This window comes from Phymastichus coffea, unplaced genomic scaffold, assembly GCF_024137745.1.
Source record: "Phymastichus coffea isolate CEN01 unplaced genomic scaffold, Cenicafe_Pcof_1.1 PCOF00125, whole genome shotgun sequence".
Lineage (NCBI taxonomy): Eukaryota > Metazoa > Arthropoda > Insecta > Hymenoptera > Eulophidae > Phymastichus > Phymastichus coffea.
This window is the reverse complement of record NW_026706936.1, coordinates 216,327-277,274: the sequence shown is the minus strand read 5'-3', so window position 1 is coordinate 277,274 and position 60,948 is coordinate 216,327. Positions and strand designations below refer to the sequence as shown.

General features: G+C 35.5%; 2 protein-coding genes across 5 annotated transcripts; both read left to right on the top strand.

Moving 5' to 3' along the window:
- Positions 1–6,094: 6,094 nt before the first annotated feature.
- LOC131671407 (uncharacterized) lies at positions 6,095–11,821 on the top strand. Of its 4 annotated transcripts, none has more exons than XR_009302537.1 (5): positions 6,095–6,313; positions 9,983–10,233; positions 10,967–11,100; positions 11,160–11,274; positions 11,349–11,821. XR_009302537.1 is itself a non-coding variant. In XM_058947792.1 (4 exons), exons 2-4 carry the CDS (start codon positions 10,989–10,991, stop codon positions 11,458–11,460), a joined length of 339 nt encoding a protein of 112 aa, XP_058803775.1. In that variant the 5' UTR covers positions 10,394–10,430; positions 10,967–10,988; the 3' UTR covers positions 11,461–11,821. The 4 variants fall into 4 exon arrangements, 1 of the variants encoding a protein (XP_058803775.1); XR_009302539.1 differs by having other exon boundaries at positions 6,109–6,191; XR_009302538.1 differs by lacking the exon at positions 6,095–6,313 and adding an exon at positions 8,823–9,874 and having other exon boundaries at positions 9,944–10,233.
- An 11,492-nt stretch (positions 11,822–23,313) lies between these two features.
- On the top strand, positions 23,314–32,223 carry LOC131671421 (trithorax group protein osa-like). The gene is made up of 2 exons (XM_058947811.1): positions 23,314–23,328; positions 29,026–32,223. Exons 1-2 carry the CDS (start codon positions 23,314–23,316, stop codon positions 32,221–32,223), a joined length of 3,213 nt encoding a protein of 1,070 aa, XP_058803794.1.
- Positions 32,224–60,948: the final 28,725 nt, after the last annotated feature.

The following is a 60,948-nucleotide window of genomic DNA, read 5'->3' as shown; positions in this document are numbered from 1 at the left end:
TTGCCTTGACACTTTCTCTCGTAGCGACCGAATGGCACGCATTTACCGGTGCCGAGTGCAACAACCTTGAAAACGCAGCGTCTCTCACTGCTTCACGCGACGTTTTGTACCCACTGTATAGCTGGAAGGCAACATCGTAGCTGCTGAGTGTCCGCAAGGAAAACAAGCTCAAAGTTAAGAGACTTCGTTTAAGATTTCTCTCGCTCTAAGCTCACAGCGCTTGTTTCGACAATAAAGATGCTTACCTATCTTTTTCTTTTGATTTCACTCGATTTCTTTTCGAACACTTGCGGCTGATTGTACTCTTTGTCTGCTTTTCCTCATTCCGTTTATTCGTCTATTGTAGTTTGCTTTGTAACTGAAACTCTATTTATTTTTTTTTCTCTATTTATCATAATAAATCATATTGATAATTATTATTAATATTTTATTACCGAGATTGACAATTGATCGACAATTCAACTTATTTCTTTGGCACTTCGACGCTAGAAATCACAAGATGAACATCGTCAGTAAACCCTTTTTTCAAAAACACGTAAACATTAATTATAGTGATTCTTTGAAACCTCCTACTCAGTTCATTAATTTCTTACTTTGAAAGAGAAATAGGAAGTCGTTTTATCAGGGAAAATCAACAATAAATCACTATGTAACCGTAATGAAGGTGAATTTCTTACCAGGACTTTCCTATTTCAATTCGTGACGGAGAATTGTTAAAATTACCGAGAGTCGCTCAGTATAAAACCTCATTTAAAACTGTCATAACGATATAAATGTTTCCATTAGTTTCCATTGTGTCATAAGATTGAGGAGTTTCAATTAAAAAATCGATTTAACCGAAAAATGAGGATTTTCAATGAGAAAATAATCTTGAAATGAATGTATTTGATAACAAACACAACATTTACTATGTTTCTCTGACGTGAACCATCTAAAGTTGCCCCAAAACCATCTTCGAAATATATATATATATATCCCATTGACAAGCTTAATTGCAAAACAATCACATGGATAGTGGCGCTGTAGCTGTCTCAAGAGCGAGGATGCACAGTAGAGGATCCCCCTTCTCCTTGACTTTCTCCACGCTGCGAGTGCAACAACCTTGACGTAACTACCGCGTGATACGGCTTGTGACCGTACTATTTTTCTTCATTTCGTAGCGGAAGGGATGCATTGCATGTCTACACCTAGTAGACATGGAATTTCTATAATTGATAAATGAAAATTACTCCTTACCGATCCGTATAATCTTCAGTCTACCGAGAAAGTGTCTTTTGACTTGTTTACTTTTTCACTCACCTAACGATACCATAATGCACAGGTTTTTTTCACGTGGGACCAGCTTTAACGTATCAGTCAGTTTATGTACATTTGTAACTTGCGAGCACGCCGGCAATAACTCGAATGGAATTTCAATGAATGCACGCGTAATCGAGATTTCGTGCCTAGTTTTATGTAACGCAGGCTGCTGCGCATCGCCTTTTAATTGTGAAAAAGCAGCAAACAGTTTAGTCGTAGGCTCCAATTTAGTGATCGTTCATATACGCTGCATCTCTTTTTACCGTTAACTCATTCTCCAATTTATATCTGCATGTCAGTGTGTTACGTGTGCATAGACAGCCAATTTGTAATATCGCTGATAAATATCTATTCGAAATTTGAAAATGCTCCGATCTGCAAAACATCTCGGATTTTCACGAGATAAATGAACGACCCGTTTTCATTCGTGGTACATTATAACGTGCGTGACACCAGCGCGATTGTATTCAGCCGAGATCGTCAACTTCTACGATTGGTAACGTCAGGTCTTATTCTAGATAGTAGTAAGTAGATGTCGAAACGCAAAGAAATTCGAAAATTTGAAATAGCTCTTGCTTGAATCTTTCTCGTTATTCTTGCATTAGAAACGAGTTGATCGTTCAGTCAATTATATTTTGCGCTTCAGATTATTTCACGGCTTCGAGATTTCGTGTATCCCAGAAGCAATTGTAATTGTATTATCACTGCCGAAATACGGCAAACGAATTTAGCATTATAATCAAACGCAATGAAGGCCCCACACAACACAATGAGCAATTAAAATGCCAATCTGCTCAGGTTCAATCGAAGTCATCGAAAGTAATGGTGCCCGCCATTGCGACTAATTTTATTATCTCGGTTTAACGATTCGGATCGATTTGTGCTGATAGAGAATAAAAGAATAAAAAAGTAAAAGCTTCGGGAAACTCTTCTTCCCACGGATAATGCAAATGCAAGAAGTTATAGCCGCACCGACCGTAAACTTTCGACCTCGCGATCGTATATATACACGTACGTTTGAGCGCATTTCCGTTAGATGTGCGATTTCGCTCATGGCAATCGGCCTCGCATGCGTGTTTTTACAAGCGCGAGGCCAGAAAGGAAGAGTCACGAGCGCTCTGCTCTGGATGCTGCCACTGCAAATAAAAAAAACGCTCCCGTGCATTAAATAGACTATCGCTTACTCCGATTACTAGAATTAAGCTATCGCAATCATAATAAAAACATATTATCAATCAGTTGATAGACGGTTCTTTTGAATTTTAAATTACATCGATGAGAATGTGATTATCGGCACAGCGGGATAACTGAAGCGGTCAAACTTACGTATTTACAAATAAGTAACCGTTCGGAATTTTTTAGATTTTGATTTCGTTTCAGAGATTATAGATACGCGACCCAAGTCAGAAATTAAATAAACTCAACGTCAGCTTGTTGCAGCTAAACTGTTCGCAGCGAAACGACGAAAAAAATTAAAGTCCTTAAATTACATGCGGAAATGGTCATCTCCGGGCGAGCATTAGTAGCACGAGACGATTCAACGAACTCGCACGGCAACTGGAAAAAAGACGCTGACAACCGGAACGAAAGGCGCCGCGTAATCGATGGACAGTTAGAAAGTGCGTTTGCTTGCTGGACTCAGGCAGATTCTGCATCACGAGGCGCCATTGAACTTTCACGTTTGCAGGTGACACAAAGTCAATTATTCATGTACAAAATCATTTCTCGCGGAGCGTAAAGCTTTGAGCAATAATTATCGCTGATAGAACACCGAGAGAATGTATGGATGGAGCATCTATTCGTGACGTCTTTTTGCCCTTTCGAGAGCAAGCCTCCAAATAGCAATCAACATTTTTTTCTCGCAATCTTTTTATTCACCATTATATCCCCTTGCCCTCTTTCACATTATTCGCCACTCCTACAGCACAAACTCTGTCCACTGCATTGTCTTTTTGTGCGGTGATATTTGCGATTGTACTTGAATCTAATTGATGTGAAAGTTTTTTCTTCCTCTTCAATACAATTATTGTATAAGCCTGAAGAACGGCGTTATTTTGGATGATGCAGAGCTATTATGCTTTAATTAGGTTTGGTTTTCTATAGTCATGGAAGGTGAACAATCAGCCTTCACCGCCGCTCTTGAAAGGCTGTACATGTGGGAGGAGAGTTTTATTTATATGCGTCATGACTGGATCGACAGTTTAAGGAACCGATCCACCAGAGTAACGAGCGCGCGAACATTTGATTTTTGAGAAGTGTCATGTGCTCGGGCTCGAGTCCACACATGGGCTTTTATCCGTTGAGCCACCGGAACATTTAACGAGGTTGACACTTTTACGACAACTACTAAATTTATTTTTTAATCAAATTCATCATAATTTCGTAATAGTTGCAAACCTCAAAAATTGAGTTACATAATGGTCGATTTGTGTAATTTGCGTATGATAAAATTTATTCATCGGTTGCACATAAATTTGACTGAATTTCTTAAATTAAAATCTGGGACAAAAACTTCGTAAAATGCTTTGGCTATATATTTCAATTTCAGGATAAATTACTTTTCTGCTTGCCTATAAGGTATATCAAATCATGAGATTGATTTGAAAAATGTACGGAGACAAGAAAATGATTGTCAAATAAGTATTGAACTGTAACGCAATAGATCAGTACTGGCGAAACAATTCGATTAACGTAAATTATATTTACTGAGCTAACTAAAAGGAGAGAGAGAGAGAGACAGAGGCAAAATATGAGTAAAATTGGTGATGCGACAACGACCACTTGTCGAATAATTTTCGCGCTCAAGGTGGATAATTGCCTAAACAAGTTGAAGCCACAAGGACGACGACACGAGCGCGACGCTCTCACGCATCGCAAGTATGCAAAAGTTGGCGAGCTTGCATATTCATGGTGTACGTGCGTATGCGTCAACGCCGCGGGCATATAATCGAGACGAGAGAAATCGTGGAAAAAGTGTTGCCTTTGAAAGATGCTATGTGGTTGATATTTTTTTCTCTATTCTTTGAATGAGTTACTTATTATTTTTATGGTTCGCGCATATTTTTACGCTTGCTTTCACTGCAAAGGTCGTTGCACAAATAAAGAATTCAAAGGACGTGTTACTTTATTGGCAATAATGTCAGTGGAAACACTAATGTTTCTCAACTGCCTTGAATATGTTTAGGGGGTCAAGAAAAGGAATATTACGCTTACATGTGGCTTCGGAGGAATTCCCGTGATATCCTCGTGACTGTGAGTGCGTCCTCTAGATTAGTAGTTGTGAGAATCAAAAGTTTATTCACGAGAATCATCATATTATTAAAAAACTTTCATGGCGTCTTCTGTTCCTTTTCAACAGCACGCTTCGTAAATTTCGTGAAAAATGAAAAAGAAAAACATCCTCATGGTTTCTTCAAGTAACGTGCAAAACCCATAACGTTCTCCATACAAAGCACCTGTTTACCTCTCCACTAGCGACGAGCTCCGTAGAAAATTAAGAATTTAGACGCGGAATCAGAACGCGCGATGTCTCAGTCATACGAATGAAATATTGTTATCGCCTCCGCAGCGAGGCGCCTAATGTCTTTCCGATACGTCGACGCTCCAAGAGCGAGGCAAAAAAAAAGATACGAAGAGATGCGCTTTCCGTAACTACATACACGTGCTCCGTGGAATTTCGATTTCCGCTCAACTCTCTACTCGGATTGCCCTGCAATATTACCATTTCTGCCGGTAGACTTTAAAAATTAAAGGAGAAAGATTCTAAAATCGAGGACGATAGGACTATGTGGTATTGGACATTTGACATTCTGGAATAAATTTGTGCGAAGTAACATTTTTTCAGAAATTAAATAATTTTTTCATCTCTTCGCAAATTCAATTTGAATTCATATCAGTTTTACTAAAAGACAGTTAAAATTTTCCAGTAATTTCATTCGTAATTTTTTCCTCTTCAAGGATCAATCTGTTTGCAATGAGCTATTTCGTTTGATACAATAAATGCTGGTACAGTAATTGCGTGTCTTTGATAATCTCAACACAATTGCACATGATCATTGTGTGTTTGTGCATCCGACAATGATGAATTATTTTCTCCAGTCAGTTTGAAAATCAATCCATAATCATACAAACTATCATTCAAATACAGGGCGGAAAATATTTTCAAGGTATGAAAATTTAATGATCTCAACGCGTGGCGTGAACTTTTCACGAGTCAATTTGTTCTAATAATAGTGTAAAAAAAATATGTTTGTCCTTCATTCAAATTTGTCCATCCTTGGCTTGTTTCAAAAGGTTGCAAATAGTTATTTTTGTAATTGTTTCAACATTTTTGTTACTTTTGAATAAATGCCGGCTACGCTTATTACAAACAAAACGAAATATTCGCGGGATTATGAAAAATCCTATTATTGAGGAGATTCTTCGGCAAACTACTATTTAATTTCACCTAATAAAAACGCCCACTTTAGTAAAAACTTATATAACAATCCATTGGTTCGTACAACAGACTGCAATCTTTCATCATCATCATCATCTGATCTCGAATCCTTGGAGCAGATAGACCTGCGAGTTTCAATCCGTCATCGCGTACACACACACACACACACACACACACACACACACGCGCGCGCGCGCGCGCGCACGCACGCACGCACACACACACACACACATACACACACACAATGATCTCCTCTGATCTTTATCCGGATGTGCGGGAGGTGAACGTTGCGTCACACCTCCACCTTTTTCGCAATACACGCGTGGGAGGTTCACTTTTATACTGGTAGCCGCGAGTGATAAATTGTGCCAAGCGAAGAGGACACGATGGGTTATTCATAGCCCGATTGTCACTAATTATTTTCTATTGCTATTGTGATAAATGATGGTTTTTTGTACGTGTGTGTTTTATTTTGAATAAGTTATTTAATTATCCTCACAGAGACAAAGTGCATGCCAATAGCTAAATTTTCGAAAACGAAGCGCGGAATCATCGTAATTCACGAAGCTATACGAGGTATAGAGCATATCTTTAAATTGTCGTGATAAATCACACGAATAAATTGATTGTTAGTCACCAGCATTTTCGAAGTAACGAGTAGGCTAATGAATCTTTGGCTAAGCTTTGATTCGCACAAAGCTTATGCGGAACTGAAAGTGTCGCTACTTGTGACGAATATTTGGAAATACGATACACATTATCTATCTTCGGTTCAGTGCGCGATGTACTTTGTGCTACCGTAATACCTGGGAGTGATTTATATTTTTGTTATACGACAAATTTTTTAATTTCTTGCGTCTACTTGATGAATTGTTCTAAGAAAACATTCATTACAGGAAGATTTTTATTAGCATTAATATCGAAATAAATCTCGCTGCGTTGTGAGAATAACTTCTCGAATTGACTATGATTTAGTTAAAAACAACAAAATAAAAATAAGATTTGTTCCAGAAACTCTTATTATTACCGCTAATTGGAACGTTAATCACATTCCTTTGCGAAATTGATATTCGATTGAACAAAAAATCTTGTTGCAAGTAATTGATGAAAAAGGCGATAAGCAATGGGATCCAATTGGCAACCCTATCACAGCAGTATTAAGAAAAAATAAGCAAACACACTTTCTCATCGAACACCTGCCGAAAGATCGCGCGCCTAATCGGTAAGCTATATCGCGCGCCCGCTTTTAAAACAATACAGTCACGGCTGGTTCGCGTGACGCTCTTATTTCCAAAGCCGGAAAAAAGACGGCTCTGGTAGAGTTTTCGTGTGGGAAACTATACTGTGCTCTTTCTCTTTGAGATTGCTATAACCCATCCGGTGTGAGTGTGTGTGTATATATCTGCGTGAGCTCTTTTAGCTTGGTCTTGTGGGATTTAGGTGGCCTGCTGGAGAAAGTGATGCCAAGACGCTTGGTTCTTGAAGATGCCGCGTGCACAGCGGCGAACGACGATGCGTATATCTATATAAATTGCCAGCGCTGCTTGCCTTACGAATTATTCAAATTTTTGTCGGCTATTGTGTTTGCCCGATCACTCTTGTGATTAACGTGCGATGATGCCTAGCTTTAGTTACGCTGTATTTAAGAGTACTAGTACTGCACTCGGCTGTTTTGTTTTTTTGTTACACTTTTCATTTTTCTCTATCTTTGTTGGATATTGTCAAATTTTACCGAGAGGAGAAAACTTTGAAGTATTACAAAAGTCAAGTAGTCTTTTCAACGTTTTTTAATGAAAATAGCAATGGAGCTCTTGCCAATTGCGATGACATATTACGTAATTATTTCAGTTAGACTCAAGATGTAGGCATTAAAATCTTTTGAAATTTCATTGCTGATCGACGAGAACGACCGCTTGAGTTTTATTTTACCAAGCGATTTATTGACTAATCAGCTTCTTTTTTTAATTACGAGAAAATCTCGTGATATTACAGCTTGGAAAATTATAAAAACAAGTTAAATTTCAAAATGTCACTTAAAGCTATGATGTTAATTAAGCATCCTTCAATGAGTTTTTAGGACGTTCAAAAGTCAAAATCACCGTTGAAATGTTCAATTGAGCTCGGCGATGAATCACACGAATTCAAGTGTCAAGTCTATATCGTAATCGTTTTCTGGACTTTCCAGCTTTTACTCGGAACCTGCTTATGGAAAAACAAGATATTACAGAGGTTTCGTATTCGATTGCCACTATAGAGGTTTTGCTGGTAAATTAGGTCTAAGCTTTTATTGCAACGTATTTCCTTTTTTTCCTGTAATTTGGAATCATTTCGATTTGATTAAATCAGTCTTTTATTATTGAATTTACTTTTCATCTTTTCATCCACAACGACACTTTTATTTCAATACGGTTGTGCTTTAATTTTCTTCTTCAAATGAGAACTCACACCTTAAGTTTTGCATGTGAGAATTTTAAATTATAATTTCTTCATAAGCCGTTTAACTTTAAATGAGTTCTTCAAGAAAATATCCTCAATTCCTTACAATAATTACTTCCATTAGGTGATCCAGAATGACAATTAATTACGAAATTGAGATGTCAAAAATTTTCTGCTAATTTTCGATCTGCGCGCATATTCCTTACCATTAATTCACCACGGCCTGTACAAAGAAAATTCTAATGTAGAGAGACGTTTCAATTGTGATAATGGAGGTGGGAAATATATCCATTTTTATAAGGACGTGCGACATCGCTTCTCAAGTGTCATAGAGCGTCGCTTAGCAAACATACTTGAAGAATATTGATTTATTTGAATTTACAAACCGTTTCACCTTATTACATATTCATACAAACTTTTACTTTTCAAATTTCATCGAATGGTAACCGTGGTATAATGTTAATTTACTTAAATTTTTGTGGACATCTTATTTTTATGTATTTTTTATAGAATTTTATAAAAATATCAGTTCTTTCGTATTCCAGTAGCGAGATGAAATTTTACTTTATAAGAAATGAACAAAACTTTTTAATTTGTCGTTAACTAATCATGCAAAATGTAATCGAAAATACACATACATCTACTACGATCGACGCAACCGTCAAGTAATATTTGAAAAAATTAAAAACATATTTCGTCTGTAATGGATCTTGATTAAGAATAAGTTAAGTTATCTAAGGCTCCATTGCAGTTTTGACATTAATACGGTATTGTATATTGAGAAATTTTGAGAAAATCAGCACAATTGGCACTGCAAAAAATTTCCAAAATCGATCCAATCTTTGAACGAAATATATTAGCAATCTGTCCGATAGGTATCACTACGTGAAACAAACAGTCACACTTATGGCAGCGCATGATAAACAAAACGGCAAATATTCTCGTAAACTTTCGTAACGAACGATTTCACCACACATACATCGTCAACAAACGAGAAGGCATTTCATTTAGCAGCAGAGTAAATATACATGATCCATTTCTGACGCCTCTGAAAAAAAAAATTGCACACCCGCTTTTCAGAATTTCGCAAAGCCACGAGATCTCACGTGCCATCTGTATACGTTGGTTGCTTCACTCAATAGGAGTGTACGTCTGGTGTGAGCCTAGAAAACGACTTATGCATCAGCCGCGAAAACGAGTTGGTTACACGTACTCGCACCTTTTCGGATGCTTTGAGGAAGTGTGAAAGAATTTCGCTTACGATCGCAAGCGAACCTTATCCTACGTACACGGCTTTTCAGGCCAGTGAGAGTTGCGTTAAGACTTCTTTTTTCAAATTCCAAACGACATGCACTGGTCCATATTTTTTTCAAAGGAGATCAGCGATCTTTTTGCGCACAAATTAGCTGACTTACTGGTATTTGCTATAAATTTTATTTACACCTACATTTTTCCAAATTTCATTGTACATTTTAAGCCAGTGAACTACGAGTTTATTTTGTTGTATTCTTTATTGAATTTCGTTTGTATTCGAATGATAAAGCTTTAACGTGAAAAACAAATATAATGTCATGATGAATCCGTAAATATTATTATTTTAAAAAACAAGTATTTAATAACAAACCAATCATCACTATCACAAAAAATGTATGACTAAAAATAGCTTGTAACTTGTAGATATTCGTAGAAAATCGGAGACAGGTGATGATTCATTTATCAATAGCAAAGCTAATAATACATTATAAAAAGTGACTAACGAATTTTTTCTAGAATATAATAATGAATATAAATATTTTGGGAACACAAAAGACCAGTGAGCAGTAGCAGTGTGCGTGCCTAGGATTGGATAATTTCGTCAGATAATGGCCAAACAACTCAATCAGAAAAACTCGCACTCGTCTACTGAAATGTGACAGTTGATCGGCTAAATGGAACGAGTTAAGATCACTCAATCGCCCACTTTTCGAAGTCGAATTTTCTTCTTGAAAAACGCCACTACAATAATTGCGCCAGTATGCCACGAACGGTCCAGCTGTGATAACATTGTAGCGATAACTTCGGTAAGTGTCTGGTTTTCGTATATATAAGCATTGATGCAGCATAGATTTGTTAAATTCAATATATGTCCTCCGATTGTCTGATAAGCCAATCAAACGGGGACAAATCTTCGGGAAAGACGTATCTAGAATATTGTATAATTGCTGCTGGGGGGTACATGAACTTATATCCTCTCGTAATTTATTACTTCTAGAAGCAGGTACTCGATCATTTGCCTTAAATTATCTACATTTATTTGCCAGTCGATATCACCCAAACTATTGAGTATTTCGAGCATTTGAATATCAGCCAAAGCAATTTAGTATTACATTTTAACGATTAATAAACAAATCACTGTTGCATAAGTAACACTCTCACTGCGGAATTATTTCCTTTCGGTTTTGTTAGTTGCATCATCAACAGCGTGACCGCAAAGCCATTGTTACATTGCGCAAAGTGTTTGCGAGCAAAAACTACTACAGTCTTTGCACTGGAAAGACAAAACCTTCGGACACACTGTCGGCCACTTTTTACTCTTTACCTTTAATCACCGAACTCTTTCGTGATTTATCTCTAGCATGTCTTTTATATGCCGTACATGTAATTTTTTTATACACCGGAGCATTATCTAGCTGCTAATCGAGTTTATTTTTACTTTCGCAACTATGTATTGACTCATTTTTTTATATCTGACAACTTCACGCTCACGTCTGTTAGCCACAATTCAAATCATAATGAGATTTCGTACGATTTCAGCGATTAACAAGACACATGAATAATGAGCTCAGTGTATATTCGCAACAAGTTCCTGACTTTATTAATTGTTTGGACTGTGACAACGTCAATTCAAGCTGAATATTCTCCGAAATCCGATGTTGAAGACGTACCAGGTAAGATCGTAATACAAATACACTAATTTTATACGATACTTCTACGATTTTTATTTTAGGCTTGATTTTTCCAATTGCACCTAATTCGATATGTATGCGTCGTCCTTATTACCAATGCAAGTGGACTTATGAGAAATCTTGCAGTTGCAATCCCGTCAAACCGAAAAAACTGAAGTAAATAATTTTTTAAATCTCGATGTTATTTTTCAAAATAATATATAACTTAGGTTTTCAATATTTGAATCCAGGAGACGAATAGACGTCACATACATACGGAAAAAATTGAAGAAAAAGCACATCGCACCTAAGGATCAAGAATCATATGAATGTTTAAGAGATCGATGTATCCAGATGTATTGAACAAACAAATGGAACCGCGTGAAATACATTTATACAGTTTCTAGTCACATGCAATGCAGCCAACTCACTCGCACGAATGCTTTAAGATCATAATCATATTTTCTCTCACGCCTATCAGTATTTTTATTATTTAGTTTAAAATAAGTCATGTAATTGTGATATTATGTGTAACATGACTTTAAATACGTCATTATGTCATTGTTGTTCAAGTTTTGTAGTATAAACCAAACTAGCATTATTATAACATACAAGCTTTTTATATGTTAATCTAATAAAGCTTATATATTTTTTGAAAAATAACTCACTGAATTAAAAGATCATCTTTGCATTAACTGTAAGAGCTAATCTACCAGTGAAAAGAAACAACAAGCTTTCACTGAGCGTCATAACGAACAGTGCAGATTAAAATCCACACCAAGTCAATAGTACACTCGGTCATATTTATTCATCGTCATTCGAAAGTTCCAATGACAATGTATTGGTAATTTGAAAATATCAAATTAGAATAAAAATTGATGACCACGTTTGTTTTAAACACAATTATGAATGATCATCAAACTAAGCCCTTTATCAATTCACAAGAAACTCTTTATTCCTAGTAGAAGATCGATTAGCAAACGAGTAATGTTCAGTCGTCATCGAAAATTAAACATTGAATACTTGGTGTTTTCGCGCGTAGTGCGCCTAATCTGGAGCACCAATGAAGGAAAACGACAAACTTCTGCGTGGTGAGGCGCACAAGCGGCCAAAAAGTTGGGATGATAAACTCATAGTAAAACATAACGAAGGCCCTCTGGCAAAGTTCACCCGATAATGGCGTCGACATCAGACCAATTTGGTATCTCTCCTCTCGCATCATTATGCGCGCCTTGGCTTGCATATTACCCTGACAATGGTTACACGCAGAGATAAAACTTCTCTTTTTTCGAATAATAATAAGGGTTGACTGATTTATTTTCTTCGGAAGAATTATATATTGTTTATCTTTCAGATATATCGTTAGTTTTAGAATATTCTGTAACTGAAAACAAAAGACTTACTTAATCCTCGCGCAAGTAACTGCACAAGCATCAATTGTTCTTTCAAAATTTGTTAAACTGTGCAATACCTGTAAAGTTTTAATTGTTCTCGAACATTGTTAGCGCAAGAAGTGTGGCGCTTGCAATTTTCAGTAGTTTACTTAACGAAGCTAATTTAACGTTAGAATCTTTTGCACAGAGAATAAAATATGTACACAGGCCGTAAATGTTGCCTTTTAAAAAAGTTTTTATTGTCGAGTTTAATTGTTTTCAGTTTATACGATGATCATTTACTTCTTCAATTAGTATCATTTTCTATAAAACAAAGTTCTTATTCGATATGCAACTGACTAGCGTTTATTATTTATTGCAATTATAGTACTGTTCCAATGTTTTTTTCGTAGAAGAAAAACCAAGTGTTAAAGAACGTCAAATACTGTAAGGAATTTAAAAAATTGTAAACGTTTTTTCAACTTTGTTTATCTTACTAGGATTATAAAAATATGAAGCCTACGAATTCGCTTTCTGATAACTTTCAGTCTTATTGCAAGAGTAAGCGCTGACGGTTGATGAATTCAATGAAGTCGTTGAATTTCTTTTTCACGATGACAAAATCAATCATGAAATAGATCATATTTTATAACCGCACATTGCAACACACATAAATACTTCACGTGTTTTTTCAGATAAATTTTGCAAGAATTCCAGTTTACTATTATTTTTGTTGGAAACTGATCGAACAACCGCGCGTGTACGTATGTGTATTTAGATAATAAATCCTATCCATCAATACACACAAAGGAATTGAAACGAGCACGTTCGTGTGCTTTACTACTTGTGTGTGGAATTTAAGCTTCCCTCCCTTTCCTTACACACTTCTTTTCCTTTATTTTTCGACGGCACCTGAAACGCACATTGTTTCGAGTCGTAAAATCGGCGCGTACCCGGAGACTTTTGTAATTCCGCTTTACGTAAGTACCCTTATAAAATAAAAAAAAGAGAGAAAGGAAAGGGGAGGGGAGAAGGACGAGGTACGCGAGCTTTAACAGCGAGACGACAGTCACATTTAGTCCAAAATAGAATGCAATTTGAAAGGATCCGATAAAAGTCGGTCGTTGATCTCCTGTATGTGTGTGCATTGCGAGAAAAGGATTATTAATGTCTGCGAAAATATGGATGTCGTAAAAGCCGTGTTGGCGTTGTGTGTTTGTGTATTTTACGATTTCGCATAGCTAATGTTCATTGTGTTTTTACTGACATTCGCGCTCGCGCGCGTGACTTTTTACGCTTTCGAACTTTGGGGTTTGCCAAAGTCTGTGCGCAGTGATTTCCTCTTGGCTTCTTTACTATTTCCAGGTTATAAGGAAGAGGTTTTTTGGGATTCGTGCGCAAATTGTATGAGATTTCTGATTGGTTTTCTAGAAATAGGATGACGCAATATGAAAAATGTAGAAATGACTATTTATGTAATGAACAATAACTTAGAGTGTACGAAAAGAATTTTGTTTTTATGGAGATCTCTTTAGAGGCATAATGGTAGAAATAAACTTATCCGATAAAATACTTATATATTTGAGGCGAGAAACGTACATGGAAGTAGAATTGTCCTGAAATATTCGTAATTGCATACATTTATGTAACTTAAACTGAAAGAAAAAAATTTATCGTAGAAAGTGGAATTCCCGTAAAATACGACAAAACATTAACAGCACATCATTCTTTATGAAAAAAAGAAATGTTTGGATATGATTAAGGTACATTATCGGTGATTATGGAAAATGTTTCGTTGAACGCTTATGCCAATGTAACGATTGATGTGAAATATTTACAAACGTTCGCGGGAAAATTGTCGCGTGAATCATACAGTAGATCTGACAGAAGTAATAAAATGCAGCAGAGCAGCAATGGAAAAAGCAAAATTCATCAGGATTGGCATTACAATAGCCCACTTTAAAAGTCGAGCGAAGAAATCGTCGCGAGCGGATGGACAGCGAAAAGGAAAAAATATATAAACCAAGTCGAAAGGGAAAATATCAGCTCGATTCCACTCTCCTCTTACAGCATATCTTCGACTAGAACGAAACGGAATTCACATTGCAACGGTATTGTCCGTGTGTACATATCTTTTGAAAATTTCCCGATGGAAGTGAGGATTTACGAAGGGGAAAACGGCTTCTCTTCTCTTTCTCGCGCGCAGAGAGAATTTTATTGGTAGCTGGCTTACAAATTGCTGCAAGATAGTAGAAGGCGCACGTTCGCGAAATTAGAGTAAGCCACCGGTTCGAAGTCACGTGCTGCTGTATTTAGAGGCGCGAAAGACGAGAGTCTAACGATCAATTCCCTTCTGAGCCTTAACTTTCAAGTTAGTAGCACGTAAGTGAGATTAAACCTGCCTGTTTTTTATATATGGGGCTCCGAAACGTTCGCTTTTAACGAAGCGTTCCAAGTGAAATAAATTGAATTTTGTACTTAAAATTTATGCTGTCGATAACTATTCTGAAAATAATAGAAGATGTATGCATGGTATATTCAAATTGAGCGATAACATCATTGAAATTTTAAATACATATAGTTTCTAACTACCCCTCTCCTCTAGTATTGAAGCGGTTACTGAGTAATTTAACATTTTACTTAGAGTTTTAAGTGTTAAAATTAATTTATGCTTATACTTAGCGAATTTCTCTATTGCTCGAAGAAGGAAAGTGTATTTGTTCGCGAAAAAAAAAATTCAGATAATCGTTTCTGAAGAAGAATGACCAGTCCATTTTTTGCGATGTGAATCGGTGAAGTGAAAAGTGAATCACTTGGAATAGAAAAGGGAGTGAGGATCGTATTTGATTGACCTCAAAAAAGAGACATTATGAATTAATATTGATCAATGAGTTATGGGAAGTAATTAAGTATCAGCTCGAAAATATCTCTGACTTTCTCAAATGGAAGTGTTGTATATTATTTAAAGATGTTGCTTCGCTTGTTTTGATGAATGTATTCTTCCTCGTGATGATCTAGTTCATTATAAATTGTTGATGAGTCATACTGTATTACGTATTTGCCTTTTCGTTCGTACATAAAAAAGTGACGTTTCACTTGTGGTCTTTTCACATAACGTTTGTGTCATAAAATTTCAATATTTCACCTTTCAATGATCAACGAACAAAAGCTATTACTAGTAGATCTTTCAAATATTCAATTCAAACTTTTAAAAAATCCAGAAACTATTTTTCATTATCTAAATCTCACAATAGCAAACATTAATGATATCAATGTAGGAAATGGAAAGTAAACGAGAAAAGCAAAGTGTCCTTAGGTCAGTTAGACGTGAGGAGGTGACCTGGTGAGAGAATAGGAAAGTTGCAGTGGCGGCGCACCTGCGCGCATTCCAATCTACCGTGACCCTAAAACTTTTATGTCTTCCCTCGCCTTGACCATGGTAAATATAAATTTTTGCTTTCGCCACCGCACAGCTGTAGTCGTGATTTTGTTACTATGTATACGTATATACACGAACGAAAACGCCAAAGATTAGATGAAGATGCGCCGATATTTCTTCCTATTCAATTGTTCACATTGACTTTATCGAGGTTTTTCGAAGTTGATATCTCGTAAATAGTATGAATTCTTCAATGAATTACCAAAGGAATGATTGATTTCATATAAAACTTGCTAATGAATCCTGATTTCCTCAATTAAAAAAATTTCACTTTGTTCAATTGAACTGAGTTTGAACGTGAAAATACGTATGCACTAGAAAATTAAAGAATAACCTATAAATAGAAATACTTTCTTAGTTAATCCATCATCTATCAATAAAATAAATGGCATTTTTTCTTTGACATTAAAATAAGATGAATAACGCCAAAGCAAAATTTCTATCAAGTTGTCATCAATAACCTATAACAATCATACAATTTTAGCTTATAGGAACAAAAGAGCCTATACACACAAATAAAACTTTCACTTTTAAGAACTGATCACCAATGTGATCGAGAAAATGTTCGTTGTCTGAGCCTAGAGTAGTGTACAAATTAGATTTTGTATCTTGTATATACCTTTCCTGTTCTTTGATCGGTTCGATATGGAAGTGTATTGATATTGATGATCGTATTGTGTTTCGATAGCAAATATACAGCCATACGATAAATGTTCAATTACTTTGGAAACTAATGTAGCCGTATTACTAATTGTAACACATAAACAAATCTTTGAGTACGTCTCGTCACATACTTAAAACTTTATAAGATATTACGAGAAAAAGTTGTTTTAAGTAAAATATAATGGACCACTGTTAAAAAACAAAGAAATATCTATATGTCGTGAGGTTAATTATTATTGTCATGTAAGTGTACACATTCGACAATCTTGAAAAATGTTAAGGCTGTGACAAATAAAGTAAAAAAATATTAGCAAGCAAACTGAATGTCACCTGTAAATTTTTCTTTCTCTCTGTCTTCTTTTGCATCTCGAACTTTGGGGAACGATTGAATTTTCATCTCTCAGACTGGCGAACTTTTAATTAACATCGGCACGAATGAAACTCGTTCTCCTGTCTATTGATGCTGAGCACATTTTGTTTGAGCTGTCTCGTCGTCGACGCACTTTCACGATTCGCACATTGCTGTGATCGTAGCAGCGGCGGCGATCTGACGATGACGACAACGCTGTCGCAAATAGCTTCGACTTGTTTACCTACGGAGAACCACTACTTTGTCCAATGCTATAGCCCAATCAAACAATAGAAATGTCGTTCGCCGTTTTCGCTAGTGTGTGTATTAAAAAATCCTGTACCATTCCGTTATTGATATTCGAGCTTCGAGATTTGAGACATGAAATAGCTCTTAAAGTTTTGTATTTGCAAGAATACAAAATATGTATTTTTCAAATATGTCAAAGCTAATTTTTGTTGCTTGTTCGATTAATCCAAAATCTTTTCTATTGTAAATTTGTAAATAAAGTATTTGTTGCCTCTAAAATTTATGGCATTCTTATGCGAATCTGGCATAACTGAAAAGTTAAAGGTAATTGTGTTCAATAAGGAGAAAATTTTATTCTTTGACGCCTACGGCCGAAATTGCCTTTACAAATTTTACAGCACGTTTTCTCTTGTAACTTCAATCTTAACACGTATTCCAATGGATAAAATGTATAATAAAATTAATTTCCCCCAATTATACGTTTAGAAAATTGACAGATATACGTCTCACTGCACGAAATTTCAGTCATGTAACAAAAGTAGGTCCATACACAGATAAACTTAATATGTTAACACGCTTATAAGGATTCGTATTATTAGTGGAATTAAGCGCACGAGCATCATTCATTCATGTGGGCTATCAGAATTCCAAGCCGTAATTTTAAAGGTCAAAACGAAAGTTCCAATCGAATACATCGAAAATTTCTCCGAATGGATATATACTACGTTTGAAAGTAGATGGTGTGGAGAGTGTCCTTGAGGTATCCTTTCTGCGGTGCGCGATGAAATTTCAATGTCTCCACGATTAAGAGAAAAGTGATTCTTCGCTCGTTATCTTTTCTCATTTGCCTTGAGTGCTACTGCTTCTGTTGCGTGGGACAATTCGTCAGATGTTTTAATGGCTTAACTTGTCACTTGTTGTTGCCTGTTTTGCCTCCAGAGAACCAATGCACTCTGGAAAACCACAAAAACATTGAGTTGAAAGAGAAAACTTTTCGTCGTTCATTTTGCCATGTGATTCAAGTGCCTTCTTCGGCTAGGAACGCCACTTTGTATACTTGCACTTAATTTAGTAATAAGAGCATGAATGTCTTAGTCTTATATTATTAAAAGATTATAATAAAATCTCAATTTCATTGTTATATTTACACATTGAATAGTCTAGTTTTAAATAAATTTCTATCCTCATTTATTTTGCAATTCACAATAATTCAATAATCGAATTCCATGCACTCCCCGGAAATAGTCAAGTTTTCAATTTGTTGTATTCATAAAGAAAATATTTTTACATTGATCGCCTAGTTTCTTATTTTATTAAAGAAAGTATTTAATTTGGTAACAAAATATTTTATTTAGAAAAGAAATTCGAAAGTATTTCTAAAAAAATATCCAACAAATAACTGCTATACAAGTACAGTGTATCAAGTTTTCGAAATGCAACTAAATTGTCAAAAGTCATCATAAATCTCATGTAAACCAGTGCAATACGTGAAATCATCTGCCAAAACCCTATTTTGGAATGTCCCAAGTGACAAAAGCTCGGGAAATTCAATCTAATAAAGTGCATACGGCAATCGGCCGCCGTCGATGCTGGTTGTATACAATACAATCCGTCGAAGCTTTTCCGGTCACTGAATGATTTATGAGTCCAAACACTTTTGAGCGCTACTCTTGCCAAATGAAAATCTTACAACATGTATGTATAAGTTTCTTGTGGTTAATTGAAACAAACTTATATCGTTACAGATTAAATAAATGGGGTATGAGGGATATAAGACGATTGTGAATGCTCTCGCGCTTACTCAAAATGAGACGCTTTATTCTTTTTTTGAGAAGAGATGCTGATACTCATTGTATCTGGAAATGTAGATCGTATTTTGTATTTTATTAACATTTGAAGATGAGTTAAATTTACACTCCTGCTTAAAAAACTTTGCCCGCACCCAAGAACAAAACGACTGTAAACTTGAAGCTCCTTATCTCGTCTGGAAATAAACCTACAAATCTCTGTGGGAGCTTATTGGAACGGTATTTTTAAGCCATTTTAATTGGTGTATAATAATATTATACTAAGATATATTTTTTGCGTTTAATGAGGTAAAATCAAAACAAAAATTACGAAATTTTTGGTATATCATTAACCACTCGCTATTTTGAAAAAAAAATTGAAAAAAATTAAAGAAAAACTGTTTGTAGCTCTTTTCTTCTACTGTGTAAAACACTTATTTAAAAACATTTCTTATTTAAATTCAGCGATTATATGAGCGTTTCTTTCAGAAAAAGCGTCTATATTCATTGCTCTTGATCTCCGAAAATTCAAATTGTAAAAAAAAGTTTACTTTTAAGAAAATGCATTATTTTGTAAGCAGAATATATAAGCATACAATTAAATTTTGTTTATAATAAAAAGAATAGCTCCAAGTATATATGATCTTTTTTATTCTTTCAAAGTGAAGAAAAATGAAATATTGGAAAAATTAGGCTACTTGGTGTTATATCTGAAAAAAATATTTTCATATGATAATGACATTATTTTTTGCGTATTTTCATAAAATAAAAATTTTTTTTTTGAGTAAACTTCTATTTACAATTTGAATTTTCCAAGATCAATAGCTATGAATATAGGCGTTGTTTAAGAAGGAAATGCTCATATAATCGCTGAATTTAAATCAAAAATATTTTTAAACACTTATTCAAAATAGCTTTGCATAGTACAGAGAAGATCTATAAAATGGTTTTTTTTTTAATTTGTCAACCAGTGAGCGGTTAAAGATATGACCAAAATTTCGTAATTTTTGTTTTTATTTGTGCCTGCAAAGCTCTGTATGTTCATTTTCAACTGTGATATGAAGCTGCAAAGTTATAATTTGTTCTCGGTTGGACAAAGATTATTGGGCGGGAGTATATGACCAAAGATGTGTTTGCTGAGAGTATGATGTTTATCGTCGGTGTTTGTAAGTTGTTTTATATAATATTTTAATGACAATATTTTGATATCTGATTATTCGCGCAATTAGCTCAAGGTAACATGTCTTTTTGAACATTACTTTAAGCAGGGAGGGAGATAGCGAATAATTGATTAAACATTATCTTTAGCCGAATACATTAACTGTAACACACTTTTTATTCAAAAAATCTTTCTCTCTAGATGTCACAGATCAACATACAGCTTCTACAGCATCTTAATCATTAAAAAACAAAGCCTAGTGAAACGTTGCATTGTTCCTATGTCTATGTCTCACTTCTTACATTAACGCAGACTTTCGTGAATGTATTGACTACACACACGTTCATAAAAGATCGCCTCTCGCATATAGTGTCGCACAGTTCCGCTTTGTAATGCCAGAGTTTTACTCACGCTTTTGTAATATATTTGCATAAGATTACCCACGCGCGAAACAAGAAAAAAGTATTTTCAGCTTTTGTATTGTAATTTTGATCCAATTTTTGATATTATATAACATTCAATGTAACAACAATACAACATTCTTCTAGAGCTGCTCGTTCAAGTTCTTGCTGTGTTGTTGCGTTATATTATGCAGATACATATCGAATGACAGATGTAGAGAAGCATTTTTTAGAAAAGAGAAAGATCTTGTGATTAATCGTGAATATAGTAGTTCAATGTCAATAATTTGAGGTATAAAGATCATGGAACATGTATTATCGAATGATTAAGTTCTACGTCATCTGTAACTGCATAACTTCTACATAATATTTTATTTCGTTATTGTCATAAAACGTTCAAAGGAATTGGGCAACCAAGTACTTCTTACAATCTACATGATTTGTTATTGTTAAAAAATGATAGTTTTCCGATTTACGAATATATTTACGTCAAATGAAAAACCGGAATATCGATGAATCGACCGCATAACCATTAAGATAAATTCAATTGACCCATGAAAAAATACCAAAAATTTCTCCAAAGCACATGGTCACAAGTGTAAGCAATTGACATATCCGGCAGCCATAAATTGAGAGTCCGTATGACTTGTCCGTCGAAATTTCCGCTGTACACTCGCACTTCCAGGCGTTTTCTCAGGGTCGATCGGGTCTCTCTCGGAGCATCTTCTCTGTGCATAACCTACTTTCTCTACTAAGAGAATTTTCGTCGGCGTGTGAGGAGTTGCTGCTGTTGCTGTCGCTCAAGAATTTCCCCACTACTCTCTCTTGCTCTCTCTCTCTCTCTCTCTCTCTCTCTCTCTCTCTCTTTGTATGTGTATATATACACACACTGTCTCTGTATATGTGTGAGGGATTTCTCTTTCTCGTTTTCGCTTGTGGCTGTCGGTGAACTTCTCGAAGCTTTATCTGCGAGCGCTCTCTTTGCATTTTGGTACACTATATGTAATGGGCTTATCGCCAAACGAGCGATTTATAGCTTTACGAAATCTGCGCAATGCTCTATAGACCGTAGCATCGAATTATATTGCTTATGCTTTCATCTATGAATACACACACATACGTGTGTGTAGCGATTATATTTGTATATCTTTACCATGTTTAGCACATATTCGATGGGCTTAAGTTGTTAGTTTTATCTTTCTCACGAACGAACATTTCTTTTGCCTCTAATTAAGCTGATTTAATTTGTATTGAACGAAATGCTATCATGACCTTCTCATTGCCATATGGCGAGCTTTTATACACTACATTATGATTTTCACAAATTTTTTAAATTATCAAAACAGATTGCGATAAGTTGCTAAAACTATTGAATTCTGTCAAGGAAATTCATTATTTCATTCATTCATTATTATTATTATTATTATTATTATTATATTGTTATGGATTGCTTCACAAATTGTATTTCTATATATATTTCCATACCAAAATATCGACTTAAAATCTAAAACATGAAGGCGAAGCAATGATTTTGATAAAATTAAGTTTCTTTTGAAGTCGTCGACACAGTACTTATTCTTTTAATTTTGTATAATTTTTTATTACTATCGCATTGTCATTAACTTCGAACAATATTATTTTTTGTACTTTGTAGCTTATGCAATTCTTTCATTTATTTCATTTTATTTATTGAACTGTCAATTTCATTTTACTGATGGATATCAAGACTTTTACTAAATATTTTATACTTGTTCCTCTTAAATTAATCATTTATCAATGTGTGAAATTTTATGTCATTGATCGACGTATATTTATTGTAATATTTCAATTACCTTAGATAGTTGAAAATTACATAATACCTTGTAAAAGTGAAATCACATTACTTTAACCAAAAAAATTATTTTAATTCAATAGTTCAATGATAATCGTTAATATTTTGATCGGTCGGCATCGGTTGGGTTTTCACAAGTGCCGGACGAGTTTTTGCAAATGAAATAAGGACTAGTCCAAACGCACATCTCGTCGTTCGAGATCAATTTCAATTCAATAGCTTGTGCCAGATGGATGATGTGCACGAGCATGCACTAAAAAATCAAATCGAACACAGAAATGGTGTGTTATTTGGTAAAAAAAGCTATAGTAAACAATAAATTTGCGGCAAGCAAGTGAACCAATATTCTAAGTAAAACATCAATCAACGTCATACCAACCAAGTCGATTGATTCACTTCAAACGCGCCGCTCATCGAAATACCAGAGTGCAATAAGATACACGAGAAACTTGCAGCGCAATGGTGTATTACTCGGTGCGCGTATACGCATCGCCGCAATCCCATTCACCTCTGGCTTTACTCCCTTCCTTTTCAACTTTGAGAGAGTGAGAGAGAAAGATTCACCTGGCGCTTGCCGCCGCCGCCGGCGTCGTCACTGGTCCCTTCACAAGTGGCGTATGTAGCCGCCGCCGTGTGCAAGGAGGAGAAGAGAGAGAGTCTATATAAGTCGAGGACTGAGCAGCTCCATGCTCAACACGAATTTTTCGAGAGAAAGAGAGCTGCTCTCTTTCTCTCTCTCTTTCTCGGCCGCAGAGTGAGTGCGCGCCGCACTGCACGTGCCCGCGACTGTTATTTCCCGTGTGTGTCTGTAGTGACAACGCGACCATGTGAGAGACGCCTTCTCGGCTGTACGCACTTTTTACACTGACTGTTTAACTGCATTTCGTTTCGACAATTTTTTCCTTTTATTAGTGATTGGATTTTCTTTCTTTTTCGGTCTTCTTCAGTGATTTGAAGATTGTGCCATGGCGCGATTCAAGGTAAGTTCAGTGACATCATAAGTTTCTTTTATTATTGAATTCTAGTTTGATTAAGTCATTGTGTTTTTCATTTAGTTACGTTCTAAGTTTATTTATTTGATTTATTCTTGTCGCGGAAATAAAATAGAAATTCTGAAATTTATCTTTGCCGGAACAATGCGGGTAAAAGGAGACACATACACGTTAGAGCTGATGTCACTGCCATTTCCAAGATGGATAACGCAATATATTCAAATTTCTGAGTTTCGAAAATTGGGCAATGTGGCTTTCACAAGTGTTTATTAAAAAAATATAAATACGACCATCAGAAATATATAAATTCCAATTGTCGTTGCGTATTGAATAACAATCAGTGCCAACAACATGATGACTATGTATGTGGTAATAGTAAGCTTATTCTATTTTGATATTTGTACAATCAACGTAGCAAAGTAATCAAACTTTCTCTAATTACCTGCTTTATCGAGAAATTTCACGTAATCTTGAGATACAACCGCATAGTTACTCAAGCACGAATGAAAAAAAGCTATTAATTTGCTGGTGATGTCACGCGATAAAATGACATATCGCGACAAATGCCAGGGTTGATCGTGCAAACGAATTGTTACTAGGCATCGATTAAAATTGTACAATTAGCATCCAGTAAGAGCGTCTTCTTCCCTTTTACGCATTTGTAAAGAGTAGTTAACTTGACTTTGCAGTTTTATCAGTCGATAATATAATCGATGCTAATTTCGATTTTACCGGTTCATCAAGTACTCCTGGAAACAGATGTCTGTTCGAATAAAATATTTTAATATTTCCGCAATTTATCGGTGAGTTGCATAAAACATCAGTTTTAGGCATAAAACGTATGGATCATTTTGCTTTGTTTTATTCCGCATACAAATACCACTCATTCAAGGCTAATTACGTTGTTACGCATAAGGACTATTATATCGTTTTTAGCTTATTTACGGTAGTAGTGAGTTCTAAATGCTTACTGGTTTAACTTTCTACCCAAGCTTTTAGCTTTTGTTCCCAGTGTAAAAAGCCAGAATTTTTCTAGCTCCTTACAGGCACGTTTTCATTAATTAAATCGTTTTTTTCGCGAAAGTAAAAATTCAAAGCAGAAATTATTTTTTTCTGATTGTTACACCGTTTCTCCGTATCATTAAGGAACATTTACATGAAATTGTTGTTGAAGTAAAAAGTGTATGAATGTAGGCAGTTGCACCGTATAAGGGACATAAAAGAGAGAGAGAGAGAGAGTGCGAGAAATCTGTAAATTTGCGAAATCGAGTAGGTCCATCATTGTTTTTGTAACAACATCGCCATTTTCTGACTTCCTGATGGCATTTATGTGTAAATTATCTTACGGACGAGTTATCGATGAAGTTTTTATAGGTAGAAATTCTGTTGAATGAATATCATTAATTTCCATAAATTAACCGGAAAAGGATCACGATCGGAAGTTGGAAGAAAGTAGCGTGTGACGCATGATTCGGCGATTCCGTGTATGTGATTGTATTACTGACCTACTAAAGCTTATAAAAATCTACACATATTACTGTGTTTTCAAGCACAGTTTTTAAACTTTAACTCTGAATACACCAACCGACATTTCAAATTTTCACTTCTATTTATGCACGAGCACTGATGGACATGCTGTTGATTTGTGCTTTTTATGTTTATATTTTTGATTAATGGAGCTCAATATGAAAAAACTCATTAATGTTCTTCATTTTCAATTGATAAGCAAAGCTTTTCTATAAAAATTTAGCCTTACTCAATCATTAATTAGATAGAATATTTAGGATTAACTTAAGAAATCTACACTAGCAAAAGAAATTTTGTTCAAATATTGTAACAACAACTATTATTATTTTACGCCGCAGAATAAGTAAAGGATAACATTTGAAATGATGGCTGTTATAAATATAATATGAAAAGGGGCATTGATTAGTTTCTTATTAAAGTGAACTCTATGAAAAATATATTATGTTTAAAGCAGCCTATCAAAAACTGAAATTATTCGGGTAACACTAAAGAACTAGAAAATTATTATGATAATTTCAATAATCGATTGCAAGATGAACGATCGCGTACGCTAAAAGAAAAAAAGACCGAATGTATACATACAGGGACCTAAATGAAATTAATAATCAGCGTCGGAGAGTTGAGGCAGAGAGATAAGGAAGGAGGTGTAAGGGGATGCACATGTCGCCGTGATTAGAGCATGACTATGCATGAGAACAGCTCGCTGACCCAGAGGAGCGAGTTAAAGGTATCCGCTATATGTATAGTATAGTTATGATGAAAGTTCAAGAAGCAAATACCTTGTGGGTACAAGGGTATTATGGATAATTTTGATTTCTAGTGAAATATTTATTAGGATTATGTCACTTTGTGGAGAAGTTTGTCTTGCAGTCTAACTAATTATTCTTTGTATCTAATTAATCATCTCAACAAAGAATGTTAGACAAAATCTCAATATATGTCACTGAGTGAAACGTATATTAACTCGTTAATCCTCAAAATCATAATGAATCATCTTGATTGCTTTGATTGCCGTGACATGTGTTCTCGTATCAATGACGCCATCGTCATCAGTGACCGTGATTTCAAAATCAACTTCCGTTTCTGACAACGTTGTACGTCCAAATCACATCCTTTTGACTTCTGTACGACTGTATGTACGCCCATGTATAATATCGGTTGAGCACGCAAACTTCTTATACCCTGCAATCAACTTTGCTCGGTTTTTTCTTTGCTACACAGAAGCTTCTTTCCGTGACCATTGTGAGTTAACATTTAGTGGTTTAGTACCTCGTTGTTGTGGAAAATTAATGAAAATTACTTGGAATGAGCTCTTTGAGTAGTAAACAATGATATTCGATATTATTAAAGGATTACAGATTGGTGGAGTGTTGTTTTGAGGGGATTTCTGGAGAAATTTTTAAAAAGTTGGCTGTCAAAAAGGATAGGGCTACATTAAAACAGTTTGCCATACTGTTAATCATGTGTTTCATAAGGGATTGTCGATACAAACCTTAGTCCAATGATTTCCTTAATCCTATAAATATTCATGAGTTTTTTTATAAGAAATGAAGTTATAAGTAGAGAATTATATCTTGTACATTTGTATTTATGATATTCTATTTTTAATTTGGTTGTCATTAGGATTCATCTTATGATAAAAATTATATCCAATTAATTTAATTGAGCAATAAAGATTAGAATAAAGAAATGAAAATGTTTTCTGAAATATTTAATCATCGTATGAACATGCTGTATTAGCAATGTAAGATGTTATTTCAAAAATTTTAAATAGCACCTAATATAACTATAATGTATTGATAAATAAATAGATTTGATTTTTGATTATTCATCATGTCACTAGATATTCCCATGCAAAACATAATGTTTTTTTTATAAATTAGTGGCTGAATTGTCTGATGATAACATGAATAGAATCCTGACAAGTTACTTGTATAAATTCACATAATATATGCACGCAATACGCAAACAACAATAAAACGCAACAAGAAATATTACTTTTTTTGTGAAATCTCGAATAAAATTTAATAATTTTACCGCAAAACACACAACAAAATTTGAAACTCAAATAGAAGACTCGGTGGAAGTTTTTCTGATAAGATTAGCTTGCATAAAAAAATGTGAAATTGAAAACGAACCGCGAAATGCCAAGTTCGTGACTTCGGATGCCAATAAAACCGCGGATCTAATGAAATGAAAAATTACGCGGTGTAACGCTGAAACTGCAACTACTGCAAGCTATACACTAAGATTCACGAATGCGGTATAGTAATCTCGATTGGGCAACTTTATACAGCCACACGGTCATAAAGGCATTGTGGAATAATGTTTCGCAAAGGTATCCCCTTCGTATAAAACGCCTACCAGTCTCTGTAGTAGTTTGTATATCTGCTATTTGCCGAATCTCAACCGGACGTGTATTTTTATGTAGATTCCTCGAAGAACAGAGCACGAAGTAGAAGCGATTGTAGGCTTTTTTTTGTGCTTTAAAATTACTGGAGTAATTATGGACTTGCAATGCAGGTGTTTCGTTTTTTTTTATTTTATAAATGAATTTTATTATACAATCCGCTGTTCTTTTACTGATGCCATTTATATATATATATTATGTACACCAATATTTGACTAACAATTGATTTTCGTGAAATGAATCAGGGTTGCCGTAACCATTGATTTTAATTCCATCGAATTTGAATATCATCTTGAATCAAATCAATTATTATGATGCGAGTGTGTAAGATCATCGTGATTACCCATCAATATACAAATGAACAACAGCAGCAGTTAAAGAGAAAAAACAATCGTGGAGCATATATCATAGGACGAGAAGCTGCAAACGCATCGCGTGTACATATATATATCGCGCGAGAGAAAGTGCGCGCTCGAGTGGCTTATTATGTTAGCCTTGCATCGCGGCCATCGTACCACTTCCTAACAGTTCTCTCTCTCTCTCTCTCTCTCTCTCTCTCTCTCTTTTTCTCAGTCGCGTTGACAAGCCGCCACTTTTCGCGTATTACTGAGTTTCTTCTATTTGAATTTCATGAATTACATACGTCAACTGCGCACGCGACTTTTGAGACAGATGATTTTTCACTCGAATAATTTCTAGACAGTCAACTTTTTCCATAACATGAATTCTCTCGGTCTAAGTATTCTAGTTATTCTTTTGTAAATTCAAACGTTTCTTACCTTTTTGAAGAACTTTAGATTTTTGAATAATGTTTCTTCAAATTTACAGCCAAGGCGATGAGTATTATATAAAATTCCATAATTAAAAATGCATTTGGAATGTTAAGTACTCTGGGAAACTTCTTCACCTGAAGTTATTGGATTCGAGGTGAACATAATTTCGTTGCAAACCTTTTTCTGTAAAAAAGCCATTTACCATTTTAGATATAGGTGCAGTCATTTGAGGGTTACGCCACTTGGTACGTCTTGGCAGTGGATAACGCAACGCGGGCACGCGTTAGTTGCAATGCGCACGTTTACATAATTTTCTTGGCGCTCACTAAGCAGACGTTCCCGTTCCATCTTCCCATCGCTGTCGTTGTCGTATGCCCAACTATGTATATACAAGGCGCCGTGATTTCTCACGGTCCCCGATAAATTCGCACGAACTATAATTGAGCGGCGAAACCGCCGCATCGTGTTACCGGCCTACTAACTGTGAAGCTCATTAGAGTTGAAATATGTCTCGGTTCGTCTACCCGTCTCGTTCCACTGCGCTTCCAAGAGAGTCAGATTTTTAAGTGTATTCCTTACTATCGATTGACAATTAATCAGTTTTTTGCGAACGACTGTATAGATTTATTCGATATATTATTTATTCGCTTAATTTGCTTGAATATAACTTTATAAAATTGTACCAGTAAAAATGTTAAGGTAAATGTTATTCACTCTAGTAATTACAAAATTTGAGAAACAGAAAAAGGAAAAAAAAATAAAAACAATGTTATCACTCTTTATAAATAAGCGGTACGAATTTTCCATCAGGCTTTGCGAAACTGATTAACTTTAATTTTTTATTTTATAAATCTACGTGATCTAAAATGAATTTATAATGATTGTTATTTCATATAATAATTATTAAAATTAAGTTTCTATAACCATAGTAAGATAAGACAAAAATTATTCACAAGAAAATTTGTTTTGTTTCAGGTAACGATTGCGGTATTTTGCGTACTGCTGATAGGTCAGCAAGTTACTGCAGTTATAAACAAGGCTCCTTCGACAACAGAAGATGATGAAAAAAGTGACTCCGTAGCTGCAGAAGATAGAATTAGTGACTCATTTGGACCACCTGTTGATGATTATGGACCACCACCGAGTTCTGGTTTTATTGGCCCAGCACCCGTTTATGGACCACCTGAACTGACAGGAGATCATCGTCCACCTCAAGTTTATGATCCACTTCCAGCAGAAAGACCTCCACCACCTAGTTCTTCTTATGGATTACCAAGCAAGCCAAAACCTCAATACGGCCCACCAAAATCGACTTATGGACCACCAAAATCGAATTTCCGTCCAGGAAAGCCAAAACATGGTCCTTCTAAATTGCAATACGGACCCCCAAAATCACAGTACAGTCTTCCTAAACCTCAGTATGGACCACCTAAACCCCAATATAGTCCGTCTAAGCCTCAATATGGTCCTCCTAAATTACAATACGGTCCACCTAAACCTCAATATGGACCACCTTCAAGTAGGTTGCCAAAGCCTGAGTATGGTCCACCGTCGAAATTCAATGGAGCTCCATCTCCACAGTACGGTTCTCCAGCCCACGGTCCTCCTATTCCTCTATCAGACACATATGCACCACTGAGGAAACCAACAGCATCATTTGTATCGAAACCTCAAAATGATTATGGCCCACCACCTGCACAACAACAACAGTTTGGATCTCCAGGTAATAACGATATTTATGGACCTCCGCTACCTCCTGCTGCGGGAGTTCCAGCTCCACCTACTCCTCCGGATATCAAATACGACGGTTGGCAACCAATTGCTGGACATGTAAGTGTTCCACAACAACAGCTACCCCCATCAGATAATTATGGACCACCACCACCGCCTTCAAATGACTATGGTGTTCCTCCGCCATCGAATGACTACGGTGTTCCTCCGCCATCGAATGACTACGGTGTTCCTCCGCCATCGAAAGATTACGGAATTCCTCCGCCATCGAATGACTACGGTGTTCCTCCGCCATCGAATGACTACGGTGTTCCTCCGCCATCGAAAGATTACGGTATTCCTCCGCCATCGAATGACTACGGTGTTCCTCCTCCATCCAATGATTATGGTCCCCCATTAGCTAGTGGTACTCCCAACTTCGAAGCTGATGGACGTGGCTCTGACATCGGTCATGTAAATCCAGTCATAACAAATCCTAATATTCCACATGATTCTTACGGAATTCCACTTGCAAATCCTGAAGATCACAATTTGAAACAAACAGTTTCGCAATCAACTAAATCACATGAAAGTGATGGGTTACCACCTCCGCCTCTTCCTCAGAATGAACCTATACATAACATTCAACCACCTATTGCAAGTTCTCCATCAAATCAAATAGACCATCACCATTCTGGTGGACAATTTGGTAATGGCTTGTCAATAGTTAAAACAGTTGGTTACGAATTATTACCAAATCCAGGTGCATTACAAGGGGGATCACTTAAAAACAGATACGGGACTCCTGCCTTTGGAAATTCACATTCAGGAGGCGATGACTTATCTCTGCAACAACTGCCAGCACCTTCAGGAAACTATGGTCCACCATCTTTCTCATCTAGTGGTACATTTTCTTCGTCAGGCCATCATGGCGGAAGTTTTTCATCGTTTAACCACTTTGGCACAGGTTTTCAGAAAAACAGAAATCGTAATCGAGGAGGACATCGATCAGGATCGCCACCTGGAGGATTTATTCCACCTCGAAGACCACCATCAAAATTCAGAGATTCGGTACCAGCTGGGTTGTTTAATAATTTGAATAAATACCTTCCTCCTTCTTCAGTAAAACCACATAAGACTTATGGTGTACCAGAAATTCAAGACCAACAACTGCCAAGTTTACAAGGTTCATCATCATTCCCTGGTTCTAGTTCTAGTTCTTTTGCCTCTAGTTCATTCGGAAAATCTAATTCAATCGTCGGACAAGTTCCATTGGCCGCGCCCAACGTTAACTATGGAACACCATTGTCATTTAATGATTTTAATACACCTGCTCCATCTTTAACATATGGAGCCCCAAACTTTAAGGGTCCATCATCTCTAGGCTCTGGTGGTAATTTATACAGCGGTATTGAAAACTCAATTGTACCGACTTATGGTACTCCAGCAGGCAATGGTTACGATTGTCAAAACAATGGTGGTAGTTTCGTTAGTAGTCAACCTTTAAATTTGGGATTATCTAATCAAAATAGTTTTGTCAATGCAGGAGGTTTGAGTTTAGAATATGGAACTCCAGATAATAGTGTAGGAAATGCATTAGGTTCAAATTACGCTACTCCAAATATGAATCAACTTGAATTACAAAGCCATAATCAACAAGGAGGAGATTTAAGGGATAGTTATGGTAATCCTATTGATGTCCTGCATGGAGCTGCTGATCAATCTGGTGCAGCTGGAAGCAATCTTGTTCAGTCAGTCACGGGAGAATTCTCAGATGTTTCAAGTCATAGCCAAAATTCCTTGTCGGCAGATTCGTCTCTTCAGGGATCTGATGGTATTACAGCTGAAGCACTAACAGCAGCGTTGACAGCACAGGGTTATAGCACAGAAGCAAAAAATATTGTACCATCTACTGAAGTTGACCCTACTCAATTCATCAAGTCAGAAGAGGGTGGACAAGCTCTTGCTCTTGCACAAACTCTGTCTTCTGATGGTGATGGATTCCAAATTCAAGGATCTCAGGGTACCTATACTCTTCAAATTCAATCCGCTGATAGTTATGGAGCTGAAGCTTCTAATGGTAACATCAGACACGACCAAGTCTTATCAAATGGTCTTCTGCAGAACATTTTAGCTGCCATTGAACAACCTACTGGTGGACAAATTCAAATACAAATGCCTCAATCGCAGGCGTATGATCAGTCTTATGGCTCTGATTTAGCACTTGCTGCAAGTTCATCCATTCCCGCAAGTCAATCAAAAGGTAATGGAGAGCATAAGCAGTCGAGGAGCGACACGAGTCCAATCGATTATGATGGTCAAGATCAAGAGGGTAATGCATCTGAAGAAAGCAAAGTAGCATTATACTTTAATAAAGAAGTGAGATCTACATCTAACAATGAAAAACAAGCTGACTCTGTATCGAATGATCAGACAAATCAAGAAAATGAGAAATCGACGTAATTCGGAATATTATTATCAATGTATGTATTGTACTAACATTCGTAATATTTTTTACGGATAAAGTAGATTTTTTATTACATCAGGTTTCAATCGATAATAATAGATAAAATGATCAGTGAAAGTGCCATTTAGAACAGATTGTTTCGAGTGGTAATAACAAGCGCATTCTCACATGTAGAAAAGAACAGACTACAGTATGAATTGTTAAATTATTTGAAAAAAGAAAATTATCCATGTTATTAGGTGAATGCAAACAAGTCAAGTCTGATACGTTTATGTTTTTTCCATGATAACACAATCGGCTAGACCGAAAGAGAAAGTAAGAAGGATCGTCTTTGAAGCAGGAACTGCTTTTCACTCTCACGATTCTACCGTTAATATTAAGGAGCTCTCCGAGATTGTTAAGAGCCTCGCGCTCGAGAAAGAGAAAGAGACAAGAGAAGAAGACCCTTTCTCGGCCGGAGGCACCGACTCGACGAAAGTAGCAGCTGACCTCTCGCAGGTCGCCTCTCGGCGAAATCGTGTCGTGATCTTGACACGAATACCATGACTTAAGGTGAAAATGCTGCTGCTGTTCCTGCTACTGCTCCTACTGGTGACCACACACACGCGTATTCGAAAACGTATTGTATATGTTTCCCGAAGACTGCGACTCGAGTTAAACGAATTTTCGTTTTGAAGATACGAGTACCAGATAAAACATAAAAGTTTGTTATTCACTTGTCAAGTTTCATTGCGACTTCGACTTTATAATAATACTCATTAAGGTCACTGGGTCAAAGTGCTTCTGGTGAGAGTCGTTTCTGTATCAAGTACGTATGAATGTGAGTTTTTTTTAATGTGTGTAAATCCTGTGCGCTAATGTTCTTTTTGTATTCATTTATATCCATAGTAATTGCAGATAGTGCATAAAATAAAAATGAACAAAATTACGATTACGATGCATGAATAGAGCGCGAGTATTCGTATTCGCAATGTATGAATGAGTTTTTCAAGGTTTAAGCCATTGTACCTTTGTGTGTGATGGTTGTATTAGACCGATACAAAGTCAAGATTGCTAGTTCAATCTGCAATGAGAATCTTTGCATGCATTCGTACAATTTATAGTGCTGGCTGGATTTCAATACACCGTGGCTTAGCAGAAATCAAATCTTACTGTATCGATATAAAATGTATCTTTTCGTAGTAAAGGATTCCTAACGTTTATTTTAAATAGTCTATTACATGTGTCAATATTACAGTCTCGTGTATTAGCCTATTCCGAGTTCCGTTATCGAAGACATTGCTCTGTATAGCAGTGGCCGTACAGCAATTGCGCTATCAAAGCCATATGAGCGTTTTTGTATGCATCTGTGTCTTATCTTTATTATTCTTTGTAACATTAATTAATTTATTATTTTTTATGGATATATTAATATGTATCAATTCATCCAGTTATACCTGGAGGTGGCATCGTTATATCCAATGAGTGATCGGTTTTGTTTCTCTCGTTGGATATAAAAGATTACGCGTCAAATGCGCTGTATGTATATTCTTGTATACACATTGTGCCTTACGCGTGTAAATATATGCAGATTTTGTAAATAAGAAAGAATGTTATTATTTTCTTATCCTAAATTGCTCGCTAATTAAAATATCTTAAATCGTAGTTTGAAATATCCTACGGCCTTTTTTTCATCTAATTTATGCTGTTGATGTGTCGAGATTTATAGTTTGTTTCATTTTTCCTGTAATTTTTAAATGTAGATCGTGCATGGTAAAAACGTAAAATGTCAATTGAAAAGTTACGTCATAGCCTTCTATAATTTTTATGTTTCTATTAATTATAGATGATATTATTATTTTTTCTATAGCTGAATTTCATTAAATTGATAAGAAAATGAGGATTGACCAGTTTTGGATCTCAAGCTAATAATTTTTCAGCAAGTTTCAAGTAGAGAAGATATAAATGCCAATTAATCGATAACATATATCAATCGAAACGTTGAAAAACTAATTTCCAACAGACGAAAGTTACAAATAAAGTTCATTCAATCAATGAAAATAATAAAAGAACAACAGCCAATCAGAAGAATTAAGTATATATCCCGAGTATCTTAAGTAGGGTGATGTATTTATGTAAATAAAGCTTTATCTCAATAGTGATTGTGACCGGAAATTAACGCATTGCACATTCTGCATGTTTTATTCGGGTGCGTGCTCAATGATGCAATAGCACGCTTTTAACAATTATGCTCCGCATCCGATCTCATTAAAAACACAACACACTGTCTTTCCAGAATAAGTTTTAAAAGCGTTCTCGACTGTCGTAAATGTTATTTTTTGCCGCGCAGTTAAATGTAATGAAAGTCACATGAGCGTTTCGTTTAGCCGGGCAATTCTTTTTCGGTAATTAGGGGTAATTTTCTTAATTCGCAGAAACAGCGACTAATGGAACTCACGGTATTGTTACGTACAGAGAATGCTAAACTTTTTGCATACGTATGGGCTTACATGTATTTATGGGCTGGGGAGAAGTTTCAATGCTATGACGCTAATTTTGATGAAACGACAAGGATTTATTACGCAAAAGGTCGCGTTGATATAAACTTATATTTATTTATACATTGAGCGTTATATGACTCTGAATATTATTTATGCATTAATTGATTCCTAATTAAGTATCTGAAACATGCCAACTCTTATATGTACAACAAACGTATATGGTATTCCACGATTGCAAAAAAAAATGCATCTGAAAATAAGTCGACCATTTCAGAAAACGGCATCACATTCTATCTTTCTCTCCCTGGCGTTGTTCGATAAATATGTAAATACGCGACAAGAAAGAAACATTCATGCTGCAGCAATCGCAGCTAAGAGAGCGATCTCTCTTTTTCCGGGTATAAACCATTCTCTTGCTTCCTGTCAGAGAGAATCTCGCAAAAATCTCGCCGACAACGAAAAAAGGAAGCAAGTACACACAAAAAGGAAAGTCAAATCGAGGCGCGCACTTTATTTCCATATTGACATTCATACAGCCTTCTCAAAAGAGTGAGAAATCTACGGATACTCGTAGACGAAGTTTTAGGAGAGAGGTTGCATTAGTTAATGGAGATTTGGGAATTAATAATTACATTAAATGAAATGAAATGAAAATGATTTCTATTGGAGCTGATTGAATACATAATTTGCACGCTATTTCATTAAAATATTGCTTGTCGAAGATTTTGATATCAAAATTAGATCAAAACAATAAAAAGTCTTGTGTGATTGGAAAACAGAAATTCGTTACAAAAGATAAAAAAAATGAAGTGATCAGCATGCGTGCCGTAGCGACAGTAGCAAGACAGTCAGCGCAATCTGATGCAAAGTTTACTCTCATAAGTCCAATAAATCTCGAATCACTCACTCACTTTCATCAATCAAACCCTCATCAGAAGTTCCCTAAGTAACTCAATGAATACAGAAAAGCCAAAGCCAGATATGTATACACTCGATGTATTTGTGTATGTACCTGGATGCTTGTTCGTCGTTTGCCCCGAAGGTGTCGAGAACGAGTAGTGTATACGAGAGAGTTTGCAATTCTAGACAGTTTTAGCCGGAGGGGAAACAACGTCCTCCATTCCGGTAAGGCGTGCTTCGGTTACTCTGGGTCAATTCTATACAACCATGCGCGGAAGGTCGTTTGCGTCGTCGTGGGTGGAGAGCGTTTATTTCAAGTGCTGCGCTGATTTCCGGCTCATTCTCTGTTTTACTATCTTTATTCTTCTTTGTCTCTTTCTTCCAGGTGGAAAGAAGAGGAGAATTGAAATGAAAATTTTTAGGTGACACTTTACGGCTCTCTTGCCCCCCCCCCCCTCCCATCCCTCTCTTGTTTGAGGAATCACCGGTTTCAAGAGAGAAAAGAGAGGGAATTCTATATATTTGTTAATGAGATTCTGTTTTATTTTCATCTTACTCTTTAGAGTGGATCGTTAAAAAAGTTATGGTTGTGCAGTTCAAATGATTGGCAATGACAATTTCAAGTGGGCTTTCGGTTGGGCTTTTTTTTCAGAAATAATTTTTCTTTTATTTGGATTGTAATCAAACTAATGCTAATAAAATATTTTTCGCAAGATATACATTTATACTTTAATCAACAATAATTACGCTATAGCTTAAAGACTACATCGACCGCAATTAAGAAGTCGCATTTAACCTCATCAACGATTTAAATATACTAAGATAACAACAACACGGACAATAGAGGCAAAGTATCTGATAACCCTTCATTAATTCCACAGTATTTTAACCAACGACCGGGATGTTAACTCAACACTGACTATAACTACAACCTGTTTTAAATAAAAGCGTTAAGCTAATGCAGCTGCATAGAAAGGCAAATCCATAAATTCGATTATTGGCCATCGTAGAGGGAAAAGTGTCGGGCACACTTTCATCGCAAGTAGGAGTCTCATCTTCTTCATCGTCATCGGTCGATTACTAATAGACTGACTGCAGAGAGAAAACGTACGTCGTGTTTCGCACGTGCAAGTGAAAATTTGTTTCGGCGCATACATTTAAGTAGAACGAAAATGCGCATAAAAGATAATTACCTACACGCATAAATGGAGAAAGGACATATATACCGAGACAATTCCCACGAGGTAACAATAATAATGCTCGCTGTTACTATTCTCGAGCTTGTATACTTATGACGCCTCTCTCGTGACTTTCGGTTTCTACACGACGGCTGCACGTTTTAATTTTGAATTTCTCGTTAGTGTAGGTCATGGCGTGGGAGCTTTTAATAAATAAAAGCTGGTTTGGTACTGATTTTAATTGAATTGCTCCAGAGTATAGGTTGTTGGAGAACTTTTCAGGGCATCAAAACGCGAGAATACATTTCATGTGCACTCGAGGACTTATAAACTAATATAGAATGAATACAGGTATGCGCATACGACTGACATCTTTACAATGTGTAATACAGTATTTTAAGATATCTAATCAACGAAGAGTTCGTTTATTATGCAGCTATGAACCTTGAACTTGAAAGTGGCACAGAAGAACGTCTATAGTTATGATATTGTGTAGAAAGTTACGCGCAGAATATATCGAAGAAATATCTTATCTCGATAATTATCGGAATATCCAGATAAAGCGAAAACGTTCTCTGTGCACCCAACTTATACTATACGTAATTAACACCGAGAGCAAAATAGTCTTGGCAATGAGTCGTAAATAAATTTTTTGTAATGAGTCTGGCAAAAGCTAATATTATATCCTACAAGAAATTAGAAAACGGACCAATAAAAATACCGATTAATCTCATTTTATTAATCTGAAAAATTGCTTTTACTCAATTAATTTTCAATTGTTTCTATTTCACGTTCTTTATTGAAAAAGTAATATTGCTATAAAACGTTAAACTTGAAGAAAGTAAAGAAACTAAATAGTACTACAGACAAGTTTTTTAAATTATAGTATTTTTATTATTTATTTTCGGCTTCAAAATCAAAACTCGTCGTTGCTAAGATTATACTATCAAGTATCGAATGTGCGTGTCTAGGCAAGTACTGCTTTGACATCAATTGTGATTTTTTACCTTTTTGTTGCAAAGTGTGTATCAAAAAGCAAAGATGTTTTATTTCACGTAGAAATATTTCTTCAATTTTTATTTCAAGAAAATTTTGTGGCTTTTATATTTTAGTAACAATATGTTTTTATAATGTATTAATTAATCCACACAATTCTGCTTGCTTCCAACCTATATTCTATACGTGCTATAACATAAAAACACGTTCCCTATTACTTCAGGCAGATTGCTTGTCCAAAGGTTTATGCAGCGAAGAATACTTTTACGCTCACTGACACGAAATCACTTTGCGATAATAAATTAAACACTCACACACGTAAAGAAAATATATAGAAAATTGAGGAAAAAATGATTTAGTAAGCTTCTATTCAGTTGCAGAAGTTGTAAATGTAAGAAGAAAAATAATTACAGCCAAAAAGTAATATTCTTTGAAAACGGCCAAAATAATTTTTTTTTCTTCAGGGAAGCAAAAGAACAGATGCAAAGAAAATTACAAAAATAAAAAGGAAACAGAATTCTACGTCACTTTCAATTCTATTTTTCTTTCTCGGCAAAGTCTCGCGAGTACTGATCGACAGCTCTGCCAGGTTAATCGGCAAATTCCCCACGGAAATCTACGCTCAAAAGCCCTCGTAGGGTTGTGCGCGTAAGCATTGCCGAAAGAAAAGGCGCGAGCATTGCTACGACAAGAGACTAAAGCTGCAAGAAATTTCACGAAAATCCGTGAAATATGCCGGACCCCACGGGAGTTCCATAGGAAAAATCTCTACCAAGACGGAGTGGCGCTACCGTTGTTGCTGCTGCTGTTGCGGGTATTTACCGTAATCTCGTTTGTCTTTTTAAAAAAAGAAAAAAAAGCCTTCTTCTTTTTTACGACAATTGTGCTTCCTACTTGTCATTGTATTTTACATAATTATTTATATTCTTTTTCATTAGACCGTACCTTCAAGTTTGGACAGATATTTACAGAGTAATCGTTATTTATGTGTAATCATATTTATGATTGCGAAGAATAAAATTAAAAAATAATAAAATCACAATAAGAAAGTAATACTGATTAGCTTATTTTTCACATTTTATTCCAACTCTTGGGAAAATTATCTCGCCCGTTATAAAAAATATGAAGAATCTTCGATTTCACTCAACTTTCAAACCTTAAAAAAGTGCAAGTAAGTACGCCTCGAGTATACCAATGCAATAACGAAGCTGGTGAAAGAAAGAGGCCAGAGAAAAGAAGTAGAGCCGCGTATATATAGCCATCAAAAAAAGTAGGAAGCAGTAGCTCTTCAGCACTTGCGTTACCCTCTCTTAGCCTCGTCGTCGTCGTTGTAATTAAGCCGAGGCGCTGGTTTTTGATGGCCACTAAAAATGTCGCGTCGCAAGGGGGGTTTGCCCCTTTCTCTCTCAAGAACAGCGAAAGCATGACTATATCTCAGAGGGAGTGAGCGCTTCGATATTAGCGATACTCTGAGCCGTAAAGAGTCGGCAATTCGAGTCACTTTGTTGAGAACCCTTTATACACTTGGCGCCCTTCAGACTAAGAGTCACAGAGAGAAAGAGAGCGAGAGCGAGAGAGAGAGAGAGAGAGAGAGAGAGAGAGAGAGAGAGAGAAATTGACGGCATTAAAACTCAAGCTCGCGTTCGTTTACCCTTCGCCGTCGTGGCTTTCTAATGTGGGCCATTTGAAAATTAACGGCGCCAGCTGCTGACAGAAAAGTCTACATTTTCGTCTTCATGGGGTGTACGTTGAGCGACGAGGTGTGGATTTGTATTTGTTAGAGAAGCAAGGGAATTCAGGCTTGATGTCTGTGGATTTATGTTCTGATTTGAGCCTGACGACGACCCTACTTTAGTGTATTAATTTTTCGTAATACTCTAATTTACATTCACATTTTTTTAGGTTAATTTCAATGTTTTTATGTATCGACTGTATGATTGGGCTGGTTGTTAAAACATAGCCATTTCATTTGAGACAACGCTTGCAGATGCATCATATTTAGAGAGTTTGAGTTTATAAAGCTTAAGAACTGTAAAATTTAAAATAATGCATTGGAAAAGATTTGATTTAATAGCTGTATTTTGTCAGTTTATAAAATAATAGATACAGTTAGCAGATTGGTACTCTAATTTAATAAGTTCATTACCTAATGAACAGATGTACAATGCGCACTTCATCCTTCCAAGCACCGTCGTCCCCTTTTATATATCCCCAACGTGGAAAAGATAGAGGCCGAGCGAGCGGGCGAGGCGATAGGCAATTCCGCTCGCGCGACGCCGATAATCAATACTTTTAATTACTGTACCTTTATGAATTCGGCTCACATATTAAATTTAATTAAAAGTTTTAACTTGGGCTGTACAAATCTGTGACTAGCATGCAAGCCTCGATTTTCGATTGGACAATTTCTCTAAAATTACTCATTTGTTTTTGGAACTAAACGAGAAAAAATGATGCTGCTGTTCGTGTACTAGATATTTTATACAGATTCAGAGCATGACAACTATTTCAGCGTTTTGATTTTCGCTTCGTTCATATAATATATTTATTTTTTTCATTATTTTCTCCAATCGATATAAAAGTTGCATACAGGATGTAGACGAAGTAGCACGATATTTGAAGTTCCTATATTTTACTGATACTTGTAATGGGTTATTCGGATACATGCTAGTTATCGGTTGAATAAATTGTATATATGAATTATTACATAACAACTAGGGTACAGAATTTCGCATGCGAATAGAAATGTAGGATATACTTACGTGGAAATTATTACTTTGAGAAAAAGCTACATTTTAAGTAGTACAAAAACTAAACAGTCAGGCGTGTATAATAATTTTTACCGATGATGAACAGTAACTAAACAAGACGTATGCTCTGTTGGAATGAAGACTACACAACTTATCGAGTTACCAATGAGACTTTTTTTTGGTTTCTCAATCCACTCGGTGAATTAGCAATGAGAGATAACAAAGAGACTTAAGACTTTGAGCTTGGTTATATCTCGTAGCCCTAATGTATGCGTCTCAAGCTACTTAAGAACGTAACTTTTTTCTTTTTCGTTTCTTTTTTCCCGATCTACCAACTTAAGCCAGCGACGAGTTTGGCTAATGTGCGACACTGGATGGTTTTAACGAATTTTTACGCGGTGGCTAATGAGGCTGTGTGTTTTACACTTAAGCTTCCGCGGAATTCAGGCCAGAACTTGGAATTTCGGAGTGATACAGATAAAGACCCACGCTCTTATGATATTCTAAAGATACTCTGCATACTTGAAGAGTTCAATATCGATTCTTAATTTTCAATTCAACATATGTGTTTATAGTTGTCGCTAAGTATACCTGAGAAGCTTGCTGCTCGGAAAATCATAGAATTGTAGATAGGCTATCGATGAACAATCATCATACAGGCGTCTGATCGCAGATCAGTCAGCCACGTGAGTGGGATACTGGCAATCAGGCTTGAGCCCAGTCTTAGAGAGAGGATGATTGCAAGTGGGTAAGGAAATCGCAATTTCCGAGGGAGGCTTAATCAGGCTAGGAATGCTGTGCCATCGCCGACGTCGAATGCTTGCGTTCCTTGAGTTCCAACTGCGCCGGAGGTTCTTAAGCGGCATTAGTGACCACTTACGAATAGGGGAATTTATCTCTTCCTATCCTATCTCACCTTCGGACTAATTTCACGCATTGGCTTCCTAATTTATACACGATTCTGTCTGCGTCTGATTTTACTCTAGTGGCATTTCTCGGGTCGAGTGTAGACAGTAAGATTCATTAATTAATTGTATGGGAACCTTTTCTTTTAATTTTGTTACAATAAATTGAATTTCAAGTAACGTCTATCCGTGATTTGAATTAAATTTCACAGAGTAAATTTTTACAATAAAAAGCAAAATATTAAGAGAGAAAGTTTCACAAAGAGAATGAAAATTTGGTATAGCGAGCTGGTCATGAATTTAAATTTTTTTACTTATGATATACGGCATGAGATACGATAACAATGATCTGACATCACTGGCAATTGATTTTCCGAAAAATAGAACATATCAGTCATTTAAAAATCCAAACCATCGCAATCTCACGAGAAAGAAACAACACATTCAGTGCCGGACACTCCTTCATTGTCAAAGCTTGAAAAGAAGAGTGTCTGGCTTTGCCCAACCTACTTTGTATATAAAGCAAATAGTCCCCCTCGCTCAGATTTCAAGAGTAAGAAGCGAGAGCTTGAGAAGCGTTGCGCTCAGCGTTGCGTCTCGTATTCGCGAAGCTTGCGAGAGAGCAGTTGACATCCCCCAAGACTCTCTGACTCAGATTTGTTGCTTCTCACGTTCTAACCGAAATTTATTTGACGCGCTCCACCGTGGGCTTAATTAATGCTGTATCCACTGCCATCGTTGTTGTCATCGCGAATTAAAGTAATCAAATATTTATGCGCTGTTGTTTGACTTATGGTCGAGCTTCTTCCTCTTATTTTTTTGAACAATTTGCTATGTAGATTTATGCCGCGCCGGATTTAATTTTCCTAATATAGGTAACGTAGACAGAGAGAGAGAGAGAGAGAGAGAGAGAGAGAGAGAGAGAGAGAGAGAGAGACCGGACATTTAATTAAAAATTTAATTAGCCGCAGCTGAGGATAAACATGTTTTTTGCGAGTCAAAGGAGGATGTCGTGCACCGATGACTAGGCTGCGTATAATTAATTAGTAGACTTTGTTGAGCTCGAAATATCCTTTCTTTTAGTGAATAAATATAGTTAGAGGTCATGTGTTGATGGTCAAGTTCTGGCCTTTCCATAAACGAGCGTCATCCTACACTACCAGCGTTTGCCCTCGCTGATTTATATGGGCTTTTAGCTAAGCGATGCTTTTTTGGTCCAAAGCATAGCAAAAACTCACTTCCCGCGTGGAATATAAGCTTGCAGTATTGAAATATATCGCCAGAGTGGATGTTCTTGTGATTAGTCTTCTGAAGAAAACAATATAAATGCACGGGATGATGATAAGTCAAATTTTTGAAGATTGAGAAAACATCACAAGTATTATTGTCTCTAATACTCTTTTTTGTAAAAATCCTTTTCGATCAAAATTTCATTACATGGCACAGTCTTCAATATAATTAAATGCAAACATAAACCGATTTAAATCTCTTATCTCACACGATCATCAAATTATTTGACATGGCAAGACCAATCACGTGTTAATAGAACAATATAACATATGCGTGAACTAACAACACATGCCAATGCCGATGTACGAATCTAAATCAAATAGAAAATCGAACAAGCTCGAGTTAAACATACCAAATAATTTCTCACATTGCTTTGTGCTTGTGCGCGCAAGCGTTTTGGTAAATTTAATTCACGAGATTTCAAAGAGACGTCGTCATCGTTGGATTCACTTAGTTGCGAAGCAGCAGCAGCAGCAGTAGCAGCAGCTACCTCTGTATGCCGATTATATGCGGTGAGAGAGAGAGTGAGAGAGAGAGATAGAGTTTCAAAGCGCGCTTGCGCCTGGCAAACTATGCAAGGGAGCTTGCAGACAGAGGGATTATATACAAGCAAGTTTTACTTTTAGAGAAGAAGGGAGCTTAATTTGCATCTCTTAATGAGACGCTCGCGTAGCGACCTTATCTTTTCCTTGGGGCATCGAGCTTCTCGTTTTCTTTCTTTTTTTGTCTTCTAATTCCGATTGGATTTTTTCCGCGATAGAGGAGAGAATCACACGCCTTCGCTCTATTGCACGACACGCGACTAATGAATTTCCGAGATAAAAGCGCGAGCGAGTGAGCGAGCACAGTGTTATTATTTGTATAATAAGCTTTCTTTACCGAGTGGTAGAGATAGCGAAAGAGAGAGAGAGGTAACTCCGCTGTAATTCGAGAAATACCTTGTCTTATTGTCATCTAGTTTATCGGATGTTATTGACTTCCACTGCAAATTTTGGCACGCTGTGGTAGTAATGGTCGAGCTTAAAGGTTCGTGCGAGTATCTGCTAGGATCTGGGAGCCAAAGCAGGCGAACGTGAAGTAAGGATGTCTTTATTAAAAATATAAGCGACAGAGCTCCTGAGAGATGTCCTTACAGGATGAGATTGTCTGCACAACTGAATTCACGTCCCTTGATGGGCTTATATAGTTATAGAGTTGATGCTACAAGCCCCTACTATTTCCTTACAGATAAGCTATGCCTCGGGAATCTGGGAACTCGTATATCTATCTTATGCACATAAATATGTGCATAGGACTATACTATTATCTACGTGCACATGTGTAAAGCTTATTTAGACCTATTTCACGATTCCTGTTTAGTATCCTACCTGAACAGCAGGTCTATAACGTGAACACGTCTACAACTTAATATTCTATTACTATATGGGAAATAACCATGTTACATTTATTATTTACTTGACATTACTGAAATTATGTACACCTCAGAGAGAATCGAGCTATTGCTATCAACTACCGATGGCTTATTTATCATTCATTTTTCGTTTCGAAATTCGGAATATTTACATTGAATATATTTTTCGGCGTGAAAATTTCATCATCCGGTAAAAAAAAATGTTCACATTTTATTTAACGACGACGAAAATCAACAAACCTATGTATTATTTACAAAAATGGAGAACTACATTTCTGTATAAACTTTACTGGGTTAACCATAGACGTTTTGCAAATCAACGAAACCAAGTCAAAAGTCCATCTAATTTTGGTGACGCGCGTAAGAGTCATGTAAGCCGCAATTTATTTGTTGGGAAGGAAAACAAATACGAAGCGCAAATAAGGTTGGCTGCGCGCTCAACTACGCATACAGCAAACCATAAAAAAATCTTGATAACCAAAGCAGAGACAAGAGACAAACTCAAACACACACACACACACACACACACACACACACACACACACACACACACACACATTCATATAGACAGGAGTGAGTCTCCCTCGCTAGAACGGCGACTGGTGTGCTACTGTGTGCGGATGTGCCACCCGTTACTCTTGGTCGGTTGCTCGCATCTGTCGCCCAAATTATTTTGCCCACGGGGCCGTGAAAAATTTGCGCGGCCGCCATTACTGTGTGCACCGCGGCGCCTCTCGCTCGGGAAATCTAGTTATTTGCCTCATTGTCCCTCTCTTCTTCTCTCATCCGGCTGTCTTCGTTACTTTGCCACGCAAGCGCAATAAGCTAGACAACAAATAACAAAATTCTTTTTTATTTTTTCACCTCGCGGTGTTAAATTACTGAGGAAAAGGGAGATTCATTGAGAGATTAAAAGTTCTTTACAGTCTATGAAATCTAATGAAATTGATCTATATTAGCTTTATTTTTTGCTGAGCTCTGTTGCTTTCATCGTTCCAAAATAATACTTTTGTAAACTCTAATGAACGAGTTGAATAATACATGTTACTTCGTTACGACTATTCACTATGCACATGATAATTCAGCAAGAGCACAATAGGACAAAGTAGAGTTAATTTTTGAGCTCATGGATATTAGTAACATCGACGTAGACGCTAGCACCATTCGAACAATTACGCAGCGCTTTTAGAAAACTCGATTTTCCCGGACCAGAGCAGCAGTGCCGTGGTAAAAACGAATTAAAAGCGCGCGCGCGTCTCTCGATTAAGCTAAGAGCGAACCTCCTTTGAAGGCGGTTCATCTTTTATGCAAATGAGCGAGTTCAGACAGCATCCTCGCTATATAAGATAAACTCAAGTACACTAAAGTAAACCTGTTTCTTTTATACAATATGCAAATATACTTCATCGATTTATTTATTGTAATTATTTAAGCTAGTATTGTTCGTTTCCCACATTCCATTGGTATTTTTCCATAATCCACAATCTATAGTATTAATATAAATTATGATATAATACCTATTTAAATTTCAATTTCGGATAAAGAAATAAAACGAGTAAATCGAAGATCGAGAGGTGCGCGACAAGAGCGCGACAAGAGCTACATGTTTTGGTATAAAGAATTTAATTAAATGATATTTTTGTAACAAGATGACAGCCATAAAAAAATCCTTTTGTAGCTAGAGAATTTGGACTGTAACAGGAATATTTCTTTCAGTGCAAGAGGATATTTCCCGTACTGTGTATGGTTTTAATAGTCGCTAAATTGTTTGAAAATCTTAGTAACATTAAAAATTTCAAGACCGTTCTTTATTTCTGTTTGTGTCTACTGGTTTTCAAAACAATTTAGTTTTAATATCTTAAGAATTTTTTAGGGTGATGATTTTTAATTATCTATAATTCGATAAGTAAAATTTGTTTAAAATATAAATTACTTATGGTCAAAGAAGGACGTAATAATTTTTTTATCGTTTTAATTATTGTTTATTTTTTTGGCGTATTTGATGAAAAATATACAAACTCAACATTTTGTACATCTATGTAGAAAAATTAAATCATATTACTTAATGCTTCGTATTTTTTTGGTTTAGATAGATTTAGTGTGACATTACAAATGATTTTTTTTAATTCACTATAAAATATCTATTTTATAGGTATTTTTCATAAACTGAAAACATCTCTATAGTAGGAATTCGGACATTCTGTAGTGCTTTTGAGTATTGTAGTACTTTTAATAATTTTTGATAATGACAGGAAAATATTTGACCATGATCTTGATGAATGTTGATTCATTGATTCATGTAAATGATTCCTACCTAAAACAGACATTTTTGTGAAATATCTTCAATTGAAATATGAAATCAAGAGATATTTTCTTGTACCTATATTGTTTACAATATCTTATAAATCTATTATGGTATGTAATTCAGAAAAAAATCTAAATATCCAACTTGAAGAAACTAAATTGTCGTAGCGCTCAAAACTACCTAAACAACAGTTCTACAGCAGCAAGTAACACCTTCAATATGCTAACCCAGCCACGTCTCAGGGAAAAGCTTGCGTCGGCTAGGAGGTCGGCTGTTGTCCGATTATCGGGAATTAATGTAAATAGCGAGAGAGAGAGAGAGAGAGAGAGAGAGAGAGAGAGAGAGAGAGAGAGAGAGAGAGAGAGGCAGCTTCCTAAGCTTTGGACGGCTTTAACATGGAACTTCAGCCAGGGGGATGGTAGGATTCTCCAATTTCCCGTGTGCTATGCAGCGTATGGCACTTTGCAAAGACGCGTCCGCCAAACGGCGAGTGAGCTGCGCATAGCAATTGGCTTAAACTATTCGAGGATATGTTCGGTTTAGTATTAATTAAAGAAACGTTGCAAAGGTATAATGATGTCAACAATTACTTTCGTTTATTGGATTTCGGAGACAATCACTATATTTGGTATTTTCCATAAATTTACATTTACGTCATAATAACTCAATCAGATAATCCCTAGCTAGCATTATAGTTAGTAATTCGTTTTAAAATAATTCTTTCCGACTGTTTATTGAATTTTTATCTAATATAAGAAAAATTATCTCAACATGGTTGGTCAATATATATGCACATTATATTTTAGCTACTTATGAAGTACTATAACTATTTTCACATGAACGTTCTGTTATTTTCAATTTTTCGATAATTTTCCTTGATAAAAATAAGATACGTATATTATATTTGATAATTCATGGACAATGACACGAATCACGAATTTTTTCATTATCAAAAGACTTTGAATTTTTTGAAATTGTCAGAACGATGTAATTGAGCCTTTTTGAGTAATGACGTTCGTCTTCAGTGACAAATTACCGTTAGTATTTTCCTTTTTGCTAGATAATTAGATTACCACTGAAATTCAGTTTTATATTCTAGTGGCATGATGTAATTAAACTCGGCTTTGGCTACTCTGGCAATCATGCTTATAAATTTCAGAAATTCTTCTTGAATAATTTATCGATGGGTAATTGTATGATATGGATTCAAATGAAATCGATTCGCGACATGTACGTATGTATTTAGATATGATATACGAAGCTACTTTAGATTTGTTTAAGTTGATAAACTGATAAAAATCAATGAAATAAATTATATTTATTGAATTGTTAATCCACATGTCACTTTATCTACTAAAAAATTAACCTCGAAATAATTCAAATGAAAATAACTATAAAAAAGAAAAAATCATTAGTTAACTATGCTTTAATTCAGTATACGAGCACTGGAAAAAAAAGACGATTATTCGTCTTTTTTTAAAAGATAAAAGCGAGAAAAGTACATAAGAAAACTGATAGGAGCTAGAGAATATGCGGAGAATTAAGAGCTTACAGATGCCTTCGCTCTTTACAGCAGCTTTGAAGAGTATAATAAATAATATCTCAGCTTATTCGGTGGTTGCTAGGAGAGACAGAGAAGAGGCAACAAGAACGAGTAATTAAATGGAATTATTTAGTGTTATGAAAGGACGCGTGAACTTGGAGAGCGAAGAATGGGAGAGAGAGAGAGAGAGAGAGAGAGAGAGAGACGCACAAAGAGTGCGAGAGAGAAAGCGTAATTCAAACGTTAATTCACGAGTACTAACTCTTCGCTAGGATTTTCGCACTCTGCAATTATGCCTTCGCACCATCCAACCGTTAATCGCTTTTTAAATTCGTAATTTTGAATAGTGCTCTTTCTCTCTCTCTCGTTCTCTATCTTTATTATGGCAGCAACAAAAGGGATATTATCGATAATTAGCTAGATTATAAATTCCTGATGAGCCTTAATATAAAATTTCTTACATATTGCATTAAGTGATACTGGAGTACCAAATGTTTTTAAAGAATAACTATAATTTCCTGCCAAATTTCATGATCAATAATTGACCAATAATACTTTTAACAGTGTTGTATCAAGTACATGAGTGCTCGATGTGGTAAAATTTTGATTACGTTCAAGCGATTACATATTGTTATAACGTCGATAAATATTGAGTAGAAATAGTCAAGTTTAGTCAGACGCAATCTGTCTAAAAGAGTTAAGGAACAAATTTAAAAGAAAGAATAGCAATATGATATACTATTATTACTATCCCTGAGTATACATGCTAGTTCAACAAACTCCATTTCGAGTTTCACGTACATAAAGTGAACACACAGCCACGCGGGCAATAATTTAAACTCCTTGCAAAACAAGCACATCGATTTATCAGAGACCACGAGACAAGTGCACAATTGCTCTGTACCAAGATAATACGTTCCTCTCTCTTCTTTCTCTCTCTCTCTTTCTCTTGGGCTGGAGATGGATTCGAGTTCGTAGGAAGAAAGCCACACCACTGACGAAGGGGGACGAGATGGAGATCCTCATCCTTTCACGTTTGCGTACAAGATTTGTACTCATTTGCCAAGCCAAACTCTAGTTGTAAATAGAGAAACAAGCTTCACACCTTCACCTCGCGATGACAGTCTCATTTCCTACTTTTGTATTTGGTTGTTTTTTCATTTTCCTCATTTTTCGTTTGGAAAAAATCGACTATATGGCTATTTCTCTCGAGACCTACTGGTGGTAAAAACCGTATAATAAGAATTTACACAGGTAAATCGATATTTCTGAAAATCGTCATTTGCAAGAGTTATATACAGACTTTCTTTAACTATAATTGACTGAAATATCAATTTCTTTTTATATTTGATTAAAAATAGCAAAATTATTTTGTTTACGCGATCAAAGCCAAAGCATATAACCCTTCAGAGTCTGAAATTCTGTCGGGATGTCTGCGTTTATCTCTCTTGGGTGTAGTTATATGGGTTGGCGCAAATTCGACGATTTGCGATTGCACTACGCGACAGAGAGAGTGAGAGAGAGAGAGAGAGAGTTGCATTGTTCTAGTATCCAGTGTTACTGCGGCTTTCAGCGACAATAATAATCTCGTGTAATTTAATACAAACGTTCCGACTGTACGCTCCATCATAGTTAACATTCGTATGTGTTATATGTATATTTGGGAAGAGCGAAGCTTTGCATCACGTGTACTGAATCCAAAAGCTCTATTAAATCTATTGATTATTTATGTGCTTTGCTGCGAGCCAAGCGTCACTAAGGTATGAAGAGGATGTAACAATGCATAGATTTTTAATCTATCAGTTTCTTGAAAGAAAGCAACTGAAAGGCTCACTAGAAAGTTTAGAAAAAAAGAGTTTTTTAGGTAATCGATCAAGTTTTTCCTTTTAGGATCTTTTTACATCACACTTCTCAAGGCTACAATGAACAAGCGATTGTATTATGTTACAGTTATTAAACACACATTTGATTATTATTTATTAATAAGTATTGAGCAAAAATTATATTCTTGTTAAAACAATATTTTGTGCGTAATTTCCAACAGGAATCGTCAAAAGTCTTTATGACAAACAGATTTTTAAAATATGTATTTGAAAGGGAAAAGATGGATATGGTAAGGAAAAAAATCTTATGTAAAATTATTTAGGTAGAAGGTCAGCACAACAATATAGATATTAATCGTTCACTTGTGTTACTAGCTGTACCTATGTTTGCACACCTAGTCCGTGCTACTTTGAACGCAGTTCATATCTCGGCAACGGTTTTTCAAATTCTTTTTTGGAAATTGTTTATAATGTCCATGGTGTGTTCGTAGTTGTTTTTTATTGTATCCAATTGTTTATTCATGTTACTTTATTCGATGTGAATGAGTGTAGCACTCGGTAAATAGGCGCATTAGCAAACATATACGAAACATATACGACACAACGCGGAATAGTATAAGGAGGCGGCGGCGAAAGAAGCGGGGAGGCAGCGGCGGGGATGGTTGTATGCAGTCGAATGCAACCATATGGGAGCCGTGCTATCTGTAGTTTGCTGTTGGAATGTACATCGGCCTACCACATATGCACATGTTAGCAACAAAAATAGTTCAACGGCTCAAACTGTTAACAGTTTGCGTCTGTGCATTGTGCGATGTAATGTCAAGTCAATAAAAAAGCTGTGAGGAAAATGTTCATAGCGCGGGATGTGAGGCCTTCTACTCGTACTCTTTCTCGCTGCAAACATCCGGCCCATAACCTATACGAACGTTTGGCTCGCCTAAGGCACCTAAATAACAAATATGTAAACGAGAAAAGCAAAATAAAAAGCGGTCTTCAATAAAATTTCGAAAAAGAAATTGCGCGTATTTTTATGTGCAAAGAGCCGCTTCGAATATAGTCCGCTCGCTCTCGCTGCGTTAAATACTGATATTTTCAATGGCTAACTGCCAATATTCGGCAGCTGGATTGAATTCAACGCACTGTCTACGTATATATTCTTTGATACACTGTTGCGGAATTGCATTTTGCAATTCTCCTTTCATCTGACCCTGCACTGTGCGTGTTATCGAACATGATAAATTAAACGCTACGTTGAGAATGATGCATATAAAGATGCCAATTTTATTCGATAATCAACTATGAATAGTAAATATATACGGTGATTTATTAAATAAATAATTATATAAATTTAAAGCTATTCCATGTAATTGTTGAATAATTTTGAAACGAACAGTAAAAATATTAGCGATTTGACATCGTATCTTAAGGCATAATAATGTCATTATTATGTCTACTTTACCTTGACAACTTGAAATAGTAAATACTAAATGTCAACATATTTCTTTACATGTTTTTGATGTTTCTTTGTTATGTTTCAGCATCGAATAGAAATTTGGATTAACCCAGAATCAATTCTACGGCATCATGATTACTTTCTGCTACGTTCAACTTCGAAGCAATGGTGTACAGCTAATAAAGATGTTCTCTATATTGCAATTTCTATGTAACCTCATACATGTCTTTCATTCTTAAAAATTTATGTATATATTTGGTCATAAATAAAGTCTGCTTTATATGACTTGTTGAATAGTTGAATATTCTATTTAGTTCAAGTTATTACAAGATAACTGGTCAAAATTTGAAAAAGTTTTCCAAAACTTTCAAGTTCATTGTGTAAAGAAGTCGTATCGGTTCAGTGTATATGCAAACTCCATATCCATTTCGAGATCATCAAATAAAATTACAGCTATAAAATATGAAATACACCTAACAAGGTCTTTTAAGATATGATGAATGAAGATAACAAATAATACTATTAATTCTCCTTTCATCGCTTCATTATATTCATAATAAATGTTTCATTAACAGTTGTGGCCTACTTTTCTAAAGAAGAAAAAGTAGATAATTAAATTACATACTACTGTTATCATCGCCGTTACTATTCAATATTAAATCTTCCAGTCAATTCTCTTTCTATTATAAAAGTGATAAATTTTAATTTGATAGTAATGTAAAATCGAAAGCTATTTTTTACCGTTAAGAATATGGTAATTTTATCTTTTGCAATTGCTGCATTTTTACTAATACGTCATAAGTTATGTAATTTCTAATGTATAAAGCATTATTACTCTTTTTCCAGAGTTAAAGAGTTATTGTGAGTAACGCAATTAATCAATAACTAGAATCGAATTCATTTATGTTTGGCTGTATTAAAATTTAAAAAGATAAGGCTTCATCATCAACAGCGAGGAAATGATGACCTAGATCCAATTCGATTGGTTTCTCTTGTCAAGAGAATTAATGTACCCGTACGCAAAACTGCAAAATGAATCAACATGCACGCATCTGTACAAGTTTAATTAAGGTACATTTTAGGGTCAACGAATAGCTTTAGAATGACATTCACTATAAAGAGGAGCTACGCAATCAGTCACAGCACATTTGGAAACATGCTTCATCTTGAAATCATTAATTGAAAATTCTTTGCCCTTTGCACTGTTGTTCTTCTTGCCGCTGATGCCGAAGGCTACACCAGTCGTTAAAGTGGAACCTCATGATGTTCAATTCAAAGAAGATTAGAGATTTTGGAAAATTTACTCGTTAAGGCTATTGGGATAAACGATATACATCAGTTAACTTATAAAATGAATCTTCTGAATATATGCTGTAGTATGATCCTTATGGATATTTTATTATTAATGTTAAGTGACAAATTTTTTGCATATTTAATACTATTACTATAAATATAGCACTACAAGAACTTTAATATAATTGCGATATTATGTGATATTAGTATTTTCATAATATAAAAATTACTCTACACAAACAAATTATGTAATTTTCACAAATTTAATAAAATATATAAAAATATTAACATAAAATTTGTTGCGGTATGCATCGATTTGAGATATACGATATTGAAATCTATATTTAAGAAAGGACTTTATTACTTAAAGGATTTATTTTACTAAGGTTAAAACTAATTGTCTTTCAGAAGTCTTCAGAAAGTGCAGCATTGATCCAATCCAAGATCCTCAAAAATACTACGTATGTACGTTAAGTTCTACTATGCAGATTTTTTCAGTTTTTAAAAATAACCTACGATATTTGAAAATTTAAGCTGACTCTTACATGAAGAAGAAAACAGAATGAAGTAACGTTTAAATTGTATTGATACACAAAGAAAATAATTTTTCCTTTACTAATACCACCTAGATAATTGACTAGCTATCTAAATTTACCTTAAAATATATTATTTACTGTTATAATATGTAGAAAACTCTTTATAAATAATAGTGCTTATGACATAGAAAAATAGAGTAAATTTTATCTAGACAAAAACGCGATTACGATGAATATGTGGGATAATAATAATTTTAGCAGTTAAATTATTTCGAATTAAGCTCTGGAATTTGAGCTATATCTTTTTGAATAGTTTGATCTGTGCGATAGATCTATCGACATTTTTATCTATTTACTTGAGATTATTTCTTTAAATATTGCTTAGAGGTATGAATTAGTTCTTACTAAATGATAATCTTTTTATAAATATAATATTCATACTACGTTTTAGAAAAAGAATTAATAGTACATTCAATATTCAATACACTATAATGGTAATCACTATCAATTTAATTGTTGTTTTGCTCTTTAATACACAATTCTATATGTTAACAAAAAGCCGTTTCAAGTAAAGTTTACTTATTTGAGGTTTCGAAAAATTAAACTATACGAACCAATAAAACTATATCATAGGAAAGAACCCGGCGGTTCTTGAAAGATCTCGAAAATTCTCGAGGGGCCATTCTATTACGTCAATTTCCTATTCGATTACCCTATCTATCAGCTTCTTCCGCGCAATTTCTTGAATTATGTAGCTAATAGAGAAGCGTAGGTCAAAGTTTGTGGCGGCAAGACTCGTTTGGCATCTTCGCGAGTGCATAGCCCCGGAGCCTTTCGCAAAATCGAGTTATACATTTTTACAGAAGTAATTTTCCGAAAGTTCTCGTCTTTGCCCCCAAGGCTTCTTCCTTCTCGGCTGAAGACACCTGCGGCTTTCCCTTTGTACATGCGCCCGTCTGTCTGCTACCATACTACCTACCTTATTATACTCTCTTGACGTTTTCCTTGTTTCGATGCTCATATTTATGTAGCTCTTTCATAACAGTGACACAGTAGCTATGTACATTTTGTTTTAATAAGAAATTCTCGCGTATGTTCTACATCAATATTAATTACATAAATTTTATAAATATTATATTTAATGTTCGTTCATTCAAAAAGACTAAGGTTAATTTTAAACTAAAAATGAAGAACCATACTCAAATAAAAGTTTAACTAATCCTTTTTCAAGAATCCTAAAACACAATTGACATTGACTGAAATATTTTTTTGCTAACTTACAATCATTATCGCGTGGTTTTGTTTACTTTTCTGCATCCTTTCATATCTTTTAATCTTCCCTATTGCTTTTTATCTCATTCACTCTAGTCATTGTTATGAATTGAGAAATTATACTCAGCCAACCGCGATAAACATAAAAGAGATGTACTAATATAGTTATAAGAAAATTTTCCTTGGGGAAGTCACTTGGAAAATACTTAGGTGTGCGAATAAATACGCAATATAGCATTGTGAAATGCATTGTTTATACTTAAACAGAACCCACCTTTAACTGAATATGATGATTGGTATTCGTTGAAAAAAGTTAGTACGACCTTACGCAACATGTTCTTACAGCAATTTCATTAATTACGTTTCGTCTGACGAATGAGAAAATTAGGCTTCCTTCATTAAGAAGCATTGCTATACTCGAAAGATCAAAGTCATCCCTCATAATTTTACGTAATGATAGAAAATATTGTTTATGAATGAAAACATACTCGGGTCAATGACGTTGTAAAGTGTGATTATATGAAGTGAAACATATCGAACATGAAATGAAAGCTTATACAATTAAAATTAAAATTCTACAAACACAAAGTATTATTTTTCTTGAAATTGATTAAAATAAAAATTGATTTATATTTAAAAAAAATATATATAAGGTAATTAGAAAATATAAACGTACTTTTATCATTCTTAAAAGATACAATTTTTATTTTTCATTTGAAAAAAAGATTTTAAATGGTTTTAATTTTCAAATTAAGTTTACTTTCCAAATGGTTGCAAATGAATTTGAGATAAAACTTTTTCAATAGAATATTCTCAGGTATCGCTGTGGAAAATAGTTTTCTGTTATACCTTGTACAAAAATTTAATCTGCTTAAAATTCTGTTGGATTTTCATTTCAATGCTGTTTATAATGAAACCATCTAATGAAACATAAGTTTATACATAATTTTATTAAAAAAGTGTTTTAATTTGGCATCGTTTCTAGAAATTTTCAAGTTTTTGATTTTTTTATGATATTACTCTGTGTAATATTACATAAAATACTTGGGTTTGTCATCACGCAGAGTTGCGATATCCTATTTTGAGCCTATGATAATACTTAAATTAACACATAAAATGATATAACTATTCACGGATTTTTGAAATTGCATTGATAACAAAATGTGATATTCTTAGTTGGAAAAATAGATCGAAAACCATATTGAAACACATACTTGAAATTTTCGCCCATGGGAATTAAAAAAGGACAGCAATGCATAAAATCAATAGAAAAAGGCAAGTTAATTCACGGACTTAAAGATTTGAGAGTTTGAAAGTTTTCCCAGACCAAAATTACCAGCAGAAAATAAACCAAAATATGGATTTTGATGTGTTTATTGACAGAAAATCTGAATTTCAACACAGATTGAAGCTACCACTTTATATTTTTTAATAAACTACATGCATCATACCGTGTAGCTCGTGCTTGTCGTTTTTCACTTTATTTATTTTTTGTTCAAAATTGGAATTCGATATTGTATTGGAACCGAACATTTAGACTTCGGGTATCGATTAAAAAAAACATGAAATATGAGGTTTTCGTTGTTATTGATATCAGATTTAGCAAGTAATTTTAATTAACATCTTCACGGATGAAAAAAGATTGTTATACCGTATTAGGGAGTGTGTCTTATAATACCTTATAGTACCATTGAATCATCAAATTGAGAATGCTATTTCAATTAGAAAATTTCCCGAGACTGCACCAAAATTAAGGTACTTTTTTATGAAATTGGTGACATACATATTAATGTTAGCTAAATGCTGAGTTTAGTAACAGAAGTAACATAATTGTATTTGATGAGTCATACTTGTTGAAAAAAAAGATTAATTTTTATTTATAATTTTATTTCAATTATATTATTTTCCTATAAAATACGTTTATCTTAAAATTTCAATGTAATTTTCAAATACCAATTTTTTCAATTCCATATCTTTTTACAAATTATGGCAACACCCCTAAGAAACCCCTATTGAGCTCGTATTAATAATTTATAAAGCTCAATGATTTCAAAGTAAACACCCATGAAAATTGCAAAAACTCTCTTCGCAAGCTTGTTCCGTCTTCAAATATCGAGCCCCCTTAATATTATTCGTCAAAGATGGCTGTAATATTCAGTGGGAAAAAATATATAGAGCTCACTGTCTCGCAGATCGACGAGCGAGTATACTTGAAGATAAGCGTAGGAGACAAGAACTTGGCGAGGGAAAGGACACCCTTTGCGTTGTCGACGACGGTTACGGGATTTTAAGGTCTTTTGTTTGACTAGCCTATACACCTTACCGACGGCTGAGAGCTTGCATGATATGAATGTTGAATGGCCAAGCCATAATAAGTATACGAGAATAGTTTCTTCTAATATATTAATGAATCTAAAAATTATAAGCAAAAAAATATTCATGTGAAAGAATTTAGGGTTAATTGCAATTTTTTAAATAGTTACATTTATTTATTATACATTCGATAGGAAGAACTATTGAATGCGATAAAACTAAGACTTTGTGAATAAAATTTTGAAAAATATAGTTATCAGCAACTAACGGTTCTTTTCCGCTATCATAATTCAGCTTTAACAGCGTAAAATTACGAAAGATCGGAGCGTCGACTTTTTGAGCGTCAATCGACTTTCAACTTTTCGCCATTAGAGGTAGAGAGGTGGGAGGGAGGAGTAAGAAGGGCGAAAGCGTAACGAGCCGGTGAATAAAACGCCAAAGAATGCAAAGCAAGTCGTCGTGGCGCGCGTAGTCGCTTGGGTAAACGCGCGGAAAGGTCACCCTCGCATAGCAGAAAGAGAGCTGCGATAATCAACCATTGTGTCGCTCAAAGAACAAGCCGGGAGGGTTGGTTGTGCTCCCGCATGCTTATTGGAAAGATACTCCTTTTTCCCTCTTTTTTCTGATAGAAAAGGTAATTTGATCGATAATTGGTTATGTGCTGATTTTGCGATGTAATTAAATTTTAAGCTTGAATTCTTGCTATTTATTATTTTCCCGTTTGGAGCATTGTGAGTATTTCATAATATATTTAATTAATTCATCAACTTATATTAATACTACATTACGATACGTGTGACTTAAGTAGCCCATTATTGCACGGCGTGATACTCAAGTCATAATTATTGTGCAACGTTTTATAGTACTGCTGATCTCAAATCAGCCCTTACGGTTCGTCTATCCGTCACTTAAGATGGGTTAGTTTGTACCGTGAGATTAGAGCACATGCGCTAGCGCATGCTCTAAACACGATGCGAAAATGAACTTTTCACAGGTAGGCGTTACTTAAATGCTGATAAATATGAAACCACATTTGCTCGAATAAATTGGTGATTACTCTCGACTGCTTTTAACTAAAATAGATGACACGCAATACAAGAACATTCTTTACGTATAGTATTTCATTGATTTCCGTTATTGAAATATTTCTGCGTGATAAAAAAATGCTGATGTGAATTAAAAGTTATCTCAATCTCTCTTTATTTAAAGCAAATAAAAATGCTGAAGTGTGTTTCTATCGGTTTTTATTAGTTGAAGCGAACTAGTTGTAAAGTCGTACATTTCCTTGACAAAGTTATCCCGTCAAAATGAACAAGATAAACTTGTTTATTCCACCATTTATATATTCCTGTTGTCTAACAATTTTCCTTTCCGTAAAAAAGCATGTTACATCCATTTCGAGTACATGTGAAATATCTTGATTGCAGTTGAAGTATACGAAAGACAATTGTTAATTCGTGGAATCGTTCTATATAAAAAGCCATAGAGGGTAAAATTTTCATCTTGCCAGTGGCAATAGAAGACGTTCCGCAGTGTCTCGTAAATCGAGGACAAGCTTATGCTAAGCAAAGAAAAGTCTCACGAGGTAGAAGAAAAAAGAAGCGGGGAGGGGAATAGGTGGCGCGCATTAACGTCTCAATTCTCTTTGCCCTCTCTTGCGCGCAGCTGTACCATTCGGCATTTAGCCCCTCTAGAACACACACATGCCATATTGGCAGGCGAAAGCCTCTTTCGCCGCCTGCGTTTTACGGCCCCGTATTCAGCAATTTTCCATATTGAGCTGTCTCGCCGTTTCTATCTCTCCCTTTTTCTTTCTCTATCTCTATCTCCCTCTCTCCAGGGATGTGACACTCGCAGCTCGCTGAAGGAGCTGCTGCCGCGCACAGCCGAGATATGCATCGCGGATATGCGTTTGGTGTATTGCGATATTCGCCGATTGAATGGCAAATGCCAGAGAGACCTCGATGATTTATCGATGCTGGTGATTTATACAAACAATGTATATTACATTCGTGTATGTGCATGAGAAGGAATGATGCATTTTTTAGGGACTATTCAGCCTTTGTTTTCTTGCGTTTCGAGAGGCGACCATTTCAAGGGGTTGATTCTGAGCTCTTTATTTTTATCATGTATAGCCTTTTATACGTTATGTATTGTTGTTTTCCGAGTATTTATGAAATGTTATAAATCTGAGATGGAATGACCGTTAGTTTTTGAAATTTTTTTTACGGGATCGTGATGAGCTTTGCAAACATATATATTTGAACCGATTCATCACTGAACATTCAAATTGCAACGAGGACTGCAAATTACAAAGGGACAAGTTCGAAGTTCTTTGCGTGCAGACAGTTTTCTGTGTGATATCACCACGCGAAGGAAGAAAATAATTTGAGCTCTGCATAATGATGAGCAGTGGCTTGATATCACGCGATTCAAGCTCGACTCATTCCCTCCTATTCTTTTGGCATCAACTTTTTTTTCCGTAATATTCGGAATTTGAATTTAACCGCCAATTATACGGGGGCCACGGCACCCCGGCTAAAATATTCATCGCCTCGGTTACGAAAAACTTCGGCCTGCAAATTTATAACCTCCCCGTAGGGAACGAAAGGGCCACATTGTCTGGCGCTTCTTCTACTTTTTAAAACTTTCACTCTCTCCTTTTTCCCTAGTCATTCCACAAGCAAGTTTGGGAAAGACGCCGATGAAGTTTGCAAGAGAGAGAGAGAGAGAGAGAGAGAGGGCAGAGGGGGTAAGGTGCGCAAGCGCGAATAAGGTAAGTTTAGCCAGGGCAGTTTCATTACGCTAACAATGAGAAGATTCTCCTCAGCGAATTTCTTTCTCTCGCCGACGCTGCGCGCGTTTGTCGTGAGTTAAGTGCGTGCTTATGAGATTTTTTATGAAGATTTAAAATCTTTCATTTGTTTTCCTTTTTTTCTGCGAAACTGTGGCAACGTATTTCTGCGCTAGACACGAAAGTATGATTCTTTTATTATGGTGCAAGGCATTTGAACATTAGTTCAGTCTTTGTACCATCAACTTTTAAGAAAAAAAGTTTTAACTGCATTTACCTATTTTAATAATCGGAAGGTTCAGGAGAATAAGCGTGGGAAACAAGGGATGAATGAGAAGAGGTTGTTTCGACATAAGTTATTTGAAAAATTCATCACTGCCTAATTTTATACATATAATCCTCATTGAAAACTTTTCTTCAAAGTTTTATGCTATTGAACGATAAGAGAAGTAGAGTCTAAGCCAGCAAATAAAAAGTTGGCATTCGAACTGAGCGGCAATACCTGTTTTAATCCTCTGCGGCTGCAACTTTGACCATGATCCCCATGTAACATGGGGAAGATCGTTAAGCAAGCGCCTAGTGTATGGTCGGCATAGGCGTTTCGACACACGTTCGAGCTTGGCGGGCTGCTCGACAATAGGCGCATTGTGAGCATGCCATAAGCAGGCAAGTACTCGCGATCTCCCTTTGTAGACAGCTACCCGACTGCGCTTCGGCTTTTGTCCGAATGTCAGATGCCCCGACGCCCTCGTAGATTCTTTTCGCTACACGTGCAGGTGCAAGCGGCGTTTATTGTTTGATTTCCTTTCTTGTGGATGTTTATTCTGCTGAGGTTCGGATGTTTCGATACATTCTTTTTATGACGTAGCGGGATTATTCAATGACCTAGCACTTAACCATTATTTTATTAATAAATATGTGTAGGATAATACAATTTTTTATTAGACATTATATTTTATGAGTAGCATCTACGATTTTCCATGTATATATGTTTCCGTATACATATCCGACAACAAATTTTACACGAAAAAGGCGTGAAAATTTCTATTTAAATGTTAATAAACATTTGCTTTTTCTGCGACGACATTGCTTAAACCTACTATTAGAGTAAATATTCCGTGAATTACTTTCACGAACGTTCAAATTTAAGAATGAGAAAAAAATATTAACTCGATATTTTATATAATTTGTTACTTTGGCTAACATAAAAATAAATACTTTACTCTCATCTCAAAATATATCGAAAGACCTAATTGGTGTACTTAATACTTTTCAATTTATCATATTCCTTATCACAATTTTTTGATATTTTAAAATAGATATAGAGTAAAGTTCATTAAGTTGTGAGCTTTCGAGGAAAAGATAAGGAAAAGAAAAAAAAGAGTCTCTGGAAATTAAAAAAAGCCATGGTTTTGTATAAAATCACGCGACGGTTAAATAAAATAATACAGTCAATTGTATAAAAAAAATTTAAATCAT

Coding starts and splice junctions, on each gene's coding strand:
- LOC131671407 (XM_058947792.1), top strand. CDS start 10,989: ATGAGCTCAGTGTATATTCGCAACAAGTTCCTGACTTTATTAATTGTT. Junction 11,101..11,159: donor CGATGTTGAAGACGTACCAG/GTAAGATCGTAA, acceptor TTTTTATTTTAG/GCTTGATTTTTCCAATTGCA. Junction 11,275..11,348: donor GTCAAACCGAAAAAACTGAA/GTAAATAATTTT, acceptor ATTTGAATCCAG/GAGACGAATAGACGTCACAT.